The following is a 51839-nucleotide window of genomic DNA, read 5'->3' on the forward strand; positions in this document are numbered from 1 at the left end:
TTTTTTCTTTTCTTTTTATGGCTGCACCTGAGGCACATGGAAGTTCCCGGGCTAGGGGTGAAATCAGAGCTGCAGCTGCCAGTCTATGCCACAGCTACAGCAACACTGGATCTGAGCCATATCTGCTCGTGGCAATGCCGGATCTTTAACCCACTGAGCAAGGCCAGGAACTGAACCTGCAGCCTCACAGAGACAATGCCAGAGCCTTAACCCACTGAGCCTCAGTGGGAAATCCAGAATATGCATTCTTGAAGGCCCATGGGTTGGAAAATACTGGGGAAGACACTGTAACATAGGGACCTTTGAAGTCTTTATGAGTGCTTGCAAGGGGCATAGGCTTTTTCTAACATACATCATGAGGAGTTCCCATCGTGGCTCAGCGGAAATTGACCCAACTAGTATCCATGAGGATTTGGGTTCAATGTCTGGCCTTGCTCAGTGGGTTAAGGATCTGGCATTGCTGTGGGTTGTGGTGTAAGTCACAGATGCAGCTCAGATCCCATGTTGCTGTGGCTATGGCATAGGCCAGTGGCTACAGCTCCGATTTGACCCATAGCCTGGGAACTTCCATATGCTAGGGGTCCAGCCCTAAAAAGACCAAAAGAAAAAAAATAATAACATACATCATGAGATTCAGAAACTCTGCAGTCCCCAGGGCTTTGCCTTTGAAGCTACAGCTGTGGAGGATGGAGAACTGGCCCCTGTCATGGGGACCTCACAAAGAAATGGAAACTCCTGGGTTGAGTGAACAGATTGTATCGGGACAGGTGGTATATGATTTCTCTTTCTGGAAGGTCAGTGTGAGAACAGCACCCCTTTGGAATGAGAGACGAGTGAGCCATCCTCACAGCCTAGCACATTCCCCCTGTCACCTGCCACTTCTCTTGCCCTTCATCTGTTCCTTCCTTCCTTCCCCAAGCATGTATTCAGGGCCTCTCATATGCGGGGTGTTGTGCTGAGAAATGATGGTACAAAGATGCAAGCAGAGTGTTCTCTGCCTTCAAGGACCTGACAGTTTGTGAGGGGACCTAGTGCAGAAACAGTGTAGAGTGCTCCAGTGAGTGTTCAAAAGGTATTTTACAGAAAGAGACTTGTGGACAAGGTCAAGGAGAATAGACCTGAGGTTGCCAAGGGGGAGGGAGTCGGGAGAAGGATGGGGTGGGAGACTGGGTTAGCCAATGTAAGCTCTTCTGCACAGGAGATAATCCACAAGGTCCTACTCTATAGCGTAGCGGGCTCTTTAATGTCCTGTGATAACCCTTAGTGCAAAAGAATATTAAAAAAGAATATGCATGCGCGTGTGTGTGTGCGTGTGTATCACTGAATCCCTTTGCTCTACAGCAGAAATTAATGTTGTAAATCAACTATACTTCAAAGAAAAACAAAGACCAACCATAGGTGTTTTACCCAAAGAAGGATATATTTGCTTCTACTTGGAGGAGAGTCAAAAAATGGTTCACAGAGGACAAAACCCTTCATCTGGAGCTGAAGGGTGAAGGCTCCTCAGGGCCCGCTGTGAGCTCGGGAGATTCAAAATCTGTCCCCATCACCTGCCCGAGAGCTCTTCAAGGCATCCCCTGTCTCCTGCTTGCCCCTTGGCTCTTTCACCCCTATTTCGTGCAGCCACTGCAGGGTAAGGGTTCCGTTTCCTTCTGCTTGGAAGTGAGGGAAACACATTTGTGGAGGAAAAATGTTTTTAAAAATAGAGCACAAAGGTTTTATTAAGCTGGAATTTCTTTGTTTAATTGATTTTGATTAGTCTCAATTTATTGTCTAATATTTATCCTTGTAAAATAGTCCAACTGTGCACATATTAATTTTAAAAAGTTGGAGTTCCCATTGTGTCTCAGCGGGTTAAGGACCCAACATAGTCTCTGTGAGGGTGCAGATTCGATCTCTAGCCTTGCTCAGTGGGTTTAAGGATCTGGTATTGACACAGCTGTGGCATATGTCGCAGATGCAATTCAGATCTGGTGTTGCTGTGGCTGTGGGGTAAGCTGGCAGCTGCAGCTCTGATTTGGCCCCTAGCCTGGGAACTTCCATATGCCGTGCGTGTGGACCTAAAAAGAAGAAGAAAAAGCAACCCCCCCCCCCCCCCCGCCATTCCCCAGGGATAGCACTGCTAACAGTTTGATGAGTATCTTCCTGGATTTCTAATTTACTTGTTTTGGGGGGTGGGTGCTGTATCCACAGCATATGGAAGTTCCTGGGCCAGAGATTGAATCTGAGCCGCAGCTACAGCAATGCTGGATCCTTTAACCCACTTCACCAAGCCAGGGATCAAACCCACACCTCCATAGCAACCTGGGCGGCTGCAGTCGAGTTCTTAATACACTGTGCCACAGTGGGAACTCCTATTTTACATTGAAATCTACAACCACAATATTTAAAAAAAAAATCCATTGCTTCTCTCTCTCACCCCTCTTTCCAGCTCTCTGCATCATGAAAATTCTTAAAACTTTTTTTTGGAGAAAATCTAATTATATTCTTCAGAGAAGATGGCTGTAACAATATATAGATATTGTTTTGAGTCAATAGAAAAATGAATACAGGCCAACATTCACCTTCTCCAAGAAGCTTTCTTGGATTAACTCTGCTTTGATGTTTTTCAGTCCTCTCCTCTGAATCATCCAGCGGTTTTTCCACATTGGTTCTGTATGATATTTGGCTTCTGCCATAAACATATCCTTTGGTCTTAGACTCAAGTCCTTTTGGTTGCAAAGAACAAAGACATGCTTTTTCTAAGAATACACGTGTCCTAGAGAGGGGAGCAGCTGGGGGACTGGTCTCTCTTGGTGTGCTTGCCTCTCCCCATTGATCTGGCCCAGTCTTCTGCTCTCTTGATTGGCCTCCTTGCTCTGCTCCCTTCTCTCCCCTCATCCTCTGGCATCCATTTGTTCATTCATTCAGCCTGAGTTACTGAATTAGGCAGCCTGCTAGGAATGATTCTGGACACACATACAGTTAGAGTGGCTCTGATCCTGACCCAAAATCTTGGCCATCTTTAACTCCTCTTGTCAAATTCTCCATTGTGCTTTTTATAGTTCAGATTCTTTTTTTTTTTTTTTGTCTTTTTGCCTTTTTTAGAGCCGCTCCTGAGGTATATGGAGATTCTCAGGCTAGGGGTCTAATTGGAGCCATAGCCACCAGCCTACACCAGAGCCACAGCAAAGCAGGATCCGAGCCGCGTCTGCAACCTACACCACAGCTCACGGCAACACCGGATCCTCGACCCACTGAGTAGGGCCAGGGATTGAACCCGCAACCTCATGGTTCCTAGTATAGCCTGGCATAACCTGGGCCCATCACTTTCTCATCCTTAAGAATCTGAACTAGGAGCTCCCGTTGTGGTGCAGTGGTTAATGAACCTGACTAAGAACCATGAGGTTGCAGGTTGATCTCTGGCCTTGCTCGGTGAGTTAAGGATCCGGCGTTGCCATGAGCTGTGGTGTATGTAGGTCACAGACGTGGCTCAGATCCCTTGTTGCTGTGGCTCTGCCGTAGGCCAGCAGCTGCAGCTCCAATTCCACCCCTAGCCTGGGAACCTCCATATGCTGCAGGAGCGGCCCTAGAAAAGGCAAAAAGCCACAAAAAAAAAAAAAATGTGAAGAGATCTTAGGAAGCAGAGGAACATTAGAGGTAAGAAGTATTGAAGTGAGTGTCTGCTTTAAATTTCCATACATGGGAGTTCCCATTGTGGCTCAATGGAAAGAAACCTGACTAGCATCCATGAGGATGTGGATTGGATCCCTGTCTTGCTCGGTGGGTCGGGGATCTGGCATTGCTGTGAGCTGGGTGTAGGTCACAGACTTGACTCATATCCCAAGTTGCTGTGGCTGTGGCCTAGGCCTGCAGCTACAGCTCCAATTCAAACCCTAGCCTGAGAATTTCCATATGCCACTGTACAGCCTTAAAAAGCAATGAATAAATAAATTCCCACACATGGAACTAAAAAGTGAGTGTTTAAAATGGAATGTCTATTACATTTCCATTTAGAGTGGATAAGCAATGAGGTCCTGCTGTACAGCACAGGGAACTGTATCCAATCTCTTGGGATAGACCATGATGGAAGATAGTATGAGAAAAAGAATGTGGCGTTCCTGTTGTAGCTCAGTGGAAACAAATCTGACTAGCATCCATGAGGATGCAGGTTCGATCCCTGGCCTCACTTAGTGGGTTAAGGATCTAGCATTGCTGGGACTCGAGTAAGTCACAGACATGACGTGGATCTGGCATTGCTGTGGCTATGGCGTAGGCCAGTAGCTACAGCTCTGATTTGATGCCTAGCCGGGGAACCTCCATATGCTGTGGGCGCAGCCCTAAAGAGACAATAACAGATGCTCAGAGGCTTTCTGCCCCAACTTTCCCCACCTCAGTGAATGTGAGATTTGAGGTCAAATAGAGTAACAGCTCAAGGAACCGCCTGCCTGCTAATCCTGCAGTGGGCAGGCAGCAGGTGCTAAGCCCCAGAGCCACCTCCAGACTCCCGGGTGCTTCCTCAGAACTGGGCAGCCTTGGGCCCCTTCTGCAAAGGGCCTTGGGAGAGAGGAGCCGAGACAGTGGCTTGGCTGGCCTCAGTCAGACAGCAGGCACGGGGGAGCCACCTGAGGAAGCAGGCAGGTAGGGGGGTCCAGGGTGCAGGACTCCTCTCTTCACCTGCATTGCTCTCGAACCACTTGTTAGCCGAGTCCCTCACCCCTGCTCAGGCTCCTCTGTGGCTCCCAGAGGGCTCCCCTTCTTTTGGGTGAACCCCACTCCTGCCCTCCTTGCCCACCAGCACTTTCTCTCCTTCGCAAGTAGGCAAGTGACTCTGTTTAGAAAGCCCCTTTACACGTGTGTGTGTGTGTGTGTCCCAAATCCTTCATGGGCCAGGGGCGTTCTGACCCCAGCTGATTTTTGTAGCATCACCTTCCCCTATTTCCTTCCAGACCACACCAGATTCTTACCAGCATCCACCCTCCTTGCTTCTTCTTTTCCTGCCTGAAATGTCACGGACACCCCTACACCCACCGTCTGTCCCTATCCTCCTCATCTTCCTTCCCCTTCCCACAGCCCACAAAGGAAGTTATCCTAGCGTTTAGGTTATACTTCTGACCTTAGATACATTTTGTTGGTCAGAGGTTTGTTTCCTCCATGGACTGTGAACATTTTCAGGGCAGGAACCTTATATTACGTGTTCATTGTCACACCGCGATGCCCAGCAACCTGCTGGCCACAGGTGCTCAAAAGTGGTTTTTCCAAGGCAGGATGTTCATGGGCACAGTTGTTGTTTTGAGTATCTGACATGCGTTGGGGCAGGTAGAGTTAACTGAACACGCTGATCCTGGTGACAAGTTTCTAATATCGCCTGGCGCCTGAGGTTCCTGACCAGCAAACTAAGAATAACATTCATCTGTGTTTGCATAGCAGCTCATGTGCAAGAACCAATAAATAATTCAAGTACCAGGAGAAAGTCTGGTTGGGAAGTTGGCAAAATGAATCCAGACTCCCTTTTCAAGCACTTTGAAGAAAAAGCGCTTCTCCAAGATAAAGACTGAGGGTCTGGGTGTTTGCTTTGATATAAGCAAAGGGGATTGGATCATATCTCTTTCCCTTTAGCTCTATATTATTCCAATGGTTCTACTTAACGGGAGTGAAATATTATGTAAATTTTTTTTTGTGCTCCAGTTAGCAGTAAAAACAACATGGACAGACCTGCTTTCTCTGTTTACTCTGAAGCATGTTCTGGAGTTCATTCGACTTCTCATAATGGATGTGCAAACACATGAAATGATCCCTTCCACCACTGCTCTGTTCCTTTAAGAGACCTCGGTTGTTAAGTTGGACGATCATTGAACCATATGAGGGTCAATAAAGGAATAAAAATTCACTGGTTAGTGATTCGAGCGCAAGGAACTTGATCCCTGTTGAGTATCTGTGTCCATATGCTGCTCACAGTCAGAAGGGGAGCGTCTGATGCCTGGGTGCTCGTCCTACCTCAGGATGGTTTCTGGAAAACTCATCAAGCTCCTCGTCTTTGAGCTGCTCGAGTTTGTGGCTTTCTGCGTCCCCACGCTCGTGATTATGGAACAGTTTGCCGCCGCCTTTCAAAACACAAGGCAGACACCCGAGAGAACGCATTACTGGCTGATTGTTTCCTGCTCCATTGCTTATGTAGCGTTAGTGACTCTACTGATTTGGATTCCTGTGAAAGTTCTCTTGTTCAAGAAACGTCATCTTTACCACAAAATCAAAGGATGGTAAGTAAAAGAATTCTTTAGCAGGGAAACCCCTGAGATGTTTTCAAAGGGATTTGCGCTTATAGTCTGTGTAAGGAGGTTAGTTTAGCACAACTGTAAATCATGGGAGATTAATGCGACTTGGTCATCACTGTTCCTATGAATGTATTCATGTCATAGTATCTTCTATGTTTCTTTTTTCTTTGCCTGCGCCCTCTGCATGTGGACGTTCCCATGCCAGGGATGGAACCCGTGCCACAGTAGTGACCCCGGCCACAGCGGTGACAATGCTGGATCCTTAAGCTGCCAAGCCACAAGGGAACTCCGGTATCCTCTATGTTTTTATAAGGCCATTTTTACCGACTGATAATAACAAGTTACCTGTGTTCGTAAGACTTAGTGTGAGTCCCTGATACCCTGAGTAGTAACTGTTATGCCTCTGCACAGTAAGCCGCACAAGTTAATTTTCAAAAATCACAGTTGTGAGATTATAATACAGAATTCTTCTTTTGTGTAAAACTGAAAATAATATCTCTGTTCACCTGTTTACATTGTTTTGTCGTTCTAAGGCATCCTTGAACCATTAACCAGCTGAGAGTTTCAAGCAAACTGGTTCCTTTGCTTAGATTTTAAAAATAATACTTTGCTAGATTGGTAAATTATATTACTCTGGTTGGGGGTGAGGGGTAAGTACATCAATAATAATGTGGAAATATTTTAACTAAATCAAAATCTGCGGGTTGAACTCACGGTTTAGCTAATGACTATATCAATCCACGTAAAGGTATTGAGACCAAATAATCTCTGATCCTAATATACATTTCCTTTTAAATCTTCAGAGCTGCTTTTTTATCCTCTGGGGTTTCTTTGTGTTCTCTGATTTGATTTACTTTTTTTTTTGTCTTTTTGTCTTTTTCATTTGGAGGTTCCCAGGCTAGGAGTCCAATTGGAGCTGTAGCCACTGGCCTACACCATAGCCACAGCCATGCAGGATCTGAGCCGTGTCTGTGACCTACACCACAGCTCATGGCAACGCAGGATCCTTAACCCGTTGAGCGAGGCCAGGGATAGAACCTGCGTCCTCATAGATGCTAGTTGGGTTCGCTAACCGCTGAGCCACAAAGGGAACTCCTGTTTTTAAATTTAATTTAATTAATTACTTTATTTTTCTTCAATATGTTAAATTTTTCTTTCCTACTGAGCTTTTATTTTAGAGTTGAATAGAGTGGACTGCATTGGCAAGGCGAGGAGGAGCTGGGAATTCTAACTCAAGCCCAGGCAGAAATGTAAAAATAATAGGTACATAGAGTGAGAAGTGCTATTGGGAGGGTGCAGCTGTGGGCAGGGGGCGGGGAGGGGGGGTTGCTGCTGAGGTATAGTGCTCAGGAAATGCCCTTTACATGCTGATACCACAGGTGGCGGGGGGTGGGGGGGGGTTCAGTTCCCCAGGGCTGAGCTCCTGGGGGGTTTCCGGAAATGAACCATTTGGGTGGTACTTCTTTTATCACTGAGGTTTATGGCTTTTCTGATCCTTGATCCAAAGCCTCAGGATTACCTAAGGTGTAGGTCTGGACTTGCCTCGGGCCCTCTGCTGCTCACAACCTCTGGAGTGACTTTTGAAGACTCCTGTTCAGGCGGGGGGCGTTTGGAGGAAATGGGGATAGGGTCCAAATGACTGCAGGAGTAAACTGGTGGGAAGCTGGCCTCTCCAACCCAGAAAGTCCCTCTTGGATATTTTTATTTTTATTTTTATTTAGGGCCACACCCGCAGCATATGTAGGTTCCCAAGCTAGGGGTCAAATCAGAGCTATAGCTGCTAGCCTACAGCTGCCGGCCTACACCACAGCTACAGCAGCATCAGATCTGAGCCGCATATGCCACTTGCACTGCAGCTCACAGCAAGGCCAGATCCTTAACCCACTAAGTGGGGCCAGGGATCAAACCCCCAACCTTATGGTTCCTAGTCAGGTTCGGTTCAGCTGCGCCATGACAGAAACTCCATATTTTTATTTTTTTAATTTTTAAATTTTTGTCTTGGGTATATGGAGGTTCCCAGGCCAGTGGTTGAATCAGAGCTGCAGCTCTGGTCCTACACCACAGCCACAGTGGCACCAGATCTGAATCACATCTGCCACTTGCACTGCAGCTCACGGCAAGGCCAGATCCTTAACCCACTAAGTGGGGCCAGGGATCGAACCAGCCTCCTCATGGATATTAGTTGGGTTCGTTACCCGCTGAGCCACAGGGGGAACAAACCCCTAGGACCCCTAGGACTCTAGGTCTGAATATCATTCAGGCAGCAAACCTTTCCATATCACTTTTTCTTATTAATATATTATTATTATTAAGCTGGAATTGCTTCTTTGCTAATCACTTATTATATGCAATAACATTTATGTATGAATTTCATTTCATTCCATACAACCTCATGCTGTCCGTCTTTTTTATGAGTTTATCATTATTATTCCCAAGATAAAACTGATGATTAGAGAGGTTAAGAAACTTAGTCATTGGACGAGTGAATAGATGGGTGATACTTTGGATCTAGTCCATCTGAGTCCATAATTGGAATTTGTAACCATGACCCTTCTTTGAAGGACAAGGTCCTGGTTTCTGGGAGGAAATGAAAGTAGGGAAGGGAGCAGTCTTCCATTTCTACCCCCTGGTGTACATTTTTGGTTGGTTGGTTGGTTGATTGGTTTGGATGGGTATGTCTGGCTCAGCACCTCCCCTTGGGCTGAGCTTCTTGGGCTGTTGTAACATTTGCATCCCCTCAGTGATTTCTTTTGGGAAATACTCTTCCAGACTTTTGTTTCTGTTTGTGGGTGTGACTGGCCATTGATGTTCTAAATAGTTTTAGACAGATAACTGGTTATCTGTAATTTCCATGAAACTGTGAAACTGTTCTCTCATGGCCTCATTCATGAGCACTATCTTATTGTTATCTCCTACTGGCCTAGAAAAGAAGAAATTGTTACTGAGTACTAGTCTAGGAGCTGTTTACATTCTCTACGGTTAAACAGTATGCCAATCCAGTGAGGTAGGTGCTAATGCTCTCGTTTTATAGATGAAGAAATGGAAACATGAAGAAGTGATTACCTCTGCCAGGTACCAAAGCCCGTAACTGGTGGAGTTGAGATCTGTGAGCCCAGATTTGTCGGATGCTGTGCTGTTTCTTTTATCTCCTGCAACTTTTCCTTTATTCTTTCCAATTTTGAGTGCTGAGTATGTTTCAAGAAAATCACAGCTCTGGAGTTCCTGTCGTAGCTCAGTGGAAAAGAATCTGACTAGTATCCATGAGGACGCAGGTTCAATCCCTGGCCTTGCTTAGTGGTTTAGGGATCTGGCATTGCTGTGAGCTATGGTGTAGGTCACAGACATGGCTTGGATTTGGTGTTGCCGTGGCTGTGGTTTAGGCCAGGGTGGACACACAGAGAGGTTCTCAAGTAGGCTCATCTACAATGTATCTGTGATGCTAAGGGGTTGTATCTGGGACTGAGTTCATGTCCCAGCATTGACACTGACTGTGAGACCCTGTGTTGAGTTATTTAAATGCTTTGAGGAGTTCCCGTCGTGGCGCAGTGGTTAACGAATCCGACCAGGAACCATGAGGTTGCGGGTTCGGTCCCTGCCCTTGCTCAGCGGGTTAACGATCTGGCGTTGCCGTGAGCTGTGGTGTAGGTTGCAGACGTGGCTCGGATCCCGCGTTGCTGTGGCTCTGGCGTAGGCCTGCGGCTACAGCTCCAATTAGACACCTAGCCTGGGAACCTCCATATGCCACGGGAGCGGCCCAAGAAATAGCAACAGCAACAACAACAACAACTACAACAACAAAAGACAAAAAAAAAGACAAAAAGGCAAAAAAAATGCTTTGAGTTTCCGTTTTCCTGTGAGCGAGACAGAGATAGCCTAGTTTCTTCATCACAGTATTTTAAGAAACTGAATGAATAACATTATGCACGTGTGTTGTGTCAGACACACACTAAGGACCAGTGATTATCGGTGTTGTTACCTCAGGCTGAATTTAGTGTTTCCACTGAAAACAGGATCTGGTTTTATCTTCAGAATGACTCTGAGAAATGGGAGAAGTCACTATAAAACTCAAGAAAGTGATAGATTAGAAGGGAGACTCTTTTTGCATCTGGAGAGTCTTGGAGTTCTTTTATCCTTTGACTGTAATGAGGGTCAATAAAGTGACAGCATGAAATATTTTGCCAAGTATTTTGCATATATACTTTTCGTACTTTTTTCATTTTCTCACTTGAGCAGCAGCATGCCCCGTGTTGTAAAGGTGACTGAGTAGACGTAATTCTCACTTTATAAGGGAGAAAACGATGTCCAGGAGCTTAAGACAAACACACTAAATCAACAGGAGAGTCTGAACCTTAATCCAGTGTTCTTTTCTTTACTCTCGTTAAAACACTTCCTCATTGTTTTGGAATGATTATTCCATTTTAGGGATGCCTGTCGTATTTGATAATAGAGCAGGGAGGTGGTTTGAGGAATGAAGAAAAGCTATAGATAGCCACAGCAACTTGTAGAAACCAGTAACGAAGAGGAACCCTTGCCTCTAGGGTATCCGTAAGTGTATGAAACCATTGCGCTACAAACCGAGCTGGAAACTGGAGCAGATGTTCACAGAGAGGCTGCCTTGGGGCAGAATGATCTTGGAGAATTTGTGGGGGTTGCCAGACGGCTGTGAGAGTCAAGGTTGTCTTTCAGGAATTCTCTTGAATTTTCCAGAGCCAGTTGCTTCAGCCCCTGACTCAGGAATCCTGGGCAGCTCCAAGTTAGAAAGACTCCAACATTTTGGAACATTTTGGAACATTTGACCGTGTTTAAATCCTTAAGATATTCCACAAGACCTGCTGGTTTGTGGTTGTGGTTGTTATTGTTATTGTTGTTTTGGGCCATGCCTGAGGTGTGTGGAAGCGTGCCAAAAGACGTGTTTGATCCTGGGCCAGGGATCAAACCTGCACCACAGCAGTGACACCTCTAGATCCTTAACCCACTGCACCTCCAGGGAACTCCAAGATCAGCTGGTGATTTGTTTTAGGTGGCAGCAGCAGCGGTAATAGTCAGAGGTTCTGTCACAGCGAAATAAGAGCAAAGATGTATTGAACAATGCCTATGTACCAAGAAGAGTTGCAAACACATTGCCTGTATGATTTTAGTTAATCCTCCCATTTTTTAATGAGGAAGAACACTTACAGGGCCCATTTTACAAATGAGGGTTGGAGCACAGAGGTTAAAAGACCGCCCAGCCAGGGGGAAGGGAGCCAAGACCAACCCCAGGGTGCCTATGGTCTGAGCATCTAACTGGTCCACAGCAACATGCGCAAGTGATTGGCTAAGCTGAGGATATAGACCTCGCTCTTTCCAGCACCTCTGAGCAGGTCATCAGTGAGTTACCAAAAAGTAAACACTGCTGCTTAACAGTGTCTTGTTCCCAGAGGACCCCCCATTTCCGTCAGTCCGTCTGTCATCTAAAACACTCAGGATCAATGGTTTTCTCATCCTTGACTGCAAGCTTTCTCTTCTCGCCCCACCATCTCCGGTCAGTCAGCATGAATGGATTCCCTTTTGCTTTTCTCCTCCAGCCTCTGCAGTAAGTCACCGGATGCTGGTAGTTCTTCCTTTTTTATCTCTATTCGCATCAGCACCTTGTTCTCCATGGCTACTTTCCTTGCCCCAGTCAGGCACTCATTTCTAGGGCTACCATATGCTTGAGGTTCTGGTGTGGTTCCCCAGTTTTTCATCTCTTCAGATCCAGTGTCGGATTGCTTGTTGGGGTCCCTTTTGTTCAAGGGAGTGCAAAGAGCATTTTATTTACACATGTGGGGGCTCTGGCAACCTTCATGGCTGCGGTCCTTGCCTTTTGCTTCTTCTGTCCCCCTCATTCCCTCTCTGTTCTTGCTGACAGTGTAATAAGCTTCTTCAGAAAAAGTTGTCTGCATGTCACTTCCATCTTTAAAACATTTCCTCTTCCCCTTGCTTATAGAATTCAGAGTTGGCATCATACCATAGACTCCTAAAGCTAGAAGGCACCTTGGGGTTCATCTATGACACTATTTCTCACAATACAAATAGTCTGCCTCCTATTTTAAAGGGAATCCATGATTTTTTGAGTCACATTGCTGTACAGCAGAAATGAACACATTATGAATCGACTCTACTTCAAATTTTAAGAAAAAGAATTGTCTTGCTTATTGCCTTGTATTGAAATAAAATCTGCCACCATGTAGCTTCCTTCCCATCTTTGTAGACTTCATGTCCTCTATCCCCACCCCTCTTATATGCCAGTGAATTTGGCCTTGGTCAGGAGCTCTACCCACCGCCCCCTGATTTCCCTTTTTTATTGCTTTTCAAGCATTCTTCTCAGTCCTCATAAGATAAACTGTCAATTATATCATCACAACTCCTCAAATGTGGTCTCTAGGGATGACTTCTTCTCTGAGCTCCTTGTGCCTGTATCAAAGCTTTAGAATTTTTGAAGAGAGCTGCATCTCAAACACATCCCACCCCAGCCTGCTGTGTCTTCTCTAGTGTTCACATCCTTTTTGATCAGTGTCTCAGTGCTTCTATATTTATAGTCGTCTTCAATTTCTCCCCTGTCCCTTCTTGTCACTTGCTTCTGTGTGTAAATGTGTAGGTGTAATCCTTTTCAATACTGGCTTAACATCCAATAATTTTAATTTTTCTCTGAGCTTTGATTTCCATTGCGAAATACCTTATAGAGTTCTGGTATTCCTTCCATCAAGCCCTCTTTAGCCATCAGTGGCTCTTGTCCTGTGATTTCTGGACCTTTTCCTCTTTTGGACATCACCTTGGAATCTGGCTGGCTGGTTAATCTCTGAATGTGGTCTCATTGATACCACAAATCTTGAGTTTATTACAAAGTACAATAAAGTAAAACACAGTAAAACAGGGTCTGCCTCAGTGTTGGTTTTAGCCAACATTTCTAATGAACTGCAGTCTTCCAAATTCTGATTGTGTCATTCAAAATGCTAGACATCCCACTTGATTTTGTGTCATCTGCAAATAAGAAAAGCATATCTTGGTCATCTCTCAAGAGTTACTAAATGTGTTTGATGGCAGTTTTACTGGAAATCTTCCAGGTTAAATAGTCTAGTCTAATTTTTTTTTTTTTTTTTTTTTAGAATAGCAATGGATTTATCTGTCTTCTATCCTAAAGCTGAAGGCACCTTGGGATTCATTTCTTTCCAGTTTCCATTTCCCAGTCCTTCTTATAATAAATGTTTATTGAATAGTCCTTGACTGCTTGGCAGATCTATCCACATGCAGACATCTGGTATACCCATCACCATATCCTAGGATTCAACCTGGCATTGAGATCATCCAATCTCTGACTTCTATTTACTTTCCCAAACTACCTCCCTACATAGACTCTTCATTCTAACCATTTATTATTTCTAGGCTACTGTAGGGAACTACCTGCCTACATTTGGGTTTTTCTCCTTTTCAGGGACCTTGTCTACTGTGGACACTGCCCAATTACACATGAAAAAAATAGAAAGTAATATAGAACAATAGACTCTAAGTCACTGAATAGTATTAAAATTTAGGGTTTTGAGGGAGTTCCCGTCATGGCTCAGTGGAAGCAAATCTGACTAGGATCCATGAGGACACAGCTTCAATCCCTGGCCTTACTCGGTGGGTTAAGGATCCGGTGTTGCCCATATGCTGTGGTGTAAGTCACAGGTGATGCTGGGATTTGGCGTTGCTGTGGCTGTGGCATAGGCCAGTGACTACAGCTCTGATTCAATCCCTAGCCTCCATATGCCATGGGTGTAGGCCTAAAAAAAAAAAAAAATGGAATTTAGAGGTTTGACAATAGGAAAGGTGACCTTTTTTGACTCATCTTCCCTAATTCTCCATCCTGTCCCTTTTGTTTATCTACTCAGCAGGTGCTAAGTATGTGGGGTTTGCAGATGCAGGTTTGTTAAGATAGCACTGTGCTTTGAAGTAGTCAGAGAAAAGTCTCCAGAGGAAAGCTGGATTTGGGCTGAACGTGGAAAGATGGGAATGAGAAGATATTCCAGAGGGGGTGATGAGAATGAGTAAGGACCTGATACTAGGGATAAGCATGGATTCTTTAAGGGCTGGGAGAAGACCACCCTACAGAAGATGGAGGAGTAGAGAGAAATCATCTGGGCCCTGCTGCAGAGTCAGGAGGCATGCGAGTCAGAAAGACTGGATTAGAACACATCTTTCACCTTCTGCTGTGGGATCTGGGGAAAACTAATGAAGCCTTCTTCATGAGTTTCTTCATCTGTCAAAGAGAGATGGTAGCCTACTCAGAGGGTTGTTGTGGGGTTTGAGTCATGTCTGTGAAATGCTTTCCCAGAGTACGAGGCATGGAGTTTGAGCTTACAAGGGCTAGTGTAGAGTGGATGTGTTTCTGCCACATGTTGGAGAGTTAAGATCTGATTGCGGGGAGCCTTGAAAGACAGGCAGGCGTCTTCAAATTTTCCTCTTTTATAAGGACACTGGTCATGTTGGATTAAGGTCAACCCTAATGACCTCATTTTAATTGATTACCTCTATAAATACCCTCTTTCCAAATGCCGTCACATTCTACGGGATGGGGGGGGGGTTTGGGATGTCAACATGCCTCTTTTAGGGGACATAACTGAAACCAAAACAGTCTGCGCTCTGGCCCCCCCCCAAATTTGCATTCTTCCCATATGTAAAATAGATTCTCTCCATGGCAGCATCTCCCCCCCAAAATTTTTTTTTCCTCTTTATGGCCACACCTATGGCACATGGAAGTTCCCAGGCTAGGGGTGTGATCAGAGCCCAGCCGCGTCCTACACCACAGCCACAGCAACACTGGATCTGAGCTGCGTCTGAGACCTGTGCTGCAGCTTGCAGATCTCCAGCATTTTTAATCATTCCATCATCAACTTTGAGTCCAAAATCCCAGCTAAGCATCATTAACTCAAAGTCCCCAAACTCATCATCTAAACTATCCATAGCAGTTATGGATGAGAGTTGGGATGTCATTTATCTGGGGGGCAAAAGTCCCTCTCTGTTTGTAAAACTATAAAACCAGACAACAATTTATTTGCTTGCAAAAGAGAATGGTGGGACTGGCATAGGATAGAGGTTCTCGTGCCAAAGGGGAAATATTGGAAGAGAAAGAGTCGTGGGTCCCGAGCAAGTCTGAAACCCAGCAAGACAAACGTCATTACATTTGGAAGCTTGAGGATAAACCTCTGTGTCTGGATACTCTGTCCTCTGGGCTCATCAGGGTGGGGACCCTGTTCCCTTGGTCACTGTCAGGAGTCCTGCCCCTCCAGATCTAGGAGGGAACCCCTGGGCCCCTGGTGGCAGGAGCAGCTTCCCTGGCCTCTGAAGCATCATCCGAGTCATTCTTCCCTTTTCTTGAAGGATAGTACATATTTATAGCCAGATAACTCTGTAGTAGTCTGTTTCCTGCCTCGTGTGTCCCAGAAGGCTATCAGCCTTGCTTCATTTTGTCCCATCTCTGTCCTTGTTCAGAGCAAGCTATCGGTGATTCTGTTGAGGTTTGGTTGGACTCCCAAGCCACACCCTCAGTATTTTCTACAGAACATGCTCTCTCACTGTTTGCAGTATGGAGAGTTTTCTGAATCTTCAAGTTCTGGCTCCTTTTTTTTTAGGGCCACACCCACAGCATATGGAGGTTCCCAGGCTAGGGGTCCAATCAGAGCTATAGTTCCCAGCCTACGCCACAGCTACAACAATGCTAGATCTGAGCCGCATCTGCAACCCACACCACAGCTCAGGGCAACGCCAGAACCTTAACCCACTGTGTGAGGCCAGGGATCGAACCCGCAACCTCATGGTTCCTAGTCGGGTTCATTTCCCACCGAGCCACGACGGGAACTCCTGGCTCCTTTTTCTTTAACAGTTCCTTCTTCAGTTTCTCTCTCTCCTGTTGCCTTTTTCTTGAGCACTTTGCTTGGCTATCTCCTCAGCTAAGTGTCTCCATTCATCACTTACACGTTCCACTCTACCCAACAGAACACGTTTCAGCCAGGTTCTTTGGCACTTTATCAAAAGGATCATCTTTCTTCCAATTTCCAACAACACAGTCTTCATTTCTAAGACTTCACCAGAAGCACTTTTATTTTCGGCCTCACCCACAGCATGCAGAAGTTCTGGGGCCAGAGATTGAACCTAAGCCACGGCAGTGACCCATGCCACAGCAGTGACAATGAGACTACTAGACCACCAGGGAACTCCCCAGAAACACTTGTAATATTTCTCTTTCTAGCAATATTCTGTTCAGAACAATGTTAAATTCTTTAGGGCGATAGAGGCTTTCTGTACACGTCTCGCCCCAGAATCTCCTTTACCTTCTGTGTTTCGCCAACCAATCTCTTCTGAGCATTCTCGTCTCTTTTTAACCTGTATCTTCAGACTCTCCCACACTCCATCCATTTACCCAATTCCAAAGCCACTTCCACATTTTAGGGTATTTGTTACAACAGTGTCTTACTTCCCTATAGCAAAATCTGTGTTAGTTGCCTAAGACGCCATAACAAAGTACTTGTAATTGGGTGGTTTAAACAACAGGCATGTATTATCTCAAGTTCTGGAAGCCAGAAGTTCGAGATCATGGTGTTGGCAGGTTTGGTTCTGGGGACTGGGAAGGAGAATCTGTTCGGACCCCTTCCTTAGCTCCTGGTGGTTTGCTGGCATATGTTGGTGTTCCTAGGCTTCTAGATGTCTCACCCTGCTCTCTGACTTCATCTTCACATCATACCCTTCTGGGTTTCTTCACATTATCGTCCCTCTGGTCTCACTGGCTTGGTCTTGCCCTAAAGACCTAGCATTTTACCTCTGTAAAGACCCTATTTCCAAGTAAGATTCCATTCCAAGGTACTAGGCGTTGGGATTCCAGCTTGTCTTTTAGGAAGGACACAACTCAGCCTATAACACTCTTTCATAAATTATTAGCAGATGCTAGCAATAAGTAAAGATTTTCATATACAGGTTATTATTATTTCTTCTTCATTTTATTTTTCTTTTTCCCTTTTTTTTTTTTTTTTTTTTTTGCTTTTTAGGGCCACATCCGTGGCATATGGAGGAGGTTCCCAGGCTAGAGATCGAATTGGCGCTATGCCACAACTGTAGCAGCATAGGATCTGGGCTGTGTCTGTGACCTATACCACAGCTCACAGCAATGCCAGATCCTTAACCCACTGAGTGAGGCCAGGGATCAAACCCACAACCTCATGGTCATTAGTCGGATTCATTTCTGCTGTGCCACAGTGGGAACTTCTCCATCATTATTTCTGGTTCAGTAAAGCACTGATTTGTATTATTATTCACTTCTTAACTCTTCCATTCATTCATTTCACATTTACTGACTTCCTACTATGTGCCAGACATTCTCCAGGATTATGGGGTTGAGATAGAAGTTACATCTCTATTTTCACTAACTTCTAGTTGAAAGCTGGCATTTCTCTTCATTATGAATTTTTTTCCCTTTTTTCAGCCACCCTGGAGGCATATGGATATTCCCAGGCCAGAGACTGAATCTGAGCCTGAGCTTCAACCTACACCACAGCTGCAGCAATGCTGGGTCCTTAACCCACTGCACTGCGCCGGGGATTGAACCTGCACCTCCACAGAGACAAGCCAGTCATTAACCCCCTGCACCACAGCAGGAACTGCTCTCTTCATTATGAATGCTGGTAACAAACCACAGCAATACTAGCAGGACCTGTAACTTTATTGTCTAGCTTTTTTTCTATCACATTACCATTTTTGCTGATACTTCAGGTTATGGTATGTGATCTTCACTCCCTTGAAACTATGAGTGACTACAGTTTCCACTAGAACTTGAATCCTCCAAAGAAAATAAGACCCAGGGTGTTCTTGGATAGGCATATATATTGCTAAATCAAAAATTTTAAAAATGGTGGATAATTGTATTTCAACGTAATTGCTTTGTTTTTTAAGTCTACATATTTTATGCATTTAAAAAATTCTATTCTGAGAAGGGTCCATAGGCTTGACCAGATCCTTGGCAAGTTTATTGTACAAAAAAGTTTAGAAATAACTTTTTTTTCTTTTTAGGGCTGCACCCACGTCATATGGAAATTCCCAGACGAGGGGTTTTGAATCAGAGCTACAGCTGCCAGCCTACACCACAGCCACAGCAACGCAGGGTCTGAGCCACATCTGTGACTTACACCACAGCACAAGGCAATGCCAGATCCTTAACCCACTGAGTGAGGCCGGGAATCAAACCTGAGTCCTCATGGATACTAGTCGGATTTGTTATCACTGAGCCACAATGGGAACTCCTAGAAATATTCTAAATGCTGGAGACAGAGTAATAAACAACTCAGATAAGGTACCTACTCCTGTGGAACTTACCTTGGGGATAGGTACAGAGGAGCCAAACATGGAAGATCCAGGATCTAGATCTAGATCTAGAATCTAGGACCTCCTGACAAAAAGGAATAGCCAGCGTTAAGGCTCAAAGGTGGGACACACTTGGTGTGATCACAAAATAACCAAAGGGTGAAGTGGGTGTTGCAGAGGAGGCAGGCCATTCTAGGTGAAGAGAGTAGGAGAAAGAAGAGAAACCACATCATATAGGACATGTAGGTGATGGTGATAAGTTTCAATTTTATTCTGATGACGTTGCTTGTCCACTGGAGATGTGTGGTTTTTTTTTTTTTTTAATCTCTGAACTACACAAAGAAGTGTGTTTTGTGGTAAAATATACTTAGCATAAAATTTGCCATCTTAAGCGTTTTGAAGTCTACAGATTAACAGTGTTGTGGTACCACTGCCAATTTCCATCCACAGAATCCTCTTTGGCATCCACGTGGTACACACGTCCAGAGTTCAGGGTGGAGGCCAGTGTGACCTGTTATAATATAGTTGGGAGTCATGGGCAAGTGGATGGGATTTAAAGCCATAGGACTGGCTGAGATTATCCGGAGGAGAAAATAGAGGTAAAGAGGTGCAGGAATAATCCCTGGGGTACCCTTGTCCTTTGGAGGTCAAGTGGAGAAGAGGACTGTAGGAAAGCCTGAGCCGGTGTCTGAGAGCTGAATGCTGCAGGAATCTGGGCTCAGAAACGGAGGAAAAGCCACCAGTTTAAAATTGAATTATAGTTCTGGTTTTAGCAGGTGGTACTGGGTCTGGTGATGAGAGACGGCCTATCCACCCCCTGTCTTATGTCTGTACCTAAAACATCTAGGATGGGGCTGGGATAGAGGAATATGGCAGGACCAAGGAGACATCCTTTTGTTTTTTTTTCTTTTTATGGCAGCACTTGCAGCATATGGAAGTGCCTGGGCTAGGGGTTGAGACAGAGCTGTAGCTGCCACCCTACGCCACAGCTACTGCAACGCCAGATCCAAGCAGCAGTTACAATCTACCTGCAGCTTGCAGCAACAGCGGATTCTTAACCCACTGAGTGAGATTAGGGATTGAACCTGCATCCTCACGGAGACAGTATTGAGTCCTTAACCCTCTGAGCCACAATGGGAAACAGAGACATTCTTTGCCATTAGAAAGACTCCCACATCTTTTGTATTTAAACACACTATCCAGGAGTTCCCTGGTGGTTCAGTGGATTAAGGATCTGGCATTGTCACTGCAGTGGCTTGCAGCTGTGGCGTGGTTTCAATCCCTGGCCCAGGAACTTCTGCTTGCCTTGGGTGTGGTGAGAAAACACCCCCCACACACATTATCCTATACATGTAATTAATATAATACGTGTTTAAGGAAAGAGGAAGTAAATATTTCAGTATAGAAAGAAAACCTATGAGTTTATTTTATCTTCCCGTAAGTTAGTGATGTTAAATGTACATTGTAATTCTTTTTGTCTTAGGTAGACTATTATATTTTAATAACTATTAGAGTGATCACACAAGGCTCAAGTATGTGACCTTTGTGTATTTAAGATTTTTGGAGGGGAAGGTACAAGTAAAAAAAAAAAAAATCAATCCAGATGTTTTCACATTAAGTCACCTTTGTCTAATGGGATATTGTCTCTAAATAGATTTTTTTAAAAAATCAGTTTTCCAGGGAGTTCCTGTTTTAGCTCAGTGGGTTATGAACCTGACTAGTAGCCTTGTGGGTGCGGGTTTGATCCCTGGCCTCACTCGGTGGGTTAAGGATCTGGCATTGCCATGAGCTGTGGTGTAGGTCGCAGACGCGGCTCGGATCTGGCGTTGCTGTGGCTGTGGCGTAGGCCGGTAACTGTAGCTCCGATTAGACCCCTAGCCTGGGAACCTCCATATGCTGTGGGAGCGGCCCTTAAAAAAAAAAAAAATCAGTTTTCCAACATGGGGTATAGTGTCCCTTGAGAAAGTCACACTGTCCGTTTTTTCGATTGGTCAGCAGAGCCAGAACTCTTAGACAGGATTCCAATAAATGAATTATGAAAACTCTGAAGGTCATTTGTTTTGCCCTGTGATGCTTTTAGCCATCAGTGGTTTGCTGATAATTTGGAAACCTCTCACCCTTGGTTCTAGAAAAGCATTCTGGGTTTGGTGTGTGTTCCCCTTTGCCATACTCAAACATTCAGGAACTGGAAATAGGGAAGCAGTGGCTTCTTAGAAAAACTTAGAGATGAATGGAACCGGAACTGCACAACTGGCAAAACGGAAGAGGAACTGTTGATCTTGTGCATTATTGCTTTTGCTTATTTTTTCTCCTTTGCTAGGAGACCTGTTATGATGATGTGTGTAGTACTCACCACACTGCCGAGCTTCAGCTTTTCTATAGCAGTGACCGAGGTATGCAATTTTGATTTCTTCTGCTGCAAGCTTTTGAGATTTTTAAAATGTCCTCTGTTCTTAAAATTTCATAGAGCGATGTGCCCAACACATTTCTTAAAGTTGATTTTCTCCAGTGTGCCACCAAGTTGCAATATATGTATTTAAAGTACTAACATCACTGTTTCCTGTGTGATTCTGGAGGAAAGTCTAGCAGCCAATTAAAAAAAAAAATTGCTTCTGGGGAGTTCCCATTGTGGTGCAGTGGATAATGAATCCGACTAGGAACCATGAGATGGCGGGTTCAATCCCTGGCCTTGCTCAGTGGGTTAAGGATCCGGCGTTGCCGTGAGCTGTGGTGTAGGTTGCAGACGCGGCTCGGATCCTGTGTTGCTGTGGCTGTGGTGAAGGCTGGCGGCTACAGCTCCGATTGGACCCCTATCCTGGGAACCTCCATATGCCGTTGGAGCGGCCCTAAAAAGGCAAAAAGACAAAAAAAAATTGCTTCTGTGTCTATGTGAGAAAGGAATGTTCTTTGGAAAATAATAATAATTAAAAAAAAAAAGCAAGGAATTTGAGAGTAGATCCACATTTGTTTCTTCTAACCTGATATTTTTCATGAGCATCCTCAGCTCTAAATGGAGTAAAACAATATCCACGGGAACGACCGCTCACATGCTAAGACCTTTGCTAATAGATCCATTGACAAATAATTTGCACATGATGTTTATTTGAAAATAAATTCATTGAGTTCATGGTTCGACAAAATGCAGCTCCAGAGGGACTCTGATGGATAGTGTCTGCAGGATAGGGATGTTACAGGCAGAACTTTTAGGCTGTAATGACAGTTTTACCTGAGATGTTCAAAGCAGAATGCCTTGCTAATCTTCTTAATTTGCAAGGTGCTGTGAAAGCTCATTTTATTGATTTGTTTGTGCATACGATTTTCAGTGACACGTTGAATAGGGAGTCACTAAGTGCGTATTACTCGCCAGACACTGTGTTAGGTAGAGGATAGGGCACTCAGAAGATTTCAGTCTCGAGCTCTCAGGAATTATTGATTGTCAGTAGAGATAAAAATAAACAGACATTTCGGATAGGTCTGCTTAATGCGGTGGGAGAGGTGAGTACTGGGTAATGTATGACTTCGCTAGAAACCACACAACTGTTAGGAGATGTCCTAGGTGCATCATTAGGACAGTATATAAATGCATAGTATAACCTCAGAAGACCACGCAGATGTCTATTGCATCAAACTGCAACATATGAATATTTTAATCTAGATATATCATTTTCTCCCCCTTCCTCCCCTAAGACCTTATAAAGCACTTGAGAAGTGCCCAAGAGTTTGCGAAATTCATTTTATAGGAGTTCCTGTCATGACGCAATGGAACCAAATCCGACTAGGAAGCCTGAGGCTGTGGGTTCAATCCCTGGCCTCCATCAGTGGGTTAAGGATCCAGCGTTACCGTCAGCTGTGGTGTAGGTCACAGATGTGGCTGGGATCTTGCGTTGCTGTGGCTGTGGCGCAGGCCGGCAGCCGTAGCTCCGATTTGACCCCTAGCCTGGGAACCTCCATATGCTGCGGGTGTAGCCCTACAAAGCACAATGAATAAATAAAAATATAAATAAAAAAAATTTAAAGAAATTCATTTCACAACCTTTCAAAGAATACCATTCTCAGAGAGGGTGGTCTCTCTGTAGTTTGATTTCCCTTTCTTGGATTCTTGCTCATGTCTCACCCATTGTTGCATATTTTCCTTTCCTTTTTTCATACTTAATTTTTCACTGAAGTGTAACACACAGAAAAGTTCACACGACCTAAATATACAATGTTAATGGAATACCACGAAGGAACCCCCTGTGGAAACACTACTCAGGTTTAAAAAAAAATGAAACTTTACCAGCTCCCTAAAAACTACTGCCATACTCCTTGTAATGATTATTTTCCCTTCACCCCAAAGGTAACTTCTGCCTTAACAGGTTAGTTTATCTTTTTTGGAAAGTTTTTTTTTGTTGTTATTTTGTTCTGTTCTGTTTTGTTTTGCTTTGCTTTTTAGGGCTGCACCTGCAGCATAGGGAAGTTTCCAGGCTTAGGGGTCAAAATCGGAGCTGCAGCTGCCTACACCACAGCCATAGCAATGCCAGATCCAAGCTGAGTCTGCCACCCACACCGTGGCAATGCCAGATCCTTAACCGGCTAGGCGAAGCCAGGGATTGAACCTGCATCCTCATGGATACTAGTCGGGTTTGTAACCCACTGAGCCACAAAGGGAACTCCTTGTTTTTGAAAGTTTTATGAAGGGAAATCAGACTATCTCTGTCCGTCTGTCTATGTTTGGCTTCTTTTATTCAGAAGTGTGGTTCATTTATTTTCACTCCTGTACAGTGTTTCATTTTATGAATAGATCATAATTTATTCCTAAGTACTACTCTTTTTTTTTTCTTTTTTCTTTTTTTTGGCCATGCCTGCAGCTTGTGGAAGTTCCCAGGCTTGGGATTGAATCTGTGCCACAGCAGTGACCCCAGCCTTTGCAGTGACAACACTGGATTCTTAACCTGCTGAGCCTCCAGTGAACGCCTCATCAGTTCTCCTCTTGATGGCCATTTCAGTTTCCAGTTCTGGCTGTTACAAATAATACTGCTGTGAACATCCTTGAACATGTCTCTTGATATGCATGTGCAAGCATTTCAGTTGCTAAATGTGCAGGAGTGCAATTGATGGGTCACAAGATGTTCAAGGGCTCAATCGGAACCGATAATGTCCATTGTTCAAAGATGTTATGCTAATGCAGACTTCCGCCAGCAGAGCATGAGTAGGCTGCTGTCCTCAGCAGCACTTCCACTGTTACTCTTTTTATTTTAACCACGCTGGTGATTATATTCTTGAATTTCCTTGTAATTTTCAATTGCATTTCCCCAGTATTAGTGAGATTAAGCATATTTTTCATCTCACACATCCTTTTTTTCCTAATGTGTTTCTTTATCTTTTAAAAATTAGTTTGGAAGAATTACTTGTATGTTCACATTTCAAGCCCTTTGCTGATTATATATATTGCAAATATCATCTCACTATCTCACTATTTTTTGGGGGGAGGGCTCATCGTTCAGCAGCTTGATGTGGGATCTCAGTTCCCAGACCAGGAACTGAACCTGGGCCTCAGTGGTGACAGTGCCAAGTCCTAACCACCAGAACACCAGTGAACTCCCTGTGACTTTGTAGTCTTGATGGTATCTTTTGATGGAGAGACGCTCTTAATTTTAAAAATAGTACAGTGCATCAATTTCTTTACATTATGAGTAGTGCTTTTGGTAACTTGTTTGAGCAGATTTATCATGTTGTGAATCTGAACCTTTGAGGTCCTGAGGATTTTCTCCTATGTTATATTTGGAGGCTATATTGTTTTGCCGTTCTCTTTTACGTTCACCATCCACCTGGAGCTAGTTTTTGTGTATATTGTACTGTAGGGAATCAAGTTTGGTTTTTTTTCCCCCAAATACTGTCTAATGAACTAGTATTATTATTATTATTATTATTATTATTTTTATTTCTTGGGCCGCTCCCATGGCATATAGAGGTTCCCAGGCTAGGGGTCGAATCAGAGCTATAGCCACCTGCCTACGCCAGAGCCACAGCAACATGGGATCTGAGCCGCGTCTGCAACCTACACCACAGCTCACGGAAATGCCGGATCCTTAACCCACTGAGCGAGGCCAGGGATCGAACCCGCAACCTCATGGTTCCTAGTCGGATACGTTAACCACTGAGCCATGATGGGAACTCCTGATGGACTAACATTTTTTTTTTTTAAACTATGCTCCTTTTATTCCTCTTTTCTAATAATCTGATTAATGGGAAGTCACACTGGTATCAGGCACGTTTCCTTTTGTACTTCCTGTGGGTGGCTTTTTTTCCCTTTTTTTTTTTTAATGTCGTTAATTTTAATTTCGGCCCTTCTTTTCCTAGAAACACTTTCTTTCTTTCTTCCTTCCTTTCTTTCTTTTTTTCTCTTTATCTCTTTCTTCCTTCTTTCCTTCCTTCCTTCCTCCCTCCCTTCTTCCTTCCTTCTATCTTTTCTTTTCCTTTCCTTTCCTTTCTTTTCTTCCTCCCTTTCTTTTCTCATGGCCACCCTGCAGCATATAGAAGTTCCCAGGCCAGGAATTGAATCTGAGCCACTGCTTTGACCTATGCCTTAGCTGCAGCAGTGCCAGTTCTTTTAACCCTCTGCACTTGGCCAGGGATCAAACTGGCACCTCCACTGGGACCCGAGCCACTGCAGTTGGATTCTTTTTTTTTTTCTTTTGTCCTTTTTGAGGGCCTCACCCCGGCATATGGAGTTTCCCAGGCTAGGGGTCTAATCGGAGCTGTTGCTGCCGGCCTATGCCAGAGCCACAGCAACACCAGATCTAAGCCGCATCTGTGACCTACATCACAGCTCACTGCAACAACAGATCCTTAACCCACTGAGCAAGGCCAGGGATCGAACCCACAACCTCATGATTCCTGGTCAGATTCATTTCTGCTGCACCACTATGGGAACCCCCTGCAGTCGGATTCTTAACCCACTGTGCCAAAGTACCATTTATTAAAAAGTCTGTCCTTGCCACATGTTTATACTTGGTCTTTTCTGAATATTCTCTTCTTCCCCATTGCCTACTTTTCTATTCCTGTGCAAAACCATAATGTCTTAATTCTTATAACTTTATAATAGCTCTTTATATCCAGAAGAGTAAAGCTTCCTATCTTCTTTTTCTTCTAAAATGTCTTGCCCTTTGCATTTCCATATACATTTTAGCATCAGTTTGTCATTTCCCACAAAATAGCTGGAATTAAAAAAAAATTATATAGTCTATGAAAATGACATTTTGTCTCTCTTTCCAGTACTTCACCATTAATTTCTTTCCCTTGCGTTATTACACTGGCTAGGAACTCTAGTACAGTGTTGAACAGAGACGGTTATGGTGTAATGTTTGTCTTATTCTTGATCTCAGAGGGAAAACTCTTAACATATCACCATTAACATGATGTTTGCCATAGGGTTTTTGTTGTTGTTGTTGTTGATACCTTAACAGATGAAGGAAGTGCTCCAAAGCCTAGTTGGGTTTACTGGGCTCTCTCTCCTTAGAAGACCCTATACTTTAATTATCTGTGCCCCTAGTTCTTTGAGCTAGGACTCTCAGAGGCTCTGCTTAGCAACTGTATTGAGAGAGATTCCCTATTCTACCACTCTGGGAGCCTACTGTTAAATTTTTATACACATTTACCGAGCTCTCTCTTCAACTGAATGCTCTCCCATTGATATGAATCCTTTTTACCCTTTTAGAAATGATTCAAAACCTTTTCAGGTTGAACACTTAAAAAGCTGAAAACCAAGCTTCTAGACTTTTAGTAAATGTCTTGATAATTAATTTAGCACTGCTTTCAGACTCCTCAAAGAATTTTGCACAAAGAAACCCCAAAAGTGTAATGCTTCTAAATGGTCTTCTGAAAACAGGTTCAAAAGAATAGTAATGGATCTGCCATGTTACCGGATATGTTACCTGACCTGCCAGTCTCTCTGGTCCTGACGAGCTTGATCATCGTGGATATTATTGAAAAACTCAGGATATATCCTCTTAGAGGGAGGCAAAGGAGTAAGTATTCTTTTAAATACAAATATCTTTAAAAGTTTGACATATGGTTGACCTTTCTCCCACTCTGTTAAATGTTGTCATGCTTAATGATATTCTTTAAGAGCTAATATTACAGATAGAAGATTATACATGAAGATATCTGAATATAATTTTTGAAACCTACTTTGATAGCTATACAGTTGTTCTTATTTTTTATTTTGCTAGTACTAGTAAATGAATAGAGTTACTAAATATTTAGTATTAAATCTTTAATGTTTACTCATAAGAATTGTCTAAGTCAATTATTATAGATTTATATTTTAGAAACCCTCTAAACCTTAAGTTTAGATGAATAAGCAGAGAGTTTAGTCTGGATACCTTGATGCAGGGATTAATTAGTATGACTACTGCAGGTATGTCCTAGAGAGTTATGAGTTTTTTAATTGCAGATGGTCAAAAACATACAGATCACACTGGTAAAACCAAGATAGGCCATATGCCTCCAAAGGCAACACTTGAAACTAAATATGGGTTGGCCTTTAAAAAAAGGCATTTTGTTAATTGGATATGCTATTGGGTCAGTTATAAATTCCCTCAGCTTTGATTTAATTTCATGTGATGGTGTCCGTGTTCAATTTACACTCTATGTGGGGTATGGTAATTGTATGGCAAAGACTGCATTTGAAATGGTCAGGTTTTATCTAGTCACTTCCTGATGGATGGGTGGGATGCACTGAGTGAGTCATCAGAGAATGCTTTAGAGTCCTGGGACTGCACTCCCTCAACCAGGAAGGAAAATGACTAGAGAGTCATTTACTGTGAGCTACACCCCTCCCGTCGCTCCTGCTCCTCAAACTGAAAATCGAAACTCAAGTGGAGGAAATCAGAGACTCTGAGCTTCATATTTGCACTTTGTCCTTGGGTGGGAGAGGATAGACTATGCGGGTTAACCTAACACAGGTGACACAGTGGATAAAATGCCAGCCAGTGAATCCACTGAGGAAATACACTCCCAAGATGTACGTGCCGTCTACCCCCCAAATGCTTTTGCCTTAAACCTAAGAGATCTGGGAATCACCAGACCCTTTACCACTTCTCTGGACTCCCTAACAACGCAAGCCTATTTTGAAATTGGACTGTTTTTAATGAGACTGTATTTTCCATGTTAACGTGAACTTTCTAAGTTTTTAGTGAAAGGTTTTTTTTTTTTTTTAAGAGAAAAACACACGTGTTTATTTTTGGGAATAAGTTATTGGTGTTTTATATTTTAACCGATGAGTTGGATTTTTAAAGGGGAATTTTCCTTGTATTCAGAAGTCATGATGTCAAGAGAATCAAAAATAAAAGAACCTCAAGGGAGAAGTCTTTCTTAGGAAGACTCTAGAACATTTTGTACAACTGCTATTTCTTAGTTGAAAAGCTTCCTTTTTGAGCTTTTCTCTACTCATACTTAGGATGGTTAATGTCTAGTTTAATAGGTCCACCATTTGATAAAATCACCATGTAAAAAACTAGCATTCATTCAAAATACCTTTGTAAATATTAATTATATGTATTTTTAGTTTCTGTGCAAACATTGTTTTTTTCTTTTGGTTTTTTTTTTTTTTTTTTTTAGGGCCGCACCTGCGGCATATGGAGGTTCCTGGGCTAGGGATCCAATTGGAGCTACTGCTGCTGGCCTACAACATAGCCACAGCGACATCAGATTTGAGCCACATCTGCAACCTACACCACAGCTAATGGCAACACCAGATCTGTAACCCACCAAACCAGGCTAGGGATCGAACCCACAACCTCACGGTTCCCAGTTGGATTTGTTTCCACTGCGCCACATGGGAACTCCCTTTTCATTTTTCAGGTCTTTTTTTTTTTTTTTGGCTTTTTAGGACCACACCCACAGCATATGGAGGTTCCCAGGCTAGGAGTCTAATCGGAGCTGTAGCCACCAGCCTACACCAGAGCCACAGCAATGCAGGATCCGAGCCACATCTGCAACCTACACCACAGCTCACAGCAACACCAGATCCTTAACTCACTGAGCGAGGCCAGGGATCGAACCCGCAACCACATTGTTCCTGGTCGGTTACGTTAACCACTGAGCCATGACGGGAGCGCTGCATTTTTTTTTTTTTTGGCTATTTCTTGGGCTGCTCCCGCGGCATATGGGGGTTCCCAGGCTAGGGGTCCAATCAGAGCCGCAGCCGTCAGCCTGCACCAGAGCCACAGCAACACCGGGTCTGAGCCACGTCTGCAACCTACACCCCAGCTCAAGGCAACACCGGATCCCCAACCCACTGAGCGAGGCCAGGGATCGAACCTGCAACCTCATGGTTCCTAGTCAGATTTGTTAACCACTGCGCCACGACGGGAACTCCCAACTCTGCATTTTTTAAAGTTTTATTGAAGTGTAGTTGTTTTATAGTGTTGTGATAATTTCTGATATACAACAAAATGATTCAGTTATGCATGTACACACGTCCATTCTCTTTCAGATGCTTTCCCACATAGATGATCACAGAATGCTGGGTAGTGTCCCCTGCTCTACAGCAGGTCCCCTTTGGCCAGTCATTCCACAGACCTCAGTGTGCACGTGCAGATCCCCAACCCGCAGTCCATCCCTTCCCCCACCTTTTGGTAACCATAGTTTGTTTTGAAAGTCTGTGGGTCTGTTTCTGTTCTGCAAATAAGTTCATTTGTATCCCTTTTTTTAGATTCCACATATAAGTGGTATCAAATGGTGTTTATCTTTCACTGTGGACTAACTTCACTTAGTATGATCATCTCTAGGTCCATCCATGTGGCTGCAAAAGGCATTATTCCATTCATTTTCATGGATGAATAATATTCCATTGTATATATGTGTCCTATTGTCTTTATCCATTCCTCTGTCAGTGGACATTTAGGTCGCTTCCATATCTTGGCTGTTGTAAATAGCGCTGCAATAAACATGGGGGTACATGTATCTTTGTAAATTATGGCTTTCTTCAGATAGAGGCCCAGAAGTAGGATTGCTGGTTTATATGGCGGCTCTGTTTTTAGTTTTCTGAGGAATCTGTACAAACTTTGAACTTAAATTGCCTCTTATACCTATTTTAACAGGCATACTGATAAAACCAGTTGTGTGAATTTTGAACCCATGGGGTATTCTCTTTTATCCTGAGGAACATAAATTAATGCATAAATCATAAACATATAAATTGTAAGACATAAATCTGAACATAAGCAAGAATGCTATAATTATGGTTTCACTGCTTGTGCTAGCTCAGAGTCAAAGCGTTATGATAGGGATGGGTGACAAAGTTTAGAATAATTCGGCTGCCTTTAGAAAATGTTGGGAAAGGAAGTACATTCTGTTCTTTGCTCTATCCAGATAGTTTGAAGTGGATACACGCCAACAACTTGTAGCACTTTTCTCCTTATACTGGATGAAACTAAACTAAGCTCCAGTGCTAGGATTTATGGACACTCGCCCTACCCTGACCATCTTCATTCTAAGCAACCAGAGTTTAATCTTTGTGTAGCTTTTCTTTTTCTAAATTTTACTGTAGTCTTTATTTATTTATTTATTTTTAGGGCTGCATCCATGGCATGTGGAGATTCGCAGGCTAGGAGTTGAATTGGAGCTCTAGCCACCAACCTATATCACAGCTCATGGCAACGCCAGATCCTTAACCCACTGAGCAGGCCCAAGGATTGAACTCAAGTCTATGGATACTAGTCAGATTCATTTCCACTTAGCCATTACAGGAACTCCCAGAATAACTATTTTCATTTGGAGACACAAGTTTTTTATCCCCAGGCTGGGCTTGAATGATTTCAAGTAATGGCCAGGCCATCCACTGGAAACCACTGCTGCCTGTCCCATCACCAGATCTTGGGGCTGATTCTGGTAGAGCTAGATTCTGTCTTCTTTGGAAGTAGCTCTTTTTGTGTCATAGTTTCTCTTACATTAGCCTTACCTGTGTTGCCTGAACCCCAAATCATGGTCATCGTTAGATTCTCCTACCTGCCCCATAAGATTCCTTAACTCCTGTATAAACCAGTGATTGCAAACAGACACCTAAGAGAGTCCATGTTTAGGGAGTAAGCTTTCAGTCCTGCCTGCAGGTCTCATTTGAATAGCATGAGCCCAACGCAGGTACCATGTTACCAAGTGGTACAATAGAGTATAGTATTTAAACTACTATGGGGCCACAGGTGATGCAAAACTTCATTTTTATCTAAGGTGTTGGAGGTCAGAAAAGACTAAAGGAGATACCTGGAATTTGTAGGAGTTTTTAGGCAGACACATAAAGAAAGCTTTCTCCAGAGATAGATGGTTGGGTCTTGAGAAACTCGGGCGTACGTCTAATAAATGGGTGAGTTTGGAAAGTAAAAATAACTTCCATTGGATTTCCCACTGTGAGTGGGTAAACACCTATTGCTGGAATGGGAATTGCCTTCTTGAGACCAGCTACTGTCTGCTTTTCAAGTCATTAATTTGGAAACCTCCAAAGCTGCTTCAAGAACTACTGAAAAAACTTTGGGGGTAGGGAGAGCAGGAAAGGAAGGCTGAATTTGGGATCTCTGGATGCCCTGATTTCTACCTCAACCAGAGGAACACAATTTTTGTTTGCATAAGAGTTTTTGTTTGTTTGTTTGTTTGTTTTGCTTTTTAGAGCCACACTTGCGGCATGTGGAAGTTCCCAAGCTAGGGGTCAATTGGAGCTTCATCTGCCGGGCTACACCACAACCACAACAACCTGGAATCTGAGCCGCCTCTGTAATGATAGATTTTGGCAATGCTGGATCCTTAACCCACTGAGCAAGGCCAGGGAGTGAACCCACATCCTCATGGATGCTAGTCGGATTCCTTATCACTGAGCCATGACGAGAACTCCAGGAGCTGGTGTTTTATTTGAAAAAAAAAATGGTTCTTCTGCTAAATGTTTGAAAATCACCATAGGACCTCAGAGTTGTAGGCTGTGCTTGCGTGTAGGATAGTGATGTAACTCAAGTGGCCAGTTCTCAACATCTGCAGCCATTGGTTCCCCAGGAAACATGACACTGCACCACCTAGAGAAAAAGTGTGCCCCCTCCAAGGTCTTGTGACTGCTGCCCCTTCTGGGATATAATGCAAAGTGCTGCACAGCAGTGTAATCCAATACAGTGGAATTCAATTCTGCAGATAGAGCAGGGCCATCCCAGTGCAGGACACACAAGTTTGAAGCCTGACACATACAAAAAACAGACAACATTTTTAACATTTCATTTTGAATCTTTTTTATTTCTCATATTTTCTGTTTTTCCAAAATAATACATATTACTTCAAAAGATTATCAAATAGACATAAGCCAAACAGAAGAAAGTGGAAATCAACCATAGTCCTACCCACTAGAGATTTATAACTGATAACGTTGATGGACATTCTTCAGTTAAGAAAACTGACTTTATAATTTCCTTTTTCCTAATGTATGTTGGGTATCATTGTTAACATATGGCAAGTATTATTCTTTTTATTGCATCTTCTATGGTGTCATTTTTATTGGTTGAATAATATTCCATTGCATTAATGAACCATGGCTTATTAACTAATCCCTTGTTGTTGGACAACTAGATTTTTCTCCCTAGGTTTTTTTTTTTTTTTTTTTTTTTTTGCCATTTCTTGGGCCACTCCCATAGCATATGGAGGTTCCCAGTCTAGGGGTCAAATAGGAGCTGTAGCTGCCAGCCTACGCCAGAGCCACAGCAACGTAGGATCCCAGCCGTGTCTGCGACCTACACCACAGCTCACGGCAATGCCGGATCCTTAACCCACTGAGCAAGGCCAGGGATCGAACCTGCAACCTCATGGTTCCTAGTCGGATTCATTAACCACTGAGCCATGACGAGAACTCCAGGAGCTGGTATTTTATTTGAGAAAAAAATAACTCAAATAAATAACAGGAACTCTGCCCTAGTTTTTAAATACTATAAACACTACTATTATGACTTGTTCAGAAATGGAAAGCGTTGAGAAAAGCACAAGGATGTAGTTAAAATGAATAAGGTGATGTGTGTTCACGTTGGGCAGGGAAGGCGAGCCATGGTTACAGTTTGTGGATGTGTAGATGGCCTGTGTTTATGGGGACCCTGTGCTGTGTATGGGACTCAGCAGCTACTCTGTGAGATGACTAGCCAGGCAGAGGCTGGGGACAGAGAGAGTCAACTGCTGCTGGATGACAGCTGAAATGACATCAGGACGATGACCACAGGGAGTGTCCTCAGAAGACCCAGAGCATCTGCACATGCCCAGACTCCTTGGCAGCCACGCTTGCCAAAAGACAGGGACTATTATGGGCTGGCTGCACATGCAGACACACACAGAGGGGGTCAGAGGGGGTGGTACACATGGGCGGCAAGAGAGTCTGGCTACATTCGGCCTCTCTGCAGAGTCAGACATGACTTGCTAGAAGTGAGATTAACCGGCTATTTGAGTGGAAAACAGCATGGCTCTGTTGAGGAGGCGGTTTCCACTGTCACATCAGTAAGAGATGCCAGGTATGATGTTGGCAGTGCATGGTTTTCAAATAAATCTGCCCTCCATGACCCTTGTCCAGTTCCTTCTGGGTGGCTTCTTTGATACCCAGAGACTTGGGCCAAGTACCTCAGGGACTTTGGCAGCACAGATGCTGATTTCTTAAGTGAAATGCCTCCATGTGCAAGTGCGGGTTCCGAGGATATGCAGGTTTTGAAGGCCGACGTGGATACTTTTTTAAAAGTTCTCCCAGCAATTCTGATGCCCACCCTGATCGAGAGCCTCTGATTACAGGCAGTATTAGGAACTGAGCCAAAGAGCAGGTTCACATCTGAGAGGTGAAACCCAAATTCCTAAAGGGATCTCCTTTCCAGATTTCCTGGAAACGGAACTCATGACTCCATAACTAAATAGAATGGAAGAGATGTCACAAGAGGTACAAGAATTATAAAGAGATCAACTGCTTTTCTCTGAGTCAAATGAATGGCATTTTGAGTTCCTCTTTGCTTCTTTTTAAGAAAAAGCTTATCATACACTCTGAGCCCCGTGTGTGAGCTGGGTTTCCATTATGTGTTTTGCAATGTGGTTGCAGAGTATGTTTGAGGAACACTCTGTCCGGGACATGCCAAGAAGGGGGTACATTTCCTTTTATACCCCCCCCCTTTGCTATTTAGAAGGAAGTTTCAGACAAGTATGTCAGCTCTAGGATTTCCCTCTCCTTCCCAAGAAATAAGTAGTCATTTACCAGACAGGGGCTGAGAGAAGGGTAGACGGTCTGATTTATTCCTTCTAATGAAACACCAGCTGTCAGGATTAGGCCAGTGAGACTGGCCAGGAACTAGATGGCAGTGGTCCTTGCAACATCAGATGCCGTCAGAATGCCAGCTAGGACTGCTTTTGATTAGGAAAGCTTTTGGTGATTTTAATGACTGAGCATTTAATTGTTTTTTTGTTGTTTTTTTTTTTTTTTTCCTAGCTGGGGGTGGGGGGTGGAGAAAATGTAGGAACAACGTTAGTATATCCAGTGAGATTTTTGAGGATTGCAAGCTATTTTCCAAATAATTATTTTCAGGGACTGGGAAGAGTAAGTGAACAGTAAAGCATTCAGCAGGCATTGCTTTGTCACAGCATCAAAAGTCGCCTGCCCCAATTAGGAATTAAAGACACAGGTCACTGATTTGTAGGATCTAGGTTTCCTCGCATAGGATTGGAGAGAGTGACACAGGCAGTTGAGGGGACAGACAGACATCTGGGTCCTGAGTAGAGGAATGGCAGTTTGTGCAGACTGTTTTCACAGGCTATTTTAGGACACCAAGTCCCCCATTTCTGGTAGGTGGGTGTTCTAAAGGCTTATTCCGATGAACTCACAACCTCTTTCTTCTTCGAATCACGCTTTGGCACTTTTGTCCCCTGACTGGGGACTTAGGCCTGAGAGGCTTTCGAATACCTTCAGCCACCTCTGGCTGGCGCTGTGGGTACCACCTCCAGTGATGCCCACCAAGTGCTGGGACTGTGCGAACCCACTGCGCCTGCTCTGCTGGGCCCACTGCCAATGGTGAGCCTTTCAGGTCCCCAGGCAGCACTGCCAGGAGCGCCCCATGTCTCCCAGGGCTTCTTAGCCAAATCATTCCCATGGTCTTGCTTAAGAGGCTCTCTCTAAGACTCAGGCCAGAGGGCGCTGAGTGGTAGACCCTGCCTGGGATTCCCAACTCCCTTCTCTGGTGGGAAGGATTGACCGGATGGGGTGAGGGAGGTTATTATTCAGCCTGGTTTTGATGCTTTGGTTTACCTGCCTGAGTGCAGATTTTTTTTTTCTCCAGAATGCCCATTACTCCCTTAAGCTCATAGACTTCAGAACAGGAATTCTTCCCATCTTTTATGCAGCAAATCTTTCTGGAGGGCCTGTTCCATACCAGGCACTCTGCTAGATGCCAGGTTGCAATGGAGGATGAAAACTGGCAGAGCCCCCTGTGCATGGAGCTCAGGGGCTCATGACCAGTACAGTAAGTTTCTAAACACCACTAACAAATACTTATAATTAAGGCTGAGTTAACTGCTCTAAGGCAAGAAGTCAGATTCATTCCCATGTGTCCCATTTTTGTCACCCAGATTGAGTCTATGCTGTGGTTCCTAGCTCTGATGTATGTCTAATCACTTAACTAGTAGAGGGGTTTCAAATACTTTCCAAATCTAGAATGACTTATTATGTATATTAATGCATATTGTATATCATATACTTATTACATTAATTGTTAGCCTAATTAATATAATTATTATTATGGTATATAATATATTGATATAAATGTAGAAAAATAGTTTTTCTGTTTATAGATCATAAATGAAATTGCATTCTCTTATCTAAACTTAAAGTGAAGAAAGACCAGCATATCTCAAATGAAAATCTGGATAAAGATTAGAAAACTGAGAAAATCTTCTTAATCTTCAAAAGTGAAACATTTTAGAATCGCTGATATTGTCAGTTTTTAGCAATTCTTGTCCACTGTCGGATGAGTCTGTAAATTGGTGATAGAGGGAAAGACGGTCTTTAAAACTACTATAACTTCCTGCTGTGTCCTCGGATAATAGAATTCTGTCCTCGGATAAAAGAATTCTCTTCGAATTCCACACTGCCTAACTTTCAGAATTGATATGTTTATTTCTTGTCAGATTTAGGCAATGCCTAGTAATCTGAAGCTGAGGGCTTTGCATTTACCAGATAACAACTCGATGCCTTTTAATTTTATTTATTTATTTATTTTTATATTTTTTGTCTTATTAGGGCCACACTTGCAGCATATGGAGGTTCCCAGGTTAAGGGTTGAATCAGAGCTGAGGCCTCTGTCCTACGTCACAGCCACAGTGGATTCAAGGCACATCTGCGACCTCTACCACAGCTCATGGCAACACTGGATCCTTAAGCCACTGAGTGAGGCCAGGGATCGACCCCCTGTCCTCTTGGATGCTAGTCAGATTCATTTCCACTGAGCCACGACGGGAACTCCACAATGCTTTTTTCTTTTTTTTTTTTTTTTGTCTTTTGTTGTTGTTATTGTTGTTGTTGTTGTTGCTATTTCTTGGGCCGCTCCCACGGCATATGGAGGTTCCCTGGCTAGGGGTTGAATCGGAGCTGTAGCCACAGGCCTACGCCAGAGCCACAGCAACGCGGGATCCGAACCGTGTCTGCGACCTACACCACAGCTCATGGCAACGCCGGATCGTTAACCCACTGAGCAAGGGCAGGGACCGAACCTGCAACCTCATGGTTCCTAGTCGGATTCATTAACCACTGCGCCACGACGGGAACTCCCACAATGCTTTTTTTAAAAGAAAGTTGTCATAGTTTTTCACAGCTGAGCATGTGTTCCCATGAGGTCTTGCAGAAATGATGATGGGTTGAAGATTTGTCTTACATTCATTAATGTTACGGATTATTATTATTTGATGAAGCCCTGCCTGTATTTTGAGCACATAGAGGGGTGTGCTGGCCAAAGTTTAAACAACCGTTTCTCCTGGGGTGGGGTTGGGGAAGCTCTGATTTTTATAGCATGTGTCCTTTTTTCTGGCATGGATACTCTTACTGTGGCCAATTTCCGGAGACCAAGGTGGCATCACTGAGCACTGTCACTGAGCATTGAGAAGCTCACAGAACAGGCCCTTGTCAAAGGGCACAAGCTGTCTCTGCCTGGGGGGGATATAGCACGGGGTCGCATTTTCCTTTGTGACTTGAACAGGCAAACCTAAGCATTATGCCTTCTATGTGGACGCTAGAGGAAGGATACAAATACACTTATCTGCAGAACACAAACAGACTCACAGACTCCGTTATATATATTTTTTTTCACATTCGTTTCCATTATAGGTCATTACAAGCTATTGACTATAGTTCCTTGTGCTACACAGTAAATCCTTTTGCTTATCTATTTTATCTATAGCAGTTTGTATCTGTTAATCCCACACTCCTAACCTATTCCCTACTCCTTTTTCCTTTGGTAACATACCATGGAGCTTTTTTTTAAAATAAGGGTTAAGTGAATTAATGCATAGGAAGGACTTAGAATAGTGCCTGGTATTTAGAAAACACTTAGTAATATTAGCTTCTCGCCTCTTCTTCCCTCTCTGCCTCCCCAGCCCCTCAGCACACTCTCCTTCTTTCACTTCATTTTGACTGAAGGACCTTTACACCTGTTCTTCCTGCTGCCCGAAACCTTCCTTTCTCCACTTCTCCCAGAATCCATTCCTATTTATTCTTTGGGTCTCCGCCTGCCACTTCCCAGGTGAGCCATCCTTGACTCCCAGTCTCATTTAGACACCCTGTGAGGGTCTCTCATCACAGAACTCACCTTCCTTTTAAAGCCCCACCACAGTTCTTTCTTCTCTTCTTTATTGATGTGATCACAGGAGACAGAGTGATGAAGGCAGGGACATTATTTCCGACACCCTGCTCAATCGATGCCCAGCCTAAGCTTGGAACAGCACCCCACAGTTTGTCCGCACACAGCTGACACCCTGGGTTTCCAAGTGTTCAAGCCCTTAACCACCATCACGAGCAGTTCTGCAGCTGGTGTTTGGAAAGGCAGTTTCAAGTCTCTCTCCCTCCAAGGGCACTACCTGGCACTCACCTGCTCTTGCCACTTGATTCCAACACACCCCCTCCCCCGCCACTTCTCTCCAAAACAGCCAACCTTTGCCCCGAAAATTTCCCTTTTCCAAGTTGCCTGTATACCATGACATTTTTTGAAAGCATAAAATGCACATCTTGGTTTGGTTTAGACAGCCCATTTTTTGTCTCCACTTCATTCCAGTTTTGTTTTTAGGTGCCCTTCCTTTCTTGTGATTCTGCTCTCTCATTGTAGTGCATGGATTGCGTTCTTTCTGTCTTTGCAAGAGGAATCCATGCTCACTCTAGAAAATTCCTCGCTACTGATTTGTTATGTCGTACTTACATTTCCCTCTGTAAGTGAGCCAGCACTTTGGGGGGAAGAGGTTAGAGAGAGATGCATCACTATGAAGAAATAATCAAATAAAATAGGCTTGGGTTACCTGCTTAAACATGGATCTGTTCATCAGAATTGCATTTCCTTGATTGTCTGGCTTGCACAGGGAGGATAAAAGTTGTTTTGGCAGCTGGCATCAGCTGTGGGGAACTACAGAGCATGGCTGCTATTTTTACTTTTTACAGAGCAGCGTGAGCCTCTGAGGAAGTGAGTAGATTGCTCTCTCCGTGCTTATATCTTTCACGGATTTTGCACAAATAAATATAATTTCCCCCAAATAGAACACTTGCAAGGGACAGCCGCAGTCAAAAGAATTCCAGGAGTTTATGTTGTAGCTCAGGGGTAATGAACCTGACTAGTATCCATGAGAAATGCAGGTGGATCCCTGCCCTGGCTCAGTGGGTTAAGGATCTGGTGTTGCTCTGAGCTCTGGTGTAGGTCACAGGCACATCTCAGATCCCGTGCTGCTGTGGTTGTGGTGTAGGCTGGCAGCTGCAATTCTGATTCAACCCCTAGGCTGGGAACTTCCATATGCCATGGGTGTGGCCCTAAAAATACAACAACAACAAAAAATTGCCAGCTATAAGGGTAATTATCACCAAAGTTTAACCAACTGTAATCACTCTTCCTATTTGCTCCATTCTATTTTCTATTTCCTCCCAATTCCTTTAAAAATGATACATTGTTTAGCAATTGCTACTTTTTATTTATTTAACACACATAGGCTGTTTCTCAGTGTCAGACACTGTTTTAAACCAGGGAAATGAATCATGGAACCAAAGGGAATAGCACTGGCTACCTGAAGCCTTGTTTACATAACTGGAGGATATATTTGTTGGCCCTTTCTAACAACCCAACAAGTTCTTCCTTTTCTTTTTCCGCTGTCCTGTGACATACGGAGTTCCCAGGGGCCAGGGTTCAGATCTGAGCTGCAGTTGTGACCTATACCACACAAGATCCTTTACTGTGTGGAAGCTGTGTCCTGGCGCTGCAGAGACACGGCAGAACCCACTGCATCACAGAGGGAACTCCCAAAGCATTTCTTCACACCTTCACTTCTACCCCACGCTCTGGGAGGCCAGCAGAGCTTTCTAGCTCATCCTTAGAATGCTCCTCACTTGGAAAGAGGACAGCAGAGGCCCTAAACCAGTCCCCAAATCTAAACTAGTCCCTAAGGAACTCTGGAGAAAGGGAAGGCTCCCAGCCCCGATTGTACCGAGTACACTTGGATGAGAGCCTTCATGGTTCATTAAAGATCCACTCTAGCTAAACACTCCTTGTTCACACCACCAACTCTTATCCTCAGATGTTGGGACTCTCACTGATGGTTTAAAAAAAGATAACATGCCACTTCTTTGATGGCACTTCCTGCCTTTGAAACAATGCTGAATTTGCAGTCTTTTTCAAAAGCCCAAATTATACACTGTGTTCTTCGTGTTGGCAAAGGAATTTGGACTTTCATTGGAACCCCTTTATCTTCTAAGCGAGGTGAAGGAGACTGCTCCCAGACAGGACAGACACATTCTCTAAGAAACGTGTTTATTATATGTTTGTTTGTTTGTTGTAAAATGAGAGATACAATCAGTACCAGCGAACATCTAAGTTTAAAAAGATGATTGTATGACGATTAAAATAATGGGAAGTATATATTTTTATAGTATATATTTTTTTAGTATATATTTTTCTCCCTTGAGTATAATTTATCAAAATGATACCTAATCATGCCCCATGACATCTAAGTTTGGGGAAGAAGTTTTTAAGGGTTATGAGTCTTGGCATTTATTTATGAATGATTCAAATGGGATGGACTGGGAGTTTGGGGTTAGTAGATGCAAACTCTTACATTTGGAATGGATAAGCAATGAGGTCCTACCATACAGCACAGGGAACTCTAGCCAGTCTCTTGAGAGAGAACATGATGGAAGATAATATGAGAAAAAGCATGTACATATGTGTATAACTGGGTCACTTTGCTGTACAGCAGAAATTGGCACAATATTGCAAATCAACTATACTTAAGTACAAAATTTAAAAATTATGCATGATTCATACCAGAAGTAAATAATATTTCATCAAAAATTTACTTTTTTTTAGTTGATAAATGTACTGAATTCACGCTTAAAGTTTTAAAATAATGAATCACATAAAAGGAAAACAGGGAGTTCCCATTGTGGTGCAGCGGAAACGAATCCGACCAGTATCCATGAGGATGTGGGTTCAATATCCCTGGCCTTGCTCAGTGGGCTGGGATCCGGCAGTGCCATGAGCTGTGGTGTAGGTTGCAGATGTGGCTTGGATCCGGCGTTGCTGTGGCTGTGGTGTAGGTTGCAGATGTGGCTTGGATCCAGCGTTGCTGTGGCTGTGGTGTAGGCTGGCAGAGGCAGCTCTGATTTGACCCCTAGCCTGGGAACCTCCATATGCTGTGGGTGTGGCCCTAAAAAGCAAAAAAAAAAAGGAAAGAAAACTGAGGTTTGTCTTTTAAACAACTCCTACTTACAGTAATCAAGCATTTTATTAGTTATTAATCATAATAACTTACTGTTTTAAAATGCTTTCACTTCAGCTCAATGCAGTGTAGCAATTTTTTATTTAGGTCTTTAACTTTTAGAGCTATTCCATCTAATGACTCCCTTTAAATTTTGTCTTATCAAGTAATATGGCAGCTCAGCACGTCGCTGAGTACTTTGTCAAGGTCTGAGGAAGTCTTAGTAAAAGAAATGGTGCTTAAGTGGATACATGTTTGGAAAATAATGTGCTACTCCTTTCGTGTAGAAAAATCATAGCATTAACACTGGTCACAAGAAATTTGAGGTTCCTTCATAACCCAGTCTCAACACACTTGTGTTTATGTGGAGAGAAATACATTTTCTTCCTCTTCTCTCTCAGACAGACAGACAGACAGACACACACACACACACACACACACACACACACGTGATGTTGATGAGAACACACCCTAATCATTCAGGTGACTGACATGTTGACCAACCACAGCCTCACGGTCACAAATGAGGTATTTTAACCGATCACACGGACCAGTTCAAAAACTCTGGAGAAAGAAGAGCATAAAAATCTTGGGAATGTTCCCCCTCCCTAAGGCTCTCTCATGCCCAGCTGACGCCCTCTGAGCCCCAGACACCGAGCCTGGCGATCTGGGTTGCAGTGATCCCCGTGGGCCTCTTACACAATGACCCGATTGGACCATTGAACTTTCAGATTCACTTGGTTTTATGACATGTTTATGTTTTATAATTAGCACGTGATGTATAGCCTCTAGAAAGTGATAGCAGCCACAAAGTTAAGAGATGGTCGATTGGGGTCAAACAAGTCTGGGTGTGAACTCCAGCTCCTGTCGCTGTGAATTCTGTATCTAAATTAGGGCCTCTTTCACCCCTGGGGCTCCTGTTTCCATATTTGGAAAAGGGAAGAGTAGTTCCAATCTCTCAACTTTCTTTCTGAGAATTGAATGAGAATTCATTTAAATGTGAAAGGACTTCCTTTGCTCAGTAACCAGGAATGGCTATTTTTCTGAAATGGTAAAAAATGACTTAGGATCCATATCCAGGGAAATACAAAGACACAAAGAGTCTCCTCTGTCTCTGATTTTTTACACTATGCGACTCATTGCCATCTTGAAGTTCCATGTGTCAAACAGACCTCAAATAAGAAAACACTTCCCTTTTATTTTTAAATGTAAATAACATTTTAAATGATTCACTTTAAAATTTAAATTTAATGAAAATTTAAAGTGTTGAAATAATATGAAAATTTTTATTTACATAAACGTTTAAAATTTAAATACAGTTTCTAAAACTTAAAAGTTTTTAAATGAAATTTTAAATGTTTCACATCAGATAAAAATCTAAAGATTTTAAAAACTTTAAAGAGTCCCCTTTGTGGCTCAGCTGTTAATGAGCCCCGACTAGGATCCATGAGGATCTGGCTGGATCCCTGGCCTCGCTCAGTGGGCTAAGGATCCAGTGTTGCCATGAGCTGTGGAGTAGGTCATGGACATGGCTCGGATCCTGCGTTGCTGTGGCTACGGCATAGACCTGTGACTGTAGCTCCGATTGGACCCTATCCATATGCCGCAAGTGCGGCCCTAAAAAGAAAAAAAAAAAAACGAAAACAAAAAAATCTTTAAATAAAGAATTAAAATTTAAATGCAACTTTAAAATTTAAAAGCAATTTAAAATTTTAAAATTTAAATAAAATTGAAAGAAAAGTTATATTTGAAGTAAACTTTTAGTTTAAGTAAATCAATTTATTGCAGGTAATGAAGACAGACACATCCAAACGACCACCTTGCAGCAAGTAAAAACTGTGACGGATCAAGTGAGGCAAAATGAAGAAAAACCAGATACCTCCTCAGCCAGCCAAGAGGACCAAACTGTCGCGGCCACCAGGAGGCGTGACACAGAGCCCTGCTCCTGAGCTGGAGGGACCCCAGGAGCCGACCTTTGAGCGGGGGGTCCTGAGCACCTTGTCCAGGCGGGATGTGCGGGCGGAGATCTTCCTGTGGAGCTTCCTGCTGTGGGCGGACACCATAGAGATGGTGCGGGTGGCCGGGCACCCCAAGGTGTACAAGTCAGGCTGGGTCTACCCGGTGTACCTCTTCAGTTTCCTTTCTCTTCTTCGAATTGTACTCACTCCCCAGAACCCACTTCACGGTTCCCTTGGCATCCTGCTCCAGGATCTACCCTTTATCTTTATTAGACTTAGTTTAATCATTGTCCTGGGAACCATCACACCCATACTCGGCCTTTGTAAAAACGTCCTGGTGACGGTCTCCTATGTTTACTTCAATTACTTAACCAGATTCAGGATTTTCTCAGGCTTTGAGACGTCTTTTTAAAAAGAACATGTCATCCAATCAAACCTGTTGGTTTGGCAGCTGGGCACATTTGTAAGCTTTATTGGGGGGCAGGCCTATGTTTTTGCACTATAGGAAGAGAGGAAGAATAGATGGTAGAGAAAAGAACTATTTTTTTGAAAAAACTGTAGCATGTCACTTTTTTAAAGTATACAAATGGTGCTAAATGTAAGCAGTCTTAAATGTTGGCTCCCCTTGGTCTCTAGAAAATGTTGGTAGTTGATTTTAGTTACGTATTTTGCGCTTTTTCTAAAAACTCTTTTCAATAAAACCTCGTAAAAAATGAGGGAAAATGTTTTCCCCCACATTTAGTCCAAGAATGAGACTTTTTTTTTTTTATTGTTTATATAAAGAACAATACAAGAATAGTTAAAATCAATTAATTAGTTCAAATTAATTTTTGGAAATACACTGGTAATTATTGCATACTTTTTAGATTCTATTTTCAAAACACTTGAATTGTAGTTTGAGGGTCTCCTTCAAATATGGAATTATGCTTTTTATTCCACTGCCGCAAGTGGCTTTTCTGTGATCAATTGATTTCAACACAGAAAGCACTTTAGTTTAACAGATATTTGGCTCCGTTTAAAGTAATGAAGTCAAGGTACACCAGTAAAACCTAGATAAAGTTTTATAATAGGAAGCCATAAATCAAAGAGGGAGGTTTCAAAGTATAAGGCTATATTATTTGTGGAATTTGATACCATCATGAAAATACTCAGATACAAGGCGTTTAAAATTAGAAGTTCAGCTTACAAATGTAGCAGCAAATGCGTTAGGGTTTTATGTGATCCTCTATAATGGTTATCTTGAGGTTAACTAATTAGATACAGACTTCAGTATTGTGCTTTCACTATGTTGGGCTACTCATAGATAGTAATGGCAGGGGCTCCCCATTCCGTATAAATTTTGAGACGCCAGAAGGAGTTCTGAGGCTTATGTGTGCAGAGTCATGTTTTTCATAGCCGGTTTTGTCAATGATCTGTGGTAACAAATAGTTTAAAGCATGGCTAACTGAACTTAGCTGCCACTCCACATCTCCCCTGGATGCCCCAGTTTCATGCCCCAACTAGGCTTTTTGGTTTTCCCTCACACCATAAGAGAAGGTCTATTCACAGTTGTTAAAAGCTTTGCTTCTGGCTTTATGACTTGGGACAAATTCTTGGACTACTGTAAACTCCAGTTTCCAGGTATAAAAGGTGAGCATATTCATTGTACTTAATATAAGGGTTAAATAGTGCTTAAATAGATTCGAGAGGATTAACTGAGATAGGAAATGTCCTCATTGCATTATCTGGCAAACTCTAATAACCTGATGAATACCAAGTATTTTAATTGCATCAAATTCCTACAGAGAAACAAGTGGCTAAACGCATTGCTTTTTTGTTCCTTTGTTTTGTTTTGGGGGGTTTATTTTTGGTCACACCTGCAGCATGCCGAAGTTCCCAGTCCAGGGATTAAACCCATGCAACAACAGAAGGGACAACCCTGGATCATTAGCCCTCTAAGCCACCAGGGAACTTCAAGGCATTGTTTTAATTTTCCTGTTTATTCTTTTCTGTGTCCTGAGTTACTCTTTGGGGATAATCATTTAAACTATGCACTTATGAAGAGTGATATGTAAAATCTTAAGATTACCTCGGACAATAATTTTTCATCAGGTAAGGTTATGTTCACACGTGAGTAATCTACTGAATAGACAGATTCAACTTGATGTAAGTATTCATGCGTCTCATAGCACCCTAATTGTAATACTTTAAGACTTTCATTATGTGTTTACTTTTCTAAGTTCCCCATTAAGCTTTAAAGCCCTTAAAGAAAGGCCTTATCTTCCTCTGTCAATCCCACAGAAATTTACAGTGCTTATAATTCTAAAAATAGTATCACATAATTTCTTTGAAACTATATCATGATAATCTTTAAGAAGAACCTATAATCAAGTAGTTCATTTGCAATACTCCTAAATATAATGTTTTACATATATTTATATTTATCTTTATATTAGAATTTTTAGAGTGAACAGTGCTCAGATAAGATGAAAAGTATTACTTATCTGAGTTTAGAGTACATTTTGTATCTAATATTTGCATTTGAATGTGCCTGATATTTTGAGAAGTCACAACACTTTATATAAGTAATGAAGACACATACAAAAGGCTCCATGTAGGAGGAAAATTACTGAGTACCCAATTTAATCATTTATTTTAAGGGTATACACATGTTTATAAAGTTCCAGTCTGTGGTATTTAATAGGCATTGCAGCAAATTTTGCTAATGAAACATTGGTAGTTCTATACTGTGTGATTAAAAGTTATGTCATTAAAATTATACTGCCATTCTCATTGCTTCTAATGGTTTTTGGTACTAAGACCCATGTTGCTTTTTTAAAAATTTTTTATTTTTTATTTTTTTCCTGCTGTACAGCATGGGGATCAAGTTATTCTTACATGTATACATTTTTTCCCCCCCACCCCTTGTTCTGTTGCAATATGAGTATCTAGACATAGTTCTCAGTGCTACTCAACAGGATCTCCTTGTAAATCTATTCTAAGTTGTATGTGATAACCCCCAGCTCCCGATCCCTCCCACTCCCTCCCTCTCCCATCAGGCAGCCACAAGTCGATTCTCTAAGTCCATGATTTTCTTTTCTGTGGAGATGTTCATTTGTGCTGGATATTATATTCCAGTTATAAGTGATATCATATGGTATTTGTCTTTGTCTTTCTGACTCATTTCACTCAGTATGAGATTCTCTAGTTCCATCCATGTTGCTGCAAATGTCATTCTTTTTTATGGCTGAGTAGTATTCCATTGTGTATATATACAACATCTTCTGAATCCAATCATCTGTTGGTGGACATTTGGGTTGTTTCCATGTCCTGGCTATTGTGAAGAGTGCTGCAATGAACATGCGGGTGCATGTGTCTCTTTTAAGTAGAGTTTTGTCCGGATAGATGCCCAAGAGTGGGATTGCGGGGTCGTATGGAAGTTCTATGTATAGATTTCTAAGGTATCTCCAAACTGTTCTCCATAGTGGCTGTACCAGTTTACATCCCCGCCAATAGTGCAGGAGGGTTCCCTTTTCTCCACAGCCCCTCCAGCACTTGTTATTTGTGGACTTACTAATGATGGCCATTATGACTGGTGTGAGGTGGTATCTCACGGTAGTTTTGACTTGCATTTCTCTTATAATCAGTGATGTTGATCATTTTTTTCATGTGTTTGTTGGCCATCTGTATATCTTCTTTGGAGAAATGTCTGTTCAGGTCTTTTGCCCATTTTTCCATTGATTGATTGGCTTTTTTGCTGTTGAGTTGTGTAAGTTGCTTATATATTCTAGAGATTAAGCCCTCCATGTTGCTTTTTATGTCTCTATAAAAAGTTACAAGGTTAATGTTACATCTAGTTTCAAAGTAAATGGATGGAGAAAAATATACCATGCTAATGCTAGTCAAAAGAAAGCAGGAGTACTTATATTAATTTCAAACAGACCGGACTTCAAAGTAAGGAAGTTTTTCAAGGATTAAGAAAGGCATTATTCCAATATAATAAAGGAGTCAATTCTCCAAGGAGACATAACAATCCTTAATGTATATGCACCTAGTAACAGAGCATCAAACTACATAAGGCAAAAACACATAGAAATGCAAAGAGAAATAGATGAAGCCATTATTATAGTTGGAAGTGTCAACACCCCCTCTCTCAGAAATGGACATTTCCAGCAGGCAGAAGATCAGTAAAGACATAGTTGAATCCAACAATACCATCAAATAAATGGATATACTTTATATGTATTGTTTTCATCTGACAACAGCAGAATATTCTCAATCTTACAAGGAACATTTACCAGGATAAGCCACATTCTGGAGCATTAACATACTAACAAATTTAAAAGGCTAGAGAAAGTATCTGTTCTCATAATGGAATTAAATAAGAAATCAGTAATAGAAAGATAATAGAAAAATTCCTAATTACATGGAGATTAAACTGCATGTTTCTAAATAACATATAGGTCAAAGAAGAAATCCCAAGAGAAATTAAAATGTATTTTGGAGTAAATGAAATGAAAATAAGACTTACTGGAATGTGTGGGTTGAGGCAAAGCAATGTTTAGAGAGAACCTGTTGAATGCACATATTAGAAAGGAGAACTCTACAGTCAGTAAATGAAGTGTCTGCCTTGGGAAACTAGAAAAAGAGCAAATTAAATGCCATGTAAAGGGAAGAAGAGAATAAGAATTAGAAAACTGTGAAATTGAAAACAGGAAATCAATAGAAAGAATCAATAAAACCAAAACTTGGTTCTTTGAAAAGATTGATAAAATTGATATGCCTCTAACCAGGCAAACTAAGAAAAAAAGAAGACACAAATTAGTAACATCAGAAAATAAAGAGAAGATAGCATTACAGATGTCATTGAAATTAAAAGGATAATAAAGAAATGCTATGAACAAGTCTATGCCCACAAATTAGATAATCTAGATGAAATGCATCAACTCCATGAAACAACCTGTCAAAATCCACACAGGAAGTTGTCCTGAAAAGGCCTATACTTATTAAAGAAATTGAATCAGTAATTAATATCCTTCCAAAACAGAAAGCACCAGGTAAATATGGGTTCACTGGTGAATTCTATCAAACTTTTAAGGAAGTAATTATACCAATTTTCTTCAGTGTCTTTTAAGAGGACAGAAGAGGAGAGAATACTTACTTCCTAACTCATTCCATGTGGCCAGCATTACCCTAATACTAAAAACTGGACAAAAACATTATAAGAAAATTACAGACCAATATCTCTAATGAACATTGATGCAAAAATCCTCAACAAAATATTAGCAAATCAAATGAAAAAAGTATAAAAAGAATTACACATGATAACTTGGTGGGATTTATCCAAGGTATGCAAGACTGGTTCAACATTTGAAAATCAATGTATGTAGTCCATCATATCAAAAGACCAAAAAGAGAGGAGTTCCTGGTGTGGTGTGGTGGGTTAAGAATCCAACTGCAGTGGCTTGGGTTGCTGTGGAGGTGTGGGTTCCATCCCCGTTTCAGCACAGTGGGTTAAAGGATCCAGTGTTGCATACATATATTGCAGCTGTGGCTTGAGTTCAGTCCCTAGCCTGGGAACTTCTGTATGCCATGGGTGCGGTCATTAAAAAAAAAAAAAACTGAAAAAGAAAAAGCGCATGATTGTATCAACTGATGTAGACAAAAATGTTTGATGGAAGAAACCAATACATATTTATGGTTGAAAACATCTCAATAGGAGTTCCTGTCATGGCGCAGTGGTTAACGAATCCGACTAGGAACCATGAGGTTGCGGGTTCGATCCCTGCCCTTGCTCAATGGGTTAACGATCCGGCGTTGCCGTGAGCTGTGGTGTAGGTCGCAGACGTGGCTCGGATCCCGAGTTGCTGTGGCTCTGGCATAGGCTGACAGCTACAGCCCCGATTAGACCCCTAGCCTGGGAACCTCCATATGCCGCGGGAGCGGCCCAAGAAATAGCAAAAAGACAAAAAAAAAAAAAAAAAAAAAGAAAACATCTCAATAAACCAGGAATAGAGTGGAACTTTCTGAACTGCAGAGACTATCTGCAAAAAAAACCTACAGCTAACATCATAATTGATGAATTTGAAGCTTTCCCACTACGATGAGGTACAAGGCAAGAATGTCCCCTCTCACCACTCCTTTTCCGAACATACAGGGAGTCCTTACTAATTCAATAAGGCAAGTAAGGGAAATAAAAGTTATACAGATTAGGAAGGAAGACATAAAACTTTCTTTGTTCACAGATGACATGACTGTCTATGTAGAAAATCCATTAAAATTGGCCGAAAAACTCCTGTAACTAAAAAGTGATTATAGCAAGGTTGCAGGATACAAGGTTAATAGACAAAAGTCAATGGCTTTCCTATATACCAGGGATTTAAAAGTGAAATTTAAAATTGAAAACACATTAATATTTACATTAACACCCTCCAAAATGAAATAGGTATAAATCTAACAAAGTATGTATAAGATCTATATGAAAACTATAAAACTCAAATGAAAGAATTCAAAGAACTGAATAAATGGAGAGATATTCCATATACATGGATAGGAAGACTCAGTATTGTCAAGATGTCAGTTCTTCGCTTGAACTGATCCAGAGTTAATAAATTACATCTGCATAGCAACTGTATCAACTGATCTCTGTCTAGCAACCTGGTCTATAGATTCAATAAGGATCTACCCCAGTAAGAATCCCAGCAAGTTACTTTGTGGATACTGACAAGCTATAAAGTATATGTGAAGAGACAAAAGATTCAGAATAGCCAAGACAACAGTGGGGTGAAGAACAAAGTGGGAGAATTGACACTACCTAACTTCAAGCCTTACTATAAAGCCAAAGTTATTAAGACAGAATGCTCTTGGCAAAAGAATATACAAACAGATGAATGGAGCAGAACAGAAAAGCCAGACATAGACCCACATAAATATAGTCAACCGATATTTGGGAAAAGGAGCAAAGTTAATAAAATGGAGACAAGTTAGTGATTTTAACAAATGGTATTGAAATTACTGGACACGCACATGCAAAAACATGAATCTATACAGAGACCATATATGCCTTCCTCAGAAATTAAGTCAAGATGGACCATAGATCTAAATAGAAAACACAAAACTTTAGAACTTCCGGAAGAGGACAGAGGAGAAAACCTAGTGGGTTGGGTATGGTGATGCCTTCAAATGTAATACCAAAGACGTGATCCATGAGAGATGTAATTGGTAATAAGCTGGACTTCATTAAAATTAAAAATCTTCTGCTCAGTGAAAAACAATACCAAGAGAAGTAGGAAACAAACCACAGACTGGGAGAACATGTTTATGGAAGACAAATCTGGTAAAGACTGTTATCCAAAGTATACAAAGAACCTCTACAGTGAGAAAACAAGTGATCTAATTTAAAAATAGAAAGAAGTCCTGAACAGACACCTCATCTAAGAAGATATACCAATGGAAGATTACCATTTTTGTGAAAATATGCTCCACATCAAATTCATCAGGGAAATGCAAATTAAAACAACAATAAGGTGCCAATAAAAAACAGATTAGAATGGCCAATATCAAAATAATGACAACACAAATGCTAATAAGGATGTGGAGCACATTGCTAGTGGGACTGCAAAGTAGTACAGCTACTTCGGAAGGTAGTTTAATGGTTTCTTAAACTAAGCATGCTGTTACCATATCACCCAGCAGTCATGCCCCTTAGTATTTACCCAAAGGAGTTAGAAACTTATGTCCGTGCAAAAATCTTGAACATGGATGTTTTTAGCAGCTTAATTGCCAGAACTTGGAAACAACCAAGATGCCCTTCAGCTGGTGAATGGATGCGTAAAGGTTGGTACTGCCAGACAATGGAAAAGGATTCAATCCTAGAAAAAACAATCAGCAGGTATCCAGCCACAAAAAAAAAAAAAACCATGGAGGAATGTTGACTGCATATGACTAAATGAAAGAAGCCAACAGGAGAAGCCTACCACTATATGATTTAAAACCATGTGACATTCTGGAAAAGGTAAAGTTTCTGTTATTTCCACAATTAAGAAAAAACAGTGGTTGATGTGGGATGAGAAGAGAAAGGAGATGAACAGGAAGAGTCCAGAGAATGTTGATAATGGCGGAAGCTATGCCTGGGGAGCAGGGGAGGATGGGGCAGATCTGTGTACCTTCCTCTCAGTTTCACTGTAAATTGGCAAGTGCTCTAAATAAACAGTCTTTTAAAAAAGTAGTATGGTCTTAAATATATAAAAAATGATTTTGTATATTTTGGGGAAAATATTTACCAAAGTACTATTTGCTGTGAAAGTTTGTATTTATACATACACAAATCCTAATTTTCCAGGATGTGCCTCTTAAAAATCCCATAGGTTTCCTTGCATTGAAATTGGAATATTAATGGATTTTTCAGAAAAGGCTTTTTTTCCTCTACGACATGTTTCTTTTTTTAAAGATGTTGATATCTTAGAGAATAGGTTTTCCAGAACTTTTCAGTGAATAAAACAAATGTATGTATTAAATTGCTAAAAATTATAGGTAATGTTACATATTTGGTGTAGTTCTGAAGAAGATGCCCATGATTTTGTGTCTTGATGTCCATGTATAAAATTTAGGTCATTTTCAGAAGATGTCTCCTGGCTCAGCAGGTTAAGAATCTGGTGTTGTCACTGCTGTGGTGAAGGTTTGATCCCTGGCCGAGGAAATTCTGCATGCCATGGGTGTGGCCAAAAAAAATTAGGTCATTTTCATATCATAAAGTACATTTTTTGTCTTTTTCTTTTTTTTTTTGTCTTTTTGCCTTTTCTAGGGCCGCTTCTGCAGCACATGGAGGTTCCCAGGCTAGGGGTCAAATCAGAGCTGTAGCCGCCAGCCTATGCCACAGCCACAGCAACGTGGGATCCGAGCCACGTCTGCAACCTACACCTCAGCTCACGGCAATGCTGGATCCCTAACTCACTGATCAAGGCCAGGGATTGAACCCTCAACCTCATGGTTCCTAGTCGGATTCGTTAACCGCTGTGCCATGACGGGAACTCCTGTCTTTTTCTTTATTTATTTTTTTCAAATATTCAATGGGTCATATAACCTTATAACTAAATTATTTTGTAAAGTTAAATACATATATTATAAAGACGTATATCATGCCAAACAAAAACCTAACATTGATTGCAGAAGTATAAAATTTACAGGCCCTTCAAATAGTCTACAGGTATATACTGCAGATTACAGTAAATCTAAATATGCCATCTGAAGATAATTATAAATTAAAGCCAAATTTTAGATAAATAATCCAGTGCAAAGATTTTTGGTTGCTATAGGGTAATTATCTTCTATTAAATTACAA

The 51839-nt window shown here is 42.2% G+C and overlaps 1 protein-coding gene across 1 annotated transcript; it reads left to right on the top strand.

The window, feature by feature from the left end:
- The first annotated feature begins 5683 nt into the window (after window positions 1–5683).
- Window positions 5684–43261, top strand: TMEM236 (transmembrane protein 236). Its single transcript, XM_047754979.1, is given in 5 exon segments — window positions 5684–6239; window positions 20923–20995; window positions 26470–26608; window positions 42351–42430; window positions 42432–43261. Coding segments are annotated over 5 exon segments (1077 nt in total). The 5' UTR covers window positions 5684–5955; the 3' UTR covers window positions 42933–43261.
- Window positions 43262–51839: the final 8578 nt, after the last annotated feature.

This window comes from Phacochoerus africanus, chromosome 12, assembly GCF_016906955.1.
Source record: "Phacochoerus africanus isolate WHEZ1 chromosome 12, ROS_Pafr_v1, whole genome shotgun sequence".
Taxonomy (NCBI): domain Eukaryota; kingdom Metazoa; phylum Chordata; class Mammalia; order Artiodactyla; family Suidae; genus Phacochoerus; species Phacochoerus africanus.